The sequence below is a fragment of the Dermacentor variabilis genome, chromosome 11 (genome assembly GCF_050947875.1).
Source record: "Dermacentor variabilis isolate Ectoservices chromosome 11, ASM5094787v1, whole genome shotgun sequence".
In the NCBI taxonomy this organism is placed as follows: domain Eukaryota; kingdom Metazoa; phylum Arthropoda; class Arachnida; order Ixodida; family Ixodidae; genus Dermacentor; species Dermacentor variabilis.
The window spans coordinates 93,286,222-93,358,310 of record NC_134578.1 but is presented as its reverse complement, the minus strand read 5'-3'; the positions used below and the strand labels follow the sequence as shown (position 1 = coordinate 93,358,310).

The window sequence follows — 72,089 nt, the reverse complement described above, 5'->3', positions numbered from 1 at the left end:
TGAGCGCAGCAAATAAGCTGTTTCACCTTTTCGATAGATTGAGGCAAAGAAATCGAGCAACACATGTATGCGCTATCACAGAATTTTTTTTTATTTTTCACACGTATTCCTTTAACAAAGACTCCACTAGGTAAGCTTCTGCTTCGGCGGCACGCACCTCTGGATTCTGACGGCGACGGCGCTGGGCCTCTGCTCTGGCAGCTCGTTTAGCAGCAGCAGCAGCAGCAGCAGACGGAGGACTTCCATCGGTCGTCTCGCTCATGGCTCAGAAAGAACTGGCAGATAATTTCGCAGTGGCGAACGGCAGCGGCAATTTCGGCTCGGGCGGTGCACATATACAGATCCGCCGCCACCGATCTGGCTCTCTGATTGCCACCGCACAGGGCGAACGGCAGCGGCAATTTCGGCTCGGGCGGTGCACATATACAGATCCGACGCCACCGATCTGGCTCTCTGATTGCCACCGCACAGGGGGTGCATTGGAGGAGGAGCGAAGAAAGGAATTAAGTTCGAGCCGGCGCTTTGACAATTGGAGACTCGCAGGAAGAGGGGGGAGGGGGGCGGCGTGTACACCCAGCGGCAAACGATAGGGGCAGAAGCGCGCGCAGCAAGCGGACAACACGATAAAGGGAGGAGGGAAGAGATAGCAGCGACTGACTGATGCCGCTGACGCCGATAGTGAGTCAACCCCAGCTGCGGAGTTGGTTTCAGGGACAACGCCGCCGATGCCAACACAAACAATATGATACCCTCGCTTCCGCAGCGCTCAGAAGCAGGTCTAGCCGTGGGAAGGTGGTCACGTATTCGTCGACGTGCTGGGGCCTACGTGAAATAACCGGCGCGTCGGCAACTGAAGAGCACCCTATCCGCCACACAAGAACAGGGGGGGGGGAACCCTTTCCTCCTCTTTCTGCATGGCGGCGACGGTGTTCTATGCAGTCACGTGATCTTGACTCTCTAGCGGCGTCAGCGGCATCCAGCGGTATCAGTCGGTCGCTGCTAGCGCTGGGGGGATGAAAGGGGGGCGGAGCTGGTTACGAGGCCGACGACAACGCCGACGACGACGCGAAACCCAGGAACGGACGCCAAAGAGCTGCGCTCTAAAAGGGATGAAAACGAGCCGATCTAACATTATCACAAAGCGCCGCACCAGTATGCGCCAGCACACGCGCGCGCGAATTTTCCTTTACGCCGCTGACGCCGCAATGAAATGGTCAAATTCATAACATTTCATTTGCCACTTAAAGAAAAGATCGCTTCACACGAATACTTAACAGAGAATGTTTTCTTTGATCTGTATGGAACTCTAGAATTACGTATTCGTAATCGTCCGTTGGTTTCTATTCGGATTTAAGAAAAAAAAACAATTCTCCGACGATTGCGGCACTCACACAAGCGAATTTCGAGCGCGGCTTTTCAAGTGCTTTGGATTCCAGATATATTGCGGCAAATATTCGATTCTTGAAGGACATGGTCCTCTAGGTGACGGCGCTGGGCCTCTACGAAGCAATTCCCCAATTTGCGTCTCTCAATGTGCAGAAACAAAGCGCAAACACGCGAATGCGTGGCGCACGTGGAGCGCATTTTCTCGCTTTGGCAGCGCATTGCGTCTGAAGCCCACGCCAGCGCTTCGTTTCAACAGTGCTTCACGCATGCCTGATAGCCGTCATTGATCATGTGTGGTGCGAGACTCCGCTTTCCTCCTAACTCTTTCGCCATAATCTCGACCTTCGCTTTCCTCTTCAAGCTTCCGCTACACTATCTTCCAATTTCCTCCTCGCCCTCTATTCTCTCTCACGATCTTTCACCTCCCGGTGCGCTCCGCGTTTGCTCATTCATCTTTCGCAGCACTCATTCGCTCTGTGGAGAAAGCGAGATGCAAATGCGAACGGTTCAAATAATTTTGCCTGAAGCTGTTGCTGTTGATCCGTGACACTAGTTTCTGAGCAACCGCGCCCTTGGAATAACTTATCAACAAATACTTTCGTTTATTCATCAAGAATGCATTTATTAAGCAGTCTACCAACTTCTACTTGATTTAGGCGAACGGTTTCTTTACGTCCACAGTTTGGCTATTTTGAACACAATAACCTTATCTATGAAATACGATTATCATTATTATCCTATTTCGAGCCCGTCTGTCTGTCTGTCTGTCTGTCTATCTATCTATCTATCTATCTATCTATCTATCTATCTATCTATCTATCTATCTATCTATCTATCTATCTATCTATCTATCTATCTATCTATCTATCTATCTTTCTATCTTTCTATCTATCTATCTATCTATCTATCTATCTATCTATCTATCTTTCTATCTTTCTATCTATCTATCTATCTATCTATCTATCTATGTGTCTCTGTCTGTCTGTCTGTCTGTCTGTCTTTCTGTCTGTCTGTCTGTCTGTCTGTCTGTCTATCTATCTATCTATCTATCTATCTATCTATCTATCTATCTATCTATCTATCTATCTATCTATCTATCTATCTATCTATCTATCTATCTATCTATCTATCTATGTGTCTCTGTCTGTCTGTCTGTCTGTCTGTCTGTCTGTCTGTCTGTCTGTCTGTCTGTCTATCTATCTATCTATCCTCTTACATCAAACCGGTGCCCCTGGTTGTCTACAAGATTGGGCCACTTTGCATGTGCTAACGGTCACGATGCCGTCGTTATAGTTTCATACTTTTGATTCTAGCTTCCTCCTCTTATTCTCGTCTTGGCGTCGTCGTCACGCCTTCTACACTCACCCAGTGGTCCAAGTTGTCAAATATGTTGGGCCAATAGGTCGTGCTCATTGTGATGATGCTACCGTGCTCGATTTACTGTTCTCATTTCAAGTTTTTCATCCCATCTTCGTCATGCCGATTTCGCCGTGCCATCATCGTCATGCAATTGGAAACATACCGTAGTCGTGATGGCGTAGTGGTCGTTATATCGCCATCAGTCCAGCTTCGTCTTCTCACACACGTAAAGCTGTCGTCACGCAACCATACCTATAGATTCTTCCTAATGCAGTCACGGTTCACGTAGTCGTCGTCATATGCTCTCCGTCATCCCATTCTTGTCCTACACTTCCCATCTCATTGTCAACATTGCGTCATCGTCAAGTCATCGTCTTCATGCTGCCGCCGCCGTCGTCTTGCATTTGTTGTCACCTTGTCGCTGCGATGCCGTCGTAATCGTAAGATATTTGTGAGTCAAACTTCGCCATTTCAATTTCGTTACGTCGTCGTCACAGAGCTGTCGTCATGCCATCGTTCTCATGCTATATATATATATATATATATATATATATATATATATATATATATATATATATATATATATATATATATATAGCATGACAACGATGGCATGACGACAGCTCTGTGACGACGACGTAACGAAATCTATCTATATATATATATATATATATATATATATATGTGTGTGTGTGTGTGTGTGTGTGTGTGTGTGTGTGTGTGTGTGCGTGGATATAATCCGATGTTAAATTTTGCCTCTTTGAACCCCATCTACTTACTACCTATTGACAATTGACCCATCCGGCCCTTGAGCAAAGATAATCGTAATTAAAAACATCGAGGAGGACAAAATTGTTGGTGCACGCGCATGTCTTTCTTGTGGCTGTTATTGAGATCTCTATTGTTTCTTTCGTAGTCCAAAAAAAACGAACCCATTAAGCTTTGTTTATAATAGTGAATCTGTTGGATCTTCATTTTAAGTTCACGTGTTATGTTTCTTTCTAATTTGTTACATATTTATGGCGCGTGTGCTTTTTGTAAACCAGACTACCATCCATTATTGTGTGCTTCTGATTCGCATTCTCTTTTTGTACACTTCTGATTCTGATGAATAGGACGGCACTCTTATTAACATTGTATTATTATTTTTGTGATTATAGTTTGTCAGTTCCCGCCTTTGTTTCGACTAAATAATCATTTGTTACCCCAATATGCGTTACATCACCCCCCCCCCCCCCACCTATACAATGCCCTCCTGCGAGAGGGTCTTCAAGGGTATTCCGAATAAATAAATATCACACAGGCTAACTAGCTGTCATCGCCTTTTAAATCCTATATCATCATCATAACTGTCATCATCATCATTAGCACTGTATTGTGCCACTTGCCACGCGACGTGAGATGCGTGCCACGTAGCGTCTATACGTGGGCCCCTTGAACTGCAGTTGAATATTATTACACCAGTTGGTACCCCATGCAATAGTTGCATACGTGGTGGTACAAGGTAGCTTATGTTTACTATGAAGTATGCAGCTTCTACCCACTATGGGGGATTGGCCAAGAAATTAATGGAATAAAAATTCAGGACCATTCCACGATCTTACGGTGGATGACGAGTGGAGCTATATATATGGTGATAAATAGGTTGATTATAAATATGTTGCCCGAAAATTTAATACTTATGGCACAATGTATTTCGTTTTCCACCATTGTTGTCTTGTTTAATTAAATTGTATACCAAACGACATTTTTGTTTACCCTTCTTTTGTCTCCCTTTTTGGATTTAGTATTTGGTCACCAACGTGATTGCCGCTTTATTATTGACATGAAAATGGCCAGTTACTTTGGGGCGACATTGGAACGGTTTTAGGCCGATGTGAGGTCTATACACGACTTGTGACGCGTCATGGGCAGGCTGATGTTTGTGTAACATTGAATGCCAAAGCTTTCCAAGACGAACTCCACGAACGATTTTCCATCTGGCCCACTAGCGTCTATGTTAAAATCATCCACAATTACTATTGGTGTGGAGTCGGTAGAGGCGTTCCAACCAAAACAGCATACGCTTGGCCCTTGCGGCCGGATCTTCGGCCGTATTACATGCCGCTCACCGTCGCCGCGCACATCCTCGCTTCTGTTTACGACAGTATTCATCATTGGTGCTCTTTTCTTCCGCAGTCCTCACCTCACCTGGCCTACGCATTGCACGGGTGAAAGGACACTGAAATAAGGTTGCGTGGTTGGCCTGTAGAGCCCGTGACCTCAAACAGCAAGCAAACAGCAAGCCATACTAAACAGTGTATGCCGGTTTCACTTTTAGAATTAGAATACGCTATGACACTTCTTGCGATTATGACGCAGCGGGGCGATCCGCATTTTCTACATGGTTTTGCTCTTTCAGTGCTGGGGTGGTCGCCATCCTTTGTGCGTACGCGCACAAAGCACCAGAACCTATTGTACAACAGCTCCGCTGTAAATGAAGGCTAAGGAGATTTATGCAAGTTTGCTAGGATGAAGAAAGTGTGTAGCACTCCTTATTAAGATCAAGCAGGAAAAGGGACTGTTTGCCACTGCCTCATTTCAAAAGGGATGCCAATAAAGCATCAGCAGCATCGAATCGTGCCACTTGTCACGCGACCTCTCATATGCGCAGCGCCTCTTCGCAGCGTGGAAACATTGAATTGAATTTGCGTTGTATGCCAAGTTTCCCGAATGTAGCAGTTGCCTGTTCCATATGGCTAGAGTTGGTTAATTCAAGCAGGCTTGGTGATTATTTGTATCCGCCGTGCATCAACGGGCATGCCAGTATATCATCACCACCAACAACAGCATGTACTGTTTCATGGTTCAAAGAATATGCCATATGCACTGCGTAGTCTCGGCACTTATGTTTACACTTCGGCGTACTTTGCGACGAGTGCTCTTAAGGAACGAACCGCCGCTGAAGGAGCGAATCGGGTAGCTACACACACGGCTGCAACTAGGCAACGTAGGGCTCAGGAGATTGCTTTGAAGAGAGCAGCACAAGCCGTAGCTCGCCCTCAATGCCGGCTTGTGGTTCAGATCGTTCTAGTGAAAACGACGCAGATTCTTAGTGCGTGCTGCCGAAAACGAAGCTCCTACAGATCTGGTCCTTCAGCTTCAGTTGTGAGTGGGTTGGGCTTGCCGCGCAGGCCTGTAACGTTTTGGGGAGATCTTAATCAGAACATTAAATTTTGTGTAATTATCTCTGGATATATATTCAATTCAACTGACGCAATTAGTCCTCTCCGTTCAAGTCATTGCTCACTTTGTTAACAGAATGGATAACAGGTTTGAGAAACGTGCTGAGTTAATTTACCTGGCGCGGATTTATTTCCTATCTCCAAAACTAGACACACATAAAAACAAGGCCCGTTAAAATACAATAGGGCGTTATCTTATGCCAGCTGGGCGCTACAAATTTCCCTGAGCTTTGTATAGAGCTATACTGCCTCCTGCTCTGGGCCTGTGGTACAAAAATGTCGCATCAAAGATGTGGAAAGATGCAAGTAGTCCGTGATTTGCCATCTTTGCCTATGAGACAACTAATTTTGTGGCTGTTTTATTCTTGGCAGGTATGAAGACAGACACAAGGAAGAAAAAGAAACTTTATTAAAGAATTGTCCGGCAGTTTTTGTTGTGGTGGCCTCAGGCGGTGGCGGCTCGAAGTCCTTGGAGTCGGGCGGCATCTTCGGCTTGCGGGATGGCCCAGAGCTGGTCTGCCAAATCTGAACTTTTGAGAGCCGCCTCCCAGCAACGGCGACGCCGAACGAGAAGGTCCCCGGCGGCTCCCGCAGCCGCGGCGGCGTCGGGAAGAAGCGAGCTCGAGGCTTTCTGTATTCTGGCAACGGCCGCCATTATGGACGCGCTGCGATCGGACGTGGTTTCAGCAGCGTTGTCGCCTTCACATTCGCAGAGCATGTGTCGCAGCGTTGCTCTCTGTCCGCAAGCTTTACAGGCCACAGTTGTACATAAACACGGGTAGCAGTGATGTAAGACGGCGGAGATAGGGTAGCTGTGTGTCTGGAGCAAGCGTCAGGTTAAGCCCTCAAAAAAACTTTATTATTTCATATCCGGCATGTTTGTGGACGGGGCTCCAGCCTAGGTGTCGGGAAAGAGGTCTTGCCTCCTAGCGACTTTTTCGGTCTCCTGAATTGCCCATACATGCTTGTCGAGTGCTGACATGAGCGTCGCAGCCCGGTAACGCGCGCGGAGGCTGTCAGTGGAGGCTGTATTCGCACTATTGTGTATTGATCCCTTGTAGTGTCATAATTTGTGTTCTAAGTTAGCTCGTGCATCGCAATACTTGCATATATGGGTCGTGTATACTGCTTAATATCTATACATATATAGTATTGATGAATGCAGTCATACTGTCCTCCCACTCCGACCTATTGGGGTAGTCTGACGAAAGATCGTCATCTGTCGTAGCTAGGAAAGGGAGCTCTCGAGCTACGTCGTGTGCTGTCTCGCCAAGTTTGTGCTTTCCCGTGGGGTCGGGGGCTGTGGGCGAAATTCCACAGAATCAGGACACACCTGTCGTCATGGGTCGTTTTGTCTGTTTTGAGAAAACGCAGGCCCTGAAAGACTCAAATTTTGTAACCTTCAGTTTTTCCTAAAGGGCGCGATTACATAGTGTTGAGCGAGAAACACTTAAAAATAGCTACAGTATAAACAGAGTAGGCCCCTGAATGACGCGATAATATGTGGCTTCCACAGGTGCGCTATGAAGAAAAACATGTTTTGACGCTTCCAGCACCAAGCTGTTCCTGTAAGATTGTTTTCCTTTTATTCTGTAGCATTGTATTCAGATGAAAACGGGCAACATCCTACGGCCGAACCGCCACTGCGTTGTTATTCTAGGATTCGTCGAGCTCGTTCTCATTGTTCCTATGTGCGAACAATACTCCAGAAATTCAGTGGCACAACAGGTTGACGTGGCACTAGTTTTCATGTCGGGTTAACTTTCATACAAGGATGTTTAATAATGGTTGGCTTTCAGTATAATAATCATTGCTGCCCATTTAATGACTGCTGCTCTTGTAAACGGCTGGTATGCTTACACCCGATAAAGGAATATGGTTAGAGCATATCGAACACCAGAAAGGTAACAGAAAGGCAGAAAATAGCCAAATTTTAGGACTTATTCTCCGTGGCTTTACCTCAACTTGTCCGACGTTCAGCGTCTGAGATAGCTCCTGCAGATATGTGTTGTTCTATATGGACGGGGTCTAAAAATATGTCGCCGTTTCTTGCAAGCGTTTTTTTTTTGGTAGGGTGCACGTTATCCTTTTGTGTTATTGCTTCGCGATGTGTCATTATAAGTTTTGGCCTTGACCTTGACGTGCTGTTCAAGAAGTGAAGTTAAGAAGAAATGCTTCCTATTTGAACTCTAGTATAGTTCGATTTTGAGTATAATGTTGAGTTTGGTGGGTCGTTTTTTTTTGCAGTCTAGTTACCAACCCCAACGATGCCTTCGAGGCGGCTACGTATGCGAGTTTGAGACAGAATTCAGTTTTCCGTACCTGAATAAAGTACGCTCATGCAATTTCCAACGTTTTATGATTTCACGAATCTAAAGCTCATCTTTTCACACTGATTTTCAATTTTATTGCTATCACTAGCCCTAAAGCTACTTGCAGTTGACATTTCAGAAGGCGATGCGACGAGGTGATACTCTTGTGATATTTGTTTTATGCCATCAAAGAAACAGCGCTGTGCCACATTATTAGACATAAAAATAACAGGGAGAATTAAACACTATAATTATTTACTTACCAATACGGCCATCTTACATAACGAGAGTGGGTATAGATTGCAACAACAACAACGACAACAACAACAACAACAACAGTGATTGCAAAGCTGGGTCCGGTCATGCTGATCACGGAAAAAACTAGTAACACACCTGCGTTCCCTTCGCTATTCAGGTTCTCAATATAGCCCGCGTAACAAATTCCAGCGCTTTTCTACTAATCCCTGTTTAATTATGAGGGCGCATACGCGACTAATTTTGCGTGATGTGTTTTCTTCGTGGAAGCAACGCTTCATCTGGTTAGAAAAAAAGGAAGTATAAGTGCTCATTGGAAATAACTCTGGAGTCCCCTGCTTGAGGCTCCTGAAGTCGTACAAGAAGAGCTTGACAAGGCTGTGTGTCTGTACGTCGCCTCCGAAGGGACTGGCAGCCACTCGGCTCCGGTTCAGAAACCTGGAAACACCCAATCACCTGCTAAACTTCATAATGACACAAAGTCCTCCGCTATCGACAACACACCAAGCAGCAAATCTGCTGAACCCGCTAATTTTTCACTATTTCCCACGAACGTGCCAATCCTGTAAAGTTGCCCGATAGCAAATGCCACTGTCGGTAAAATTTTACGAATACAATGACTCTCCCTAACAGCTTTAAAGCTAGCATTAGGTCGCCTCCTTATTCTGAATACAAGTTTAGGTCTTTAGTATTTGCGCCTGTTCATGCGCATGCGTTTTCATATCTTATGCATTCAGTGTTTCCGATCCCCATTGAATGCAAGGCCTTTCGTGAATCCAACGTTTTAGGGGCCCATTACGTCACGCATAATGCAGGCAAATGAAATACATGAAATATGTGAAATATCAGACAACGACGCCAAGGAATGACAAAATAAAATAGTGATTCTGGTATACTGTTGTCAGTATACGCGGCTTACCGCACAGGCCTCTTGAACATTGTTGTCTAAACACAGATTTATGGGTCATGTTGGTCCGATTGGTGTCTCAGCAAACAGATAGAATGCTTCGACAACTGATGCTTCACATGAAGATTACGATAATTTATTCGCAACCGCTTGAGCATGCTTGAGCTACTAAAGTAGCCTATGTATGCTATGCATGCTTTTCATTCTGGCGTTTCTGTGTACACATCTCCTAAATGGCTCTTCTATTTCTAAAAAAAATTATCTATCCACCGTGTACCGTTGCCTATGCGTGTAACGGATGCAGTCCTCTCAACCTCTAGCCTAGTTTGTCCACCAATACACTAAACGTTTCTTGCTTTTCTCGAGTGCTGACCGGTTGGTGCTTCTGTACACTTTAAATCTGAGCGCTTCGGAAAGGTATACGTTACGTACGGGCCTCACTGGATGAAACCTTTTTGTACCCTGGTAATGTACTGAGTGGTTTACAGATTCATGATGCAGCAGACACATACCTGATAGCGCTGAAACTATTTTAGCCGCTATATTCTTGTTCTTAGGCAACCAACTCGAGCCTCAAATAGTAAGGCACTGTAGTTTGTGTGATTGCACAGATTATGCAGGTTATCCCTTCTAATTATTTTCTTCCTGCTCTTGAAGATATTCATGGGCGCTTTTCTTTCAATTCATTGCACCCATTTTCCTGTCTTCCTTTCTCTCACTCTCTTTGTGATGACTCCTCCTTTTCTATTTACACTTTCAATTACCCTGTACTTGGATGCAAACTTTCCTGATCTCTTTCTTCACTTTGTGTCCAGAATTCTCACGTTGAGGTGCTTGTGCACTTTAACTGGTTATTTTCATCCATTTTTCTGTGTATTTGTTCAAAACAGTTTTGCCTGTGCGTTTCTGCGACTTTAAGAGAGGGCCGACCCGAGTAGCTGTGCGCTGCGTCATTTTTTCTTTTAACGTGGGCTCCCAAAGCCGACGGCCTTACCGATCATTGGTTAACTTCCAACCCTGACAAGATATCTGATGTTAGGCACAGACTTGCATTTGCAAAAGTTAGCGCTGGCGATTTTACTCCTACCCAGAATCAATCATTCAATCAACCCTCACTTTGCATTTACTCATTTTACAAAAGATGAACGCTGCCACAAGAATTAAAAGCTACTTTTTTGCAGGTTGGCAATGTTCTTGCCCGTATTCATGACAAGGGGGCATAACAAAAGAGATTAAAGGTTGTACACTTTAGAGTGTGCCGCGTACAATCAATGACAATACATAAGTGAAAAAGAGTTAGGTTAAATGTACAATCTGTGCTACAAAGCAGTGTGTTCAGTCAGTATAAATGGCATATATGTATACACAGTATATACGAGATATACATTTTTATTTTCAGTTGCCGAAGGGTAAAAATTTATTAGTTTGCACTCTGTATGCGAAAACGTTAACAAAACGTAAACCACTTAACGAAAGGCAGTAAGTAGTGACTTCCCCTAGCCAAAGGAACGTTATAAAACAATTATTCAATTTCAATTAGCAAGTCTAGTATTGTTTTCCTTGTAATGTCAGTTATCTAGACATCGCTTTCATGTAGTTTATTTGATAAGGATAGGACGCGATTGGTTAAACGTTTGATGCACCATTGGTATGGGAGAGTGGAGACAGCCAGCTCTTTCTTTCCCGAATGTTATAGGATATATCTGTTGGTTCGGTTAGGTTGCAAAACCCCAAGAACGCGTCATTGTTATAGTAAAGTACCTGTGGTATTTTAGGGCAAGGTTAACTCCATATAAACTTGCTAGACAAATGATACTAAACTTCGAAAATAGTTCGGATGTATGTGCGTCGAATGGTGCATTCGCGATATGACGAACAGACTCTTTTTGCAGCCGTAATATTTTACAGATATATTACTTTGACACGGTACCCCACACAAGGTGGCAACAAATTAAATGAGATCAGAATAGTGCATTACAAAGGGTCAGCTGGTGTCGCCTCATTGAGTCTACAAAGCACGCCGCAAGCTTTGGCTTAACGGGATGCAATAAGTTCCACATGTTCATTCCACATTAATGTTTCATTAAATATAACAGCCCATGTTTTGACGTTAGGAACAAGTCCAATTACTTCAGAACGAACCTGCATCTCTTTACTGAGATGCTTTGTGGAAGTGCAAAAATAACAGCTTTTGTTTTTGTTGGATTTAATTTGAGAGGGTTGACCTCGCTCCATTCGGCCAATTGTTTCAGTGTGAAATTTGCCATCAATGAGACACTGCCGATATTACGAGACTGAAAAAACAGGCAAGACTCCTACGCACAAATGATGAAGTTCGCGTCAGCAGAAATGTTGTAAATGTCGTTAACATATATATTAAACAATACTTGCCCTAGTATAGTTCCCTGGCGAACACCCTGTGTAACTCTTCAAAGACGTGAGTCTTCTAATTAAAATGAAACAAGTTGTTTTCTGTGGCTAAGATAACAGTGCAAAAGCTTCAGAGAATCCGCGCACTACTTCATATTCACTATAACTCCTGAGCAGTCTGTGTTGTGTTTTGTTATTACTGTATTCCGCTTCCCCTTTATATTTGGATTATGTTGCTGGGTGACTGAGTGTTTCCTTGGTTTAAGTAGGCGTCAAGGTATCTATATTCTTTGAATATCAGTATCACTTACTTTTAAATTTATGCCACAGTATTTAGTCTTCTGTTTGATAAAGGTAATAATTCCTCATTTTTTGCGCTAAACTTAAGCCTATATTTGTCTTGCCTTGCCGCAGATAATCGCAAGTCTCAGTAAATCATTTGCGTTCTCAGCTAGTATCACTATGTCGTCCGCATGTATCAGTAGAAATACCTTTAGTAGCACCTTTTACCCATTGCAAATACAACATTGATGAAACCCTAAGTCAATATTTTCCATACGTCTTTCTGTGCCCTAAGCACAAAGCTGGAACGAAAATACAAACCGAGGACATCCTTGCTTGAGATTTTGGTGAATCTCTACCACTTCATTGCATTGGCGGCCTTCCCTGATAATTTGTTCTAATGTCAGTGGCTTAGGCAGAAATTTATTTCGTTCCGACAATAACCACTTGTCCCATCGTTCACCTCTCTCTCTCTCTCTCTCTCTCTCTCTCTCTCTCTCTCTCTATATATATATATATATATATATATATATATATATATATATATATATATATATATATATATATATATATATATTGAAGCGGTATGAGCCTTCGAATAGAAGATGAAGAAGCGCGGGAACCAGGAGACAGGAGTAGCGAAGAATGAAGTGAGAATAAAGGGGTAGATGAGATGGACGCCAGTTCCACAGCAATGCTTTTCGTCTATTGTGTCCTTTAACTAGGAATGCTACATTATTTTGGCGGAACCGACAACTGCCTCCAACATGTGGGTGACATTTTTCCTCGAGGAGGCCTCCGCAAAGAAGATCACCTTTTCGAGATACCACGCTCAAGACGAACCAGCGGAGGAAGTACCTCGCGAACTCAACTCGGCAGAACTCGTGAACCTGGTTTTAGAGAAGGCTTCCGTGGACACTGCTGAACTACGTCGGAAGGGTGCTCTGAAAGTGAACTTGCGTCTGGCGATCTTCGACGAGTTAGTTCTTGAACCGATGCATCGAAAGGACTCTGGATCACGGTATTCGACAGCAGAGGGGAGCCTCGTTTTGAAACCTCTTTAGTTACAACAAGAACTGATTGCGCAAGAAAACCAACTGGCGACATCGTTAATAAGCTCTCTAAACGCTGAGAAGTCGGTGACTAAATTTGTAGAAACCGATGCGTTCGACGGGATGTCTTTGAGTCTAGAAAGTTGGCTTGAATCCTATGAATATGCCTCTACGAAGAACATTGGCACTCTAATGAGGAAAATATTACTAACAGGCGTAGTTGAGAGGTGTTGCGTGGAAGTGGTACGATCTGCACATTATTGAAGATGCTGGCAACTCTTGGAACCAGTGGAAGGAAAAGTGCTTCACGGCATTCCGAAGCAACCCAGTGCGAAGATTGGAAGCCACGCCTAATTTCAAATTAAAGCACGGCTCCCTCGTCAAGTATTTCTTTGAAAAACACCGCCTTTTAAAGCTGGCTGAGCCTATGCTTCCTCCTTGTGCCGTAGTAGCTCTACTAATGCACGGACTGCACGTGGATGTCCTGAAGCAAGTGCAAGTACGATCACCTGAAACAATGGACAGGCTCCTGGAGTGCCTTCACGACCTACCATCTACTTCAGAAGAAAATATAACCGCTGGCTCAAGCAGTCCCTTCAGAGGGACCGGCGCGGATTGCCCAAGCCGTGATTCGCGAGAACCGAGCCGCCTTGCAGGCAGCACAGAGAACTTGGGTTGGCGTGCTCCCAGAGGTCGAGTGAATACCGTCGAAAATGATCTTGTCCCCCTACTTTCAGACGCTCAAGAGTATTCGACGACAAAAACTAATAAACAAGGGCGATCAGTCCGACCCCATGACCACAATTGGGGCTGTTTATTTAACTTGCTCTAGCCTACTTCACATTCCCGTCAAAGTGGCAAACAGAAATATGATGGCTTTGGCAGACAGCGGTGCTTCTGTGTCTGTAATAAATGGCAAGATGGTAGATGTATGTTACCTGCACAGTGGAAGAGTACTACGGGTGCTAGGTTACGATGGAAAAGTGACAATGCATAATCAGTGGGCCGCAGTAAAAATCGAGTTCCGAGGTCATGAAATAGAGAGTAAAGTACTGGTGATACAGGGGGTGACGTACGACTTTCTGCTCTCCAGACCAGCTATTAAGAAACTAAAAATCAACGTATACTAGGACGATGCCGTTTTAGTAGAAGGACTATCAATGAAAGAAACACAGCAGGATAGAAAAGATCCCCTGCGAATTGTCAAGTGCGCGGAGGATATTGCAATGGCCTACTCTGAACTGGTATGCATAGAAAGCTATCCACAAGTGATGAAGTCACACTGCATGCCTTTCGACCTAACTGACAAGATCATCATCTGAAAATCACCTTATAACATGTCAAGAGAGCGCAGGATATGGTTGAACAAAGAATTGCAGGAGATGCTAGACGCCGATATAATCCGGCCTTCGGTGTCACCCTTCGCCTCACCCGTAACTATTGCGCCGAAGGAAGATCGAACTTTCAGAGTGTGCACAGATTACAGGTTTCTTAACCACCAGACAGAACTTATACCATTTCCCATGCCGAAGATAGACATGATTATAGATGAGACAGGTGGTTGCCGAAGTTTTTCACGCAGTGACTTCTGCAAAGGTTTCTGTTAGATCCCGCTAACAGAAGAATAAAAAATGTACACTGCTTTTATGATGCCCTTCGATCTGTACAAGTTTAACCGACTTGCTTTTGGGCTGGAAAAACTCGCCAGCATGGTTCCAGAAGAATATGAACGAAGTCCTGAAGCCTTGACTAGGTGTCTTTTGTAACGTGTACATAGACGATATTGTCGTCTTCTCCAAAAGAGAGGCTGAGCATCACGAACACCTGTCTCAGGTATTGAATGCCTTGAGCTTGGCACAACTCAAGGTTAATATTAAGAAAAGTGCATTCTTTCAAACAAAAGCTGTGTTTATTAGAAGAGTCTTTGATGGGACTACCAAAAGCACGAAACAAGTCCGCCGAGAGGATATCCCAAGTGGTAAAACCATATGACGTCCACTTATTGCGTGTGTTCTTGGGATTAGCAGGACGTTTCAGACCTTTATTAAAAGACTTTACCATAAAAACAAGATGGCTCACGCGCCTAACGCAGAAAGAAGTTCCATTTGAGTGGGATGAGGAATGTGAGATAGTCCACCGGGATCTGGTGAACAGAATCTCTGCTGACCCTATTCTACACGTACCCGATTTCACTTTACCCTTTAAACTGAATACCGACGCCTCATACTATGGAACAGGAGCAGTCTTGTACCAGAAATGTCCAGAAGCATCGGCCGAGAAAAGCGACTTGTAGTAGGCTGCTACAGCTACACCCTCAAGCCACCGGAAGTCAACTACACCACTACTCCTTAGGAAGCTCTTGCTGTCCTTAAACCAATTCAGTACTTCCGTACGTACCTAGAGAAGGGGCGAAGTTTACTTTGTTCACCGATCACCGGGCCCTCACTCATCTCTTGAATATGACCCAACCTAAGGGACGTATCGCCAGACGGGTGAACTACCTGCAGCAGTTCGATTTCACCATCTCCCACAGATCTTCACCCCTTTTGACTGCTGCAGATGCATTGTCTCGACTGATGATACCGGCCAACAAGGAACAATTGGAAGAAATCGGTGAAGTAAAATTGTGGGAAAGCGTTGAAGAATTAATTTTTATGGAAGGGGGCTATCAAGTCCTGCCAACGCTGGTTTCCAGAGTGCTTTATTTTCGCCGCGATAGCCCAGAATCTGGAACACACGACGAATTTTGGCACACCTACAACTACCTAGTGAAAAGATTTACGTGGCCTCACATGAAAGAAGAAGTCAATCAACATGTTCGTTCATGCCACATTTGTCAAGTCAACAAAGTCAAATATAATACGCCATGATAATACCTTACCACTCGAACGTGCCTTTTGAAGTTATACGCCTGGATTTTGGTGAGTTAAATAAGAAACGAGAAGGAGTCCAAAAGCTCAAGCTTTTCTTCTGGCCATAGATCAATGTACTAGGATGGTCGCGGCATGGGCAGGAAAACAACATGCGAATAGTGTCATAGCCCTTTTCCAACGGGATATCTTTAGGACAAGCAGGACGATCGTATGTGACCACGGTCCAGTGTTCAAGAGCGAAAAACTAGCAAGATGGGCTTGAGACCAAAATATACCAAATTCTGTGTGCCATACCATCCCGCGGCAGATGGGCTTGCAAAGCGTGCTATACGAGATGTGAAACAACACATCAGGATGTACAATAGTTTCCCTGGTGGATGGAAACGCTCCTTAGAAGCAGCTGTAAGACATCACAATCACTCGTACACTAGTGCCTTGGGATGCAGCCCTCAGTTTGCTTCTTCAGGAGAAAACCCCATTCTATAGGCGGACCGTGAGCTGGGGCGGTTAGATAATCACAAGATAGTCGAGTAGAGGAAACAAAAATCGCAGGAGGAGAGGTACCGTAAACGAATTAAAAAAATTTTGACAACCGACATTGCTCAGATATCCCAGACATTTAAGTCACCAACCTGATTCCAGTTAGAAAAGGAGTAAGAGAATCCAGTGCCAAATTTTATGGTCCTTACTCTGTGACAAAGACAGCAACTCAGAAAGGAATATTGAAGACTATGTGGTACATTGGTGAACGGGGCTCAGTTTAATGTGCTTCTATTAGAAATGTTTTTAAGTATTAACCCCGGAGGGGTTAGCAAAAGAAACCTGGAAGGGTGAAGCGGTATGAGCCTTCGAATAGAAGAGGAAGGAGCGCGGAAATCTGGAGAACAGAGTAGAGAAGAGTGAAGTGTGAATAAAAGTGTAGACGCTATATGTCTCTTGTGTCCGTTAACCAGGAACGCTACCACACACACACACACACACACACACACACACACACACACACACACACACACACACACACACACACACACACACACACACACACACACACACACACACACACACACACACACATATATATATATATATATATATATATATATATATATATATATATATATATATATATATATATATATATATATATATATTCTGATCGGTAAGGCATGCAGCTGCTTCGCATCAAATTATCCTAATATGCTTATGGCATGTAATAAAAATGCCGATATTAAAAAAAACTAAGCTCTCCTTAACGAACTTCTGCACTTATATATTGTATGTCGATGACCTAGCTGGTGCATGATGAGCATTAAGAATGGGGCCAAAAATCAAGAGATCACACTATCGTATGTCTTCTTACTTGCAATCAAGACTTGCTGCAGCCCAGGAAACAGCGGAGATAAGTATTGTTTTGCAGCCAGGCCTCCTAGTGAGTGGTACGGCCATGGTTTCGTACGACAGAGGGCGCGCAGTGTTTTGCAAGTCGCCTATCACTCAGTTACGCTCTCCGAGTTGTCGTCATGCTATATGAACTTGAATTGTATGATAAATAGCAAGTTTCAGTCGCTCTTGCTGACTTGCTTCCCGACTTGTTTTAAGCGGTGTTTGGAAGTAACTTGGGTTCATGGTATCGATAGACATCACGCCACGCATACTGTTATTTCAGCACACTCAGGAATTGATGAGACAAACAGTCCGGAGCAGGGCTGCTTCCTGTTTAAAAGCCTTCGTGAAAATTATTCCCAGTAAAATAAGGGACAGTCGTTCTGAGAGATTTGAATCTGCGGTGTCGCCTGACACCAGCCTGCTGTCAACATTGCCGAGACGTTACGTTAGAATGGGCTCTCCACAGCAAGGAGCACGTGCTACCACATGGTAGGTGAGCATCAGCTATGCAACTGGCTACTGCTGTCTGGTGTCGAGCGATCGGGCGTTGCCGAGACGCACTCTCTATGCCAGTAATTGTCCGCGAACTTTGTTCCTTAGTGCCTTTTGTGCGCGTCCCTCTCCTCTCTCCTCGTATCCGTCACCTAACTGTCCTTAAGATTAGTTTGCTCAGTCACTCTCACACCCTTCAACATTCACAGGGTTATTCAACGGCGTGGGGGCCGCTAACAACCCTATATTTCTCTTTCTGCGTACACTTCGAGGGCATTCGCCCACCTGCACTCCCACCTGTTTATTTGACGGGATCTTAGCTTCACTAGCCTAGCACGCCCGCCCTTAATATATTTTGATAAGCGCAAATCAGCACTTCATTGTTCTTTCTTCCTCGTCCCATTTTCTGCTGTGTTTTCATTCCTAATAGCGTGTAAAAACTACCCTAACATCAAGCCCTAGTCAAGTTTACTAACATAATAAAAGCCATGAACCAGGAAGAAAGAAAAAGAAAAGAAAGGGAGGAGATGGTTATTATGCGTTACCAATACAATCAAGCCGCAATACTGCTACAGCCATATTGCGTTGCTGCTTTTGAACGATAGGCACTGCCCCCCCCCCCCCCCTATGATTAATCCGAACTGCCCCTGGGTCTCAAGCTGTCGGTGGAACTGGCCTGTGCTGGAGGTCTTCTGGTAAATGTACTTTGCAAATAGCATTTAGTGTTCAATGAAAACTTCGCGAAACATTTTGGTAGAGGTTGGCGTTCCCAGTCCTAACCACGGAGCGCTGCCGAAGCCGCACCGTCCAGCTTCCCACCATGGCTCCCGGTGACGACACCTCGTCTGCCTCTACAACTATGACTTCAATAACAACGTGTGTCACAGTTACCATTCCCCGCGATCCTAGCATATTCTGCGCTCAACATAATGTAGACCTTGAAGACTGGCTCAGCATACATGAGCGCGTTAGCCAGACCAGCCGGTAGGACTCTACCTTAATAACACATTCTGCCTGGCAGGAACACCGCGTGTCTGGTTCTACATATACGACGATGAGCTGTGTAGTACCGTCAAAGCGAATCTCCGTGACCTCTTTGAAAAGCCGACTCGTCACCAACTGGCTGCAAGAAGAGAGCTTGCTGCCAGAGTGTTGTCTTCCACCTAATTATATGTCTCTTACATACAAGACGTGCTCGCTCTTTGTTCGAAAGTCGACAAGAAAATGGCCGAGGTTGACAAAGCTGAACACATTCTTAACATAAACTGACGATGCCTTACATATGGTGATCTACAACAATGTTTCCATGATCGACATCATTGTTGAGGAGTGCTGCCGCTTCGAGCTGCTCTAAAGCTGCCGTGTCATTTCACATGTCTCCAGTTTCCCGAACACGGCTGCGATGTCATCACGTGTAGACCATACCACTGCACCCCCCCCCCTTCAATAAAAACGTGGCGCATATCGTTCGCCGCGAGCTCGAGGCAGTAAACCCAGCTCCTTTTGTTCGGCGCCCAGTTGACCAAACCACGGACTAATCAGTGCCAGCAATACCACGCATTGAGGCACTTGCGGGACAATAATTTGCCAACCTCGGATTCCCTGCAGCCTGCTCTGTTTCCTGACCTGACTCCAGACTGGTTTCGATAGTTGTGTTTCATAGGGAACAGTATTCTCGTCCCAGAATCCGCAACCCTACTGGGTAGGGAAGTACGGACGAAAAGGCAATTCGCTTCCGTTGGCAATGAATCGGCCATGTAGCTTGCCACGGCCGCACTTCCTGGCCGCCCTTCTCGACCATATCTCGATCCCCAGCGCCACTCGCCTCGCCTTAAGGCTCGCACTTCTGGCGTTCCATTAGAGGACACTCGTCCCACTCGCCCGCCGTCACATCCACACCGTCGGTCCGCGTCGTCTCAGACCACTAAAGGATGCTGCCGGACTGCAAACTAGACTGTACAGCTACTGGGCGATGTACTGCATTAATTTCATCACGCCAAAATTCTGCATTCATGCTCCCAATGAAACGGTGCTTACTTGATCTTCACGCCGAAGCTAACCCTTTCATGGCGTTCATTGACACTGGAGCCCTCGTGTTCATAATGAGTGCCATGCTCCGTCGTCGACTTAAGCAGGTTCTGCCACCTACTATAAACATTTCCAACGATAACCTCAAACCAGCGACTCGGTAGCCGGCACTTTTCTCCTGGCAACGAGAGTAGTAGGCCTCTGGGCTGTTGCACGGGCGCATTACTTGGTTAGGTGCTGTATAGCGTGTGCGATACGGGAGCTGTATTGGGCTTACTAGTGAATTTTGGAATGTCGTTTAAGAACAGTTTTTCAACAGGGCATCACTGCACTGTTTACGGTTGTAGCAACAATCAAAAGAAGAGGAATGCTGCAAGAAAACAGCTGTGGGGCACGCACAACGTGGTGCAGGAGGGGTGCGGCTGCAACATTTATTTGTTACATAGGTTTCCAGCTGATGCGGATTTAAAGAGACAGTGCATCGCAGCAGTGAATAGAAAAGATTTCGTCCCTTCGTCATCGTCACGCGTGTGTTCTATGCATTTTGTTGACGGTAAGCGCAGCGATCAAAACCCCGTGCCTATGCTTCGCCTCGGATACGAGAGACAGGTAAAGCCTGTTGACATGGGTGCCAAAACGTCTCCTGATACAAAATTATTCGTTACAGGTGCTTAAAGGACGACGACGTCTAGTGAAGTACGACAGTCAACAGCCAAAGAAAAAGGTATAATGAGACTTCTTATCGACCGAAACGTCAGTGATTGGTGGCGCTTATTCAGAGGACTGCCGAGCACCTACCACCGACCTCGCTGGCATGCAGCATCCATCTCGACACGGGGGATACCGATTTTCTGGAACACGCTTCCGGGGAAAAGGTTCAATTCTTTTTCTTTTTTTCTGTTCCATGAGAGCTGTGCAATTCCCGAAACACCGTAATTGCGCGAGGTAACGTTTGCTTATCGCGCGCTTACAGGATGACGCCTCCAGCGAAGGTCTGCGTCTGCTCTGTGCGGCCGCTTCTATGACGGTATGAATCCTCGAAGTTCAAGAGAACACATTGCTCTTAAGAGGGAAAGCTACTTTCGTGCTAGTGACTAGCACAGAGCTGCTGCGAATAAACCAACGTATGGGTTAGCGTTTTAAGAGAACGATCTCTTCGCTACGTTGCACTGCGTTCGCGCGTGCACAACTGTATTTCCTATCTCCAAAGAGCAAGCTGCGACACAAAGGCGGTGACTAAAAAGCTGCCGCTCACTCAACCGTGCCAATGGCTGATAAGATAATTGCGCAGTTGTAGTTATCGCGCAGCTACTGCGGGCGTGCACTGCACTTAGGTGCGTACGACACAGCAGGCTTCGCTGGCGACGAGGTTTCACTCACAAATCACTGCACTCACCACTGCTGTTCAGCGCTTCGATATATTATTTACCATTATCCGGGACCTTCCCTGTCCTTTGGATGTTTGCATGTCTTACTTTTATTGCACGCACACACACACACACACACACACACAAAGTGTGTATGTCACGTCTAACTATACTTGTTCCAGGAACAAGATGAAAATGCTGCAATCGCTGCTGCCAAGGACATCGTGAAGCTTTATCCCATAAAGGTGGGCACACGTGTGCGTATCTAGCACTAAATGTGCTATATTTGCAACTGCAGCACCACGTTCAAGTGGGAGCACTGCAATTAAAAGCACTCTTTTTGTTTTGCTACAGAATCATGAGGCAGTTCACGCTGCTCCTTCTGGGGAGCAGGACGCCAGCAGGGAGCACCAAGACACAGGCAGTAATTCTGGGGAGCAGGACACTGGAAGTGAGCAGCAAGACTTGCAGCACACAGGTGGTGAACAGCAGGAATGGAATGCAAGTCGAAATGCTGCAGCACTGGTATGTCTATGTAATTATTTATTCAAGTACCCTCAAGGCTGCGAAGAGCTACAGGGAGTAGTGGGAGTTTGTAAAACAGTAGAAAAGTAAAGAAAAACAGATAAACAGTATTTATTTGTTTGTGATACCCTCAAGATACATAATTGTACATTGCAGAGGGGAGGGGCGAGAATACATTCCAAGAGTAAGAAATACAGTATTAGTTCTAGGAATTCACAGAAAAGTAAGAAAGCAGGTGCACTTTATTACAAAATTTCTACAATTGCACATTTGAAGAATGCAGGGGCTGCTATGTAAGCAGGTCATTCCAGTCGATGCTGGTCCCAAAGACCTGTGCCGACCACGATCACCTGCCATATGCAATCTTTATAGCCTTCAGCAAAATTAACACATCTGCCTTCGTAGAACGGTCAGTACACTACACATAAGAGCGTCAGGAGGTCAGGCATGTAAGCAACTGTGGTCAGAAAGCATACTGAAAATGCACGATTATGATTACTTGTGACAAGGTGTATGTTTACATTGTAGGAATGGCAAAACTAAATTGGAAGCGCAGGCATATATTCTTTCAAAATGTGAGCAAGGGCCACAATAGGCTGATCAGTTAGGTGCCTTTTTTTTTGCATACCATGGATGTTTTAAAGTAGTCATTGCTGTTGATTTGTGTGCGTAAGTGGTTGCGAAACAAAACAATTTACACAGACTCTGAAGCTGTTGCTTCACACAATCCACATTTCAGAGTGTTCTTTGGTTCGGTGATGCTAACAGCAATGTGCCCACTGGGAGGGAGTGCACAGGATGTGCTATCTGCATTTCTCAGTCTTTGTGCGAGTTGTGATTGCTGTGCCAGCACGTGACTGTCCACCGAGCTTAAGCTCGCACACTGTGTTTCCTTTAAGAATAGTTAACCTTGTAGCTGTTTCCATTGTTCTAAGGGAACACACAAGTGCACGGCCAGCAGTTTTGAGAGTGCTCCAGCTCTGGTAGGCTCAAGTAGCGCCTAAGTACTGTATAGGCACAAAGCACGGAGCTAGAGAAGCCTGTTCTATAAGCTGCAGGCACACACTGCCAAGCTTGCTACGGCGGTAAATTCGATGCTGGCACAAAAATGTATTGCTTCTTCTAAACACGGGCCAAGCTGTACTTCTAGGCATAAGCAAACAGCACATGCAGATTTTGCTGTGGCAGGAACAAGCTTTTGCACCTTGCCTTCTACGCCAGGTGCAAAACAAACATGCTTGCGTACAAATGTGAAGTGTCTATAATTTGCAGATGCATAATAGTGTGATATCCAGTGAGAGTAAAATCTGCATCGTAGCAAAACCTATTCTATGGTGACATATATCTTTATATTTTGGAGTTGATGCTTACTTATTGATTTATTTATTGATACTGTGAGTCCCATCACGGAGTGTAACAAGAAGGGCTGTACGTGGTACATAGGAACATGGTATAAGGTGTTACATACTAAATCTTATACAATAACGAATATGGGCATATAACAATTTGATTACATGATTATACAAGAGAATAACAAGAACGAAGAGGATATGACAACAATAATTATAGTTGCAGAAACCAGTTACAGGGTCAGTATTGAGGTAGTAACAGTCATGCAACAATCAAGGTTACAATAATGCCAACAAGAAATGTATTGCATCATTGCCGTAATTATATTCAACCACAAACACCGTTAAAATAACAAGGCAACAAGGAACTACGTAAAAAATGAAAAGAATTATTGCTGCAATACGTATAGTTGATCCGTAATCAGGGTACCAAACGTATCTAAGGGTGTGCTGTCAGTGTTAAGATTATTCCATTCGCGTGTCGCCCTTGGAAAAAATGAGTATTTGAAAATATCAGTGCGGAATGAAAATTCCCTTAATGTGTGTGTGAGTTTATGACAAGTTAATCTATTTGAGGACGTTGATATGTATTTCATAATAGGCAGTTTGAGTTGATCGTGTATTAACTGATACGTGATTTTTAGTCTAGCCAGCTTGGCTCTGTTATCCATGGTTAGAAGTTCTGCCCAGTTCAGCAATGCTGTTGGTGAGTCTGTGATGGAATGTTTATTATATATATATCTCAGCTCTTTTCGCTGTACCCCTTCAAGTTTTTTAATCATGTTGTTAGTAAACGGGAACCAAACGGTGTTGGCGTACTCTATAACCGGTCTCATAAGTGCTTTATATGCGAGTAACTTTGTTTTAGATGGTGCTAGTTTAAGGCGTCTGTTAATAAAGAATAGCAGTCTTATTGCAGTTGATGTGATATTGTTAACGTGAGAATCCCACCTGAAGTCTGATGTTAGTGTCACGCCAAGGTACTTAAGCTCATGAACAGATGCAAGAGGAATGTTGTTCAGGGTGTACTGGAAGGCTGATAAGCTTTTTTTCTGGTTATAGATAATAGAACCGACTTTTTTAGATTGATATCCATCTGCCAGTACTTACTTATGTGGTTCATATAACCATGTGCTCAACATAATAAGCCTGCGGGGTTCTGAATGCTTATGTACTTTTGCCCACAGGTGCAAATGTGCGACCGATGGACACAGTGGGAGGACAATTCATATGAAGACCACACATATGCCCACCACCTCCCCATTGGGTTCAAAGGAAAATCATTCGCTAAATCGCTATCAAGTGACGACATATTATTTTACACTGGTGAATCCCAGACCGTGTTTGAGAGACTTGTAAGAGCAGTTTCAATCCTGGCAAAGAAGGCAAGTGTTCTACACGTGCTGACCATTTATTACTGTGCCTCATGAGGCTTCGCCTTGGGCTGTTGTATGAACACCTTGCACGGATTTTTCAAATCTCTGTGTCAAGTGTTAGGAACCACGTGTCATACATACTCAGCCTGCTCTGCAAGATCATGAAGAAGGTTGTGATCTGGCTGCCAAAATCCCACATTCAAAACAGCATGCCAGATTGCTTCATTGAAAATAAGCATGACGACACCACATGCATTCTTGATTGCACAGAGGTGTTATTTCAGCGCCCCAAAAAGCTAATGGCCAGGGCACAAACATTTAGTAGCTACAAAGCACACAACACCGTGAAGTTTCTTGTAGCAATTGCCCCAAATGGGTTTATAATGTTTGTGTCCGAAGCTTATGGAGGGCGCGCTTCGGACAAATTCATTGCCAACAGCAGTGGCATCAGCGACTACCTTGTACATGGCGATGTTGTCATGGCAGACAGGGGTTTCGCCCTCACAGATGAAATGCTACAAGGTGTTCGATTGAACACACCGGCATTTACGAAAGGTATGGGGCTCTTATTTATCATTGTTGTTGTGCTGTTAATTAGAGCTCTAGTGCTTTGCTGAGTGGAATGAAGGGGTGTTAGTAAAAGTGGAAAGCATTGCGGTTTAAGGTGGGGCCTAACAAAGATGGCGCAGAAAGCAAGGGGCATGTTTTCTTTGCTTCAGGGTCCTTTATCGTCTGAGACTGCAAGTACTGTACCTTATAATGATAAGCTGACCTGCCATTTTTTCAGAACTCTTGACGTGAATGGTTACAGCTTTAATACTATACATATGCATGTGTTTACTAGAATTGCACGAAGCAGCTGCAGCCTTAGTGCACACGGAAACTGAAGCTTACCTATGTATTATAATGTGTGTCGCTTGTTTCGTACCTCTTACATGCTATATTGTGCTGTTTAAGGTCTAATAAAAATATGTCAAGAAATTTATTTTTAGCTTTCTGTATTGGCACAATATGTAACACCACAATAACAGCATGTGGTATTTTGGTACCAGTACACATGCCACTAAATTTTAAGAAAATAGGACAAAGCCTTGAATATAGCGTAATGGATTCTATGCGCTTAAGTAATCACTAGAGCCTCGAGTTCAGGAAAAATTCATATTTTTTCCCCGCCATCTCTACCCTGCCTACTTAGCTAATATACAGATTAAGGGTGTGGCACCATTTTATTCAAGCATTTAGAAGACCTATAAGTGCCTCGCTCGATTTTTCTGCATATTTTAGCTTTGACACCTAAAATGCCTTTTTTCTGTTCCATCATGGCATAGTTTAGAACTACTCTAGAACTAGTTTAGAAAAATTCGTCCCGGACCAGGACGAATTTTTCTTAAACTATGAGGCTTTTCTTTCGAGGAACCCGTATGGGTTTCCTTTGTAGCAATTGCTACGAACAGGTGGATGCCTGATTTTCCCTTTATTCATTACCTCTCTCCACCTTGTTTGTTTCCGCAGAACTACTACGTCAAATACTTGAGACACTATGCGGAGAGAAGGAAACAATAGTAGGTCTTCCTCATGCTTCTGAGTCTGTGGGCCACTTTCTGCAAGATCACTCTTGCATAAAAATGAGCGCATGTATAAAACTATCATACACTGATTATAAAAAATTGAGAACACTGATCCTTGGGCATGTTGCATAAGTGCTAACTTCTGCACTACAATTTCAGGAAAACCACAACTGAGTGACAAAGAGGTGACGAGCACAAGACGCATTGCATCTGTTCGAATTCATGTCGAGCGTGCAATAAACAGGATTAAGACTTACAGGATCTTAAGCAAGCACTTCCCATACGGTCAAAGAAAAGCATTAGCAACATGGTATTTGTATGTGCAGGACTCAGCAACATGAAGTTCGAATTGATCCAGAAGCCAAGTGCTTAAAAATAAACAGACTTGCTTGCATTGGTTTTATGTTGTACCTTTTATTATTTCTTTATTCAGCATTGATTTAGACACAGTGAAGGTCTTGTATGGCAAGGCTAAAGGCAGTACATTGTCTGCCTGACTAAGGCCCTGTCACCCATACATTGCTCAACAGTGCGGTAGCATATAACATACAGATAGTATACACACATATCAATAGCGTGGATTAGACATACATAGCATACATTGCAAACATACGTGCATTAAATTCAACAATCACTATACAACTTTCCAAGTAGAGATAGTTTAGGATCAACAGAGTAATATGAACACGAAAAAAACTTTATATATATACAAGCACAAAATGAAACGCACTTAAAATAATTGTACGTAAAACTCACAAAAACCAATTAGCACAATGTCAATCAGAAAGGGAAAGCAAATATTTTTTCATGGCACTTTTAAAGCAGTTTAATGATCTGAAGTTCTGTGCTATAGTGATCGTGTTAGGATGTGCATTTATTAAGGATGGGACTAAGTATGCTAGTTGTTTTCTACCGTAGTTCGTCCTGCAAAATGGAACTCTAATATGGTCATGCCTGAAATTGTATTGGGTGTAGCTTGAGAGGTGGTTTTGATAAAGAATGAGTGAATTTTTCACGAGTTCGCCTCGTATGTATATAGCGAGCTTAAGTTCGTACAGTTGATTAATTTTTAAAAGTGCATGCTTTGTGAAAAAAGGTGCCGTGTGATCGCGGGGTCCAAGGTTCTCAACACAGCGAACTGCTTGTTTTTGGAGACATATCAATCGATCCAAGTTTGACTGGAATGCAGTCCCCCATACCAACAGGCAATAACTAAGATGAGACTGAATTAAAGCATAATACAGACGGCGTTTCAACCAAGTAGGAACAAGGTATCTAATTTTACACAATATGCCTATTGACCTACAAATGCTAGAATGAATCTTCGTTACATGAGGTGTAAAACTCAGGTTCTCATCAAAAAGCACACCTAAAAATTTAAAAGCTGAAGTCCGCTCGATTACACAACTATTGAACTTTACACAAAAAGCACAGTCATCAGGCCTATTTCTAGGCTTAAAAACCACATATTTTGTTTTATTGACGTTTAACTGCAGGTGGTTTGCTGATAACCAAACTAAAAGTTGATCTAACCAATTATTAGCTGTAATTTCTAGCACTCGTAGACTGTCACCTGAGAAAAACAAACAAGAACAACATCCTATTCTTGTAATGTGTGGTGCAGCTAAAGTGTTGAATGAGATAGAAGAGCACAGTGGAAGTGGATTGCAAATCTCCATGGCTGTATCATTTGCAACATTTCCTATGCCCCATGCTCTTTTTAAAGCACTCCAGTGCAGTATTAAAAAGTACTTACACTCATATTTATTTATTTGGCATGGTTTTAAATTTGACAAATTGTTGAGTACTCGTTAGGTATATCCAGACTTCCATCACTGTGCATGTCTACCATGCGTGGAATCAATTCAGCAAAATAAAATTTCTTTAGCCGTGGCATATTTTTGGCTATGAAGGCAGGGTCAAAATGGACATTAATGAGCACATCACTTTGAGCGCTCCATACATAAAAAAAGCAAAGTGGCTCCTCAGTGCACAGCAACTGAAGTTGTACCTCGCTGTAATAGCCATTTGGCCCATTTTCTGCTAGGAACAATGTCCCGTCCTGGCTCAGCCTGACATGATACTTTCCATGCCCAATTAGCTGTGTGATGCCATGCACACATGGGCATTTTATTTCAACAATGGCATTTGGATTGTCAATCATGCCAGCAGGGCTAGCCGAAAGGCACGGAAGCTTTTGGTGTACTGACGTACCCACTTTTTAACTGAAAACCTGTTTTTTTTTTCGAGAATTGAGCGCGGGCAACTGCCTCCATTTGTTTTCCATGTTTTGTGGCTGCATTGCCAGAGAACACTGGGCAAAGCATTCTTGTTGCAGCTATTTTTCCTGCGGTTGTTTTCTTTTTGGCACTTTGGCCACATTTGACGCCGTCAGGCGCCGTCTGCGAGAAACCATCCACAGCTCAGAAGACTGGTTGGCAGTCTTCAAGCTGAGAGTAGCAGCAGCTGCTGTAGATAAGGCTACATACTTATCATAAAACGCACAGCACAATGCACAGCCATTTGGAGCATTGTCCCCTGTGTGGTCACCATGCGTGTTGTCCACAAGAATATCCGCTGCAAGATGCTGTTGCCGTGGAGGCGCATTCAGTGTTTCGTATAGGAGTGTACCTGCATGAAAACAGTGAAAGATAATGGTATTACGTAACCAACCAACATCATCCCGTCAATACCACTGCACTAACTAGTGAGTTAGGCAAATGTGCCATGCTGTGCAGATTAACAAGCAGCAATACAAAGGCATGACAAATTTTTAGGTTATTTCATTTTATCAAGGATATCGCACAACAGCGTTGAAAGTTTTTTGCAGAGGCACAGCTTCCAGATGTACAAATTTGGTTTTCCAATAAGGTACGCTACTATAAGGTAGTGGTTGTTTGAACAGCTCTATGCTTCGTTTCCAAGTTATTGCTGCCCTTGAAACACAGAAATTGTAGCTGCAATTGTCCATGCAGTGCACTCAATTACAAGATGACCATTTCAAATTATATATTGCAGTCATAACACAAGGGCCCTTAAACTCGTCTATCCAACATAGTGTTCTCAGCAAAACAGAAATGTTGTATGACACAGCACACAACACATATTCAATACCTCTTTTGATTTAACAAAACTTCTGGAGCACTGAGATAGCAAGTTTCCTCCTCTACGTCAAACATGTAATCCTTGCTTAGTACAAGCTATCTTATGATGAAGGCGGTAAATTGCAGACACATTGCAGTGGTTATTCCAGACACTGGGTTTTTATCGCTGCTTGCGGAGCACAAAACATTTCAGCTATCCACATTCTCATCATAGTCGCGTTTAGAATAAACACCTGCAATTACAAAATGTTAATACTTTTATGGCAAGTACAAGTATAAGTGCACCGCAAGCTCCTAATAATTTATAAATAGATTAATACTTTCATATCACTGCTGATCACATAATTTGGCTGAAGGCACAATTTTTTGTCCATGCCTATCCTGTATAAAACCAAAGTGCTGCCATTCATGTACTCATTAAATTCCCACTAGTAGTGCATCATATGACAGTAGTGTAGCATCTGAAATACGTACCAGGAATGGTGTAAAAGTCGGGAAATGGCGACTCGTCATGCAGCTTTCGTATGTCTTCTTCTGTTGGTGGCACGAACGTTGGCCTTGAACACCCCGCAGGCTGAGGATCTACAGTGCCTTGCTCCAGATGAAAGTCTATATCTTCAAGCACAGCAGGCTAAACATTTCGCTTTGTGCCTGAGTTCCAGGCCGCTGTCTGGTCAGTGCACGTCTTGGTTGTCAACCCTTGACAAACTGCCATAGCAATTTTCCATAAAATGGCTCCAACGTGGCTGCAGACTTTACCTCGGCCAGCCTTACATGTGCAGCCAGCTGTGATTACCTCCCCACTTTCTTTTGCACAAACCCATGCAGCACGGGGAGTGCCACTGAGAGCTTGCGATGGAGACACTTCCCCTTTCACATAGCTGAGCTCTAGGTCAATGCAGTGGACGAACAGTTTTCCAACCCATCCACTCTGGAAATAGTTGTACGACTCCAGTGATCTGTAACTCCTTACAGCCTGCAGGTCGCATGCCTTGGAATTCAATAGATAAAAAAATATATCGGGGGCTCTCACAGCCGGCCACTCTCGCATGTCGTCTAGCCATCTCTTCACCAGGTCAGGATGGTCAGAACTACGGCCATCTAGAAATAAAGCCAGAACAACAAAATGAAGCTTAATATAGGTTTGCTGTTGTTCTTAGATGGATAACGATTTGCATTCATTAACTTCTCATGAAAATGGTGAAAAATGATGAAGGCAATAACAGCAACGACAGGCTACAACTATGTGATAAACCATGACTTACTGCTTGCAACTCTAATGCTGTCGCACGGGCGCTTTGAACGGCGATTTTATTCTATCCAGATCCACACATTCATGGTCCATCTATGGCGTTTGAGCCTCTCGATCACGATTGTAGGCTGTCGCCTACCTCCCCTAATTAAGATGTGAGTTTAACCAACGCGATCCGGATTGTTGCACCGTACGGCAGCAATTCGACGCCGGCAAGAGAGAAAAATCTGACGGCAGACCTCGGTCTCATGCTGCAGCAGATCGCTGCGAGTCAAAAGCGAGCTTTCGTTCATTAGTTTCAATAAACCACCGATTTTGAATGCGTCCGACAACAGGCGAAGCACGACGTCGCAACGGTAGACCGAACTGATCTCATGAAAAACAGCGCTCGCTCGCCTTGGAATTAAGGCGCTATTGCAGTTCAAGATTTACCAGAGCCAGCGGAAAAATTCTGCACCGCCGGCCGGCTATACAGCGTTGAAGTAGCGGCATTTGGCTATCTGCCCTGGCGCAATGTTGAATTTGCAAGGAGACCTAGTACGAGCATGCCGTTTCATCATGCTCGCTTGGAGAATTGTCAATACGACGCTGTCGTGAACATCAAAGCGGTGAAATAAATCGGGAACATAGTGAGTGGTCTTGCCTCCCAAGTCAACGGGTTCCTTAGACGCACCAGCGCAGGGCGTCGCCGACTGTGCAGATGACGGCGCCATACGGAGCCTGAGCACGCACCTAGAGCGCGCATGGTACTTCCACCCACACCGGAACACGCGAAACACTGGCGATGCTAGCCTTTGTGTCAGTGATCTAGGCCCAGGAGATGCACAAATTAATCAAGCCAACGTTTCCGCAAGGCTTACATAGAACGAAAACAAGAGATATTCGACACACGTTACGTTGATTGTGCGCGGCTGGACCGAAAGCCTGGAGAGCCAACAGCCCAAGATGGCGTCGCCGTCAGACGTCGCTAGCGGCGCAGTATGGCGGAGCCCAAGCGGGCTTCAGTGTAAAGGTGTATTACACGAGCCGTATGCATCGCCGATGTCAGCACTGTTGCCGTTACGGGATTGTGTGCTGCCTGTATTCGCATCGGCGGCCGCCACATTCCAGTTCTTTTTAGAGGGCTGACGAATTGGTCCCATGACCTTATCCTCGGACTAGACATTCTTACGGTACATTCCGCTTTAATCGACTGTTGTGCCGCTCCGTTTGCCTCGCACTGCCCCTTCCCCCGCATAATCGTGCCGAATAACCCAACAACTTTAGTCGCCCTCATTCGTCCGCCTGCAGCCTAAGCCCTCGACTTTCTTCCATTTTCTGTCAGTTTTTCCTGTTTCCGGTTGCAATTACGTTGCCACACCTGTTCATGATGTACTTTTGATGCGCAATATGACTGTGCCCCAATCCATCGTAACGGCTGCTAATAACCGGACGTGCCTCTCCGTCGTTGATTTTGGCCTGACAAAGCAAGTTGTACCCCGAGGCCCACGTTATCGCCTGCGCTAGGCGCCTCCTCATAGCCGCGGAACGCAACTATTCGATTACAGTGCAGGAATGCCTGGCTGGCTGAATGCCTGGCTGTAAATTTTGCCAGTATTTGTGTGTTCCGCACTCCTCGGCAATCACGGATGACCAGGCGCTCTGATGGCTTTCGGTACTCAAGGATCCTATTGGTCGGCTTGGCAGGTAGGGTATCTGGCTACATAAATATTCCTATAATGAAGTGTACAAGTACGGACGCCTGCATCAAGACGCAGGCTGTTTATTCCTCTATCCTGTTGACGAACCACACGCCATTTCTGACTCCGCTACGGACGCTTGAGTTTTCTCCGTATCTCAACTGCTCCATGTCACCGTCCAGCAGCGCTGTGATGCCAACTTGCGAGCCATCATTGATTGCTTGTAAAGTTTGCCTTCCGATTCGTCCCTTTACTTGCTTCCCCTCCAGGATGGTGTATTATACCATCACAACGTTTGCCCCGATGGTCCGGCCCTACTCCTAGTAATCCCTAAGCACTTCCAGTCAGCGGTTCTCCATGAACTTCATTACTTAACAACCACCGCTCATCTCAGCTTGGACTTCTTAGCCCTTTGGCTCAATGAACGTCTGGCAGGAAACGGGTCTTCCTGGCGACATATTACGCCACGCGCTACGCAACCACCACGGCGCTTCCAAGAAGCTACGCCACTGTTTTCGCCGATTTTCTCCTACACGACCTTATTTTGCAACATGGGGCTCCCCATCAACTGCTCACTGACCGCGGCCAGACATTCGTTTATATATCATCGCTGACATGCTGCAGTCCTGCTCAACCAGGCACAATCTGACTACATGTTACCATCTGGAGACGAATTAGAATTACCTAACTTAGCGGCTGTGCGGAACCCAGACATACACGCTTGCAAAGTATCTCTTGTTGGACTGGCCATACTGACTGTAGCCTTCCTCTACTCTAGCTAACATTTGCATATAATTTTTCGCGCGACGAGACTGTGGGTTACTCCCCGTTTTTTTCTGCTGTTCGGTCGAGAACCTATATTCCCACTTGACACAGTCGTTGCATCCGCCGCAGAAGAGGCCAGAAAATATGCACTTGATACCATCACCAAGCCAACGCAAGCACGCGAAATAGCCCATGCTCGCCGCCCGTCCTACCTTGAGAACCAACGGCGTTTGTACGATCGACAACGGAGAGACGTGCACTGTTCACCGCGATCTCTGGTACTGCTGTGGTTCCAGACCTGTCACGTTGGGCTGCTAGAAAAATTCCTGTTCCGGTACAAAGGCCCGCATCGAGTGCTGCATGGCGTGGCTACCGTCACATTTGAAGTCGTACCAGTCTGTGCCAGTGCCTTATCTGCCTCGCAATCAACTGATGTTCTCTACTTGTCTGACGCCTCAAACCCCAGTATTCCCGGTCCCTGCACATATTTAGACGCACAGGGACGGTACTTCTTCCGATGGGGATCATGCTGCATGCTTATTGCATGTTTTTTTTCTTAACGATGCGCGCTGGCACCCTGGCGAAGAAGACGAATGGCTCCCGCGTCTCGCGCTGTGAGCTGAGCCGGCCAGCGCTGGAATTGTTTTTTGTAAATATACTTTGTAAATTTTCTTTTGTATTTCATCTCTCGTTCACGTAACGATATTTTCGGAATGGCTTTCTTCCGCGTATCGTGGTTGATGATTCGGTCATATACCAGAAATGTGAAGCTCTTCGACGACACATAGATCTGGTAGGGAGCAACAATAGCCCCATGTTTTACGCACGCTGTTGTCCTTTCTTTACCTGTGCGTGAAATTTTTAGCTCGGATCCCCCTTCAAAGTTATAGTTTACACGATCGCAATGAGGTAGAGGCGCGCCACGAGTGGGGCTGCAACGTTCTGTGTATGGGAGAGGGTATCGCCCCTATGACATCTCCCTCCGCCCGTTCCAAACGACTCTAGCGTTCATCTTGCTTTAACGTTCACACTTTAGCTTTTATCGTGTTGCTCTTTCGGAGACATGCTCCTGAAACTTTCTCTTCCGTGGGACAGAGGGATCGTGTCTCGGTGGAAGGTTTCAAAACTGCTGCACCGATGAATCAGTTGTCTGCCTATGTATCTCTCAGCAGCTTCACGAAATCGTCATCTATGCCTTTGCGCTAAAGAATATCCCATAATTATTGCCTGTCCACGTTGTCGTAGGCTGCATTACCCTTTTGAGACATAATCCATAAAGATGTATCCTTGCCCATTGAAATCTGTATCCACTGGTTTAGCGAAAACGCATTATCCTCCACGTGTCAGCATGGTCTCAACGCATCCTCAAGTTCCCCAAATCGATGAATATTTTCAAACCCGCTTCAACCGTTCTAATGTTATATCTTGCCTTGCCTTCCTATGTATTACCGACGTAACTGGCCTGTAGGAGTTGGTCTTATCCTTGTGATAACGGCTGTATGTAAATGAGGTTGATCTTGCTTTCACGCCTTTCAACCGGCTGTTTCTTCGTTTTAATAACTTGCTCGATGACAATATACAGCAATGCCTTAGCCTTTGGAGCCAGCTAGTGTTTCATCAGATGTATTGTGATTTCATTAGCTCCTGCGGCCATGTTACTAGACGCCTTCTTTTTCTGCCTTCTTCCTTAAAAGGTTTCGACGCAAAATTTTGATCTCTCCGCCTTCTTTGTTGCTCCTGGAACTTTCTTGCAAAATTTATCTCTAATAGTGTATCTGATGTACCGAAGCACCTCGTCTCCTTCAAAGGTGTTACTGTCTTCAATCCTTGTAATCATTTGCAAATTTTCGCTCGAAGCTCCCAGTGCTCATACATGGTTCATGAATATTTTGGTGCGTCTTTTTATTCTTGGCAAATATTATGCACCCAACGTGCTTTTGTGCCTTTGATTTTTTCTTCCAAGAACTTGCCATCCTTGACATTTCTTTGTACTTTTTTCATCTAAGGATCAGCTCTTCCTGTAGTCCCAACTATGTGCCTTCTTGATGATGCCTAAACGTCTGCTTACGCTCTTCTATATAGTTTGATTTATTTGATTGTTCCACCAGTTCTATGTCCTCTTATTTCGAGTCCAACACTTCTTCCTCTGTCTATCTTATCTGCTGTTGCATAACGTCTAGAAGTTCCTTATATTCAAGACTATTGTCCGAAGTGCCTTCATTTTCTTCTCTATATGTCGTTGTGATCTCTGGTACTTGCTTTTCATTAACTTTATTCATTATGTTGCTATTGGTTTGTGTATTGCTTTAACGTTTCTCCCACATTTATAGGTCAAATATTTATTGTCAAATAAATTGGCCCTCGCCTATGGTTCAAAAAGACATAAAACATATAAGGACGTTTTGAGACATACGGCTCCCTTGTTCACAATGAAAATGAGCGCAAGAGGGGACGTGTATTTATGTGCTACGTGGCACCGAGTTCGCAGTCATATCTCGGAGTGATTACCCCGTGTCCGGTTAATCGCGCTTCTAGTCGTTTTAATATGTAAAGATTCACAGAGTAGTCTTCAAGATAGGCGCTTCTCTGTCGCGATTAGGCTCGCAGCACCCAAATCGATGATGTGGCTAGTAGTCACGGGATGATCACACAAGGCGTTTGAACTTACATTGCGTTTTCTCACATCGTTCGAGTGTTGTTGAATGCTTCTTCTAAAACTGCCAGTTTCACCTAAGCAGAATGCGTCACAACTCCTGCAATGAATATTGTAGATTACCCCTGGAAACATCTACTTTTCCAAAGGGTCATTAATGCGTACGAGCTTCTGTCTTAGTTTGTTCAGGCCCGGGCAATTTTTATGGCGCATGTGCCAAAAACGCTTCCCAGTGCCTCACTGATGCCTTGCTCGTAGGGAGCAGCGGCCCGTTTCCGCTTCTCTTTTTCTTGTACCCTTGCGTGGTTAGCAACCGAAGACCGCAATTCTTGAGTCTTCATAAGCTGCGATGGGTAGCCACTGTTGGAGAGGTCCTTCCGTTATTTCATTTTTTCCTATAGTTTATATTACAAGGATAACCTCGCCTGACGAGTTTTCGTAGAACATTGGACTATGTCAAATACCTATCATCACTAGCCACGCTACCTTTTCCATGTTCATCTACCGCCATTTGATGTAGGCGTTCGCAAACCATTGTTGAGACTAAGGCGTAGTTGATACATGACTGCCTGTTACCACATTCCAACGTTACCTGTCTATGACTCTTTTTCTCGCTGTGGACTATTGCAAGGTTCTTTTCATAGCACAAATTCAGTACTAGAGAGCCACTGCAAGCAGTATATTCGTATAAATCTTCTATGTGCGCATTAATATCTCCAAAAGACGTTTCGGCTTCCCTACGGAAGCCTTGTTCACAATGTGATGAAGGAAAGTTCATGGAAGCTTATGTGTACTTCATAACGTGACGTAAGCAGCGTGCGTATGATGCAGGGAGGGTTCCCTCATTTCGATTGAGCGTGTGGCATATTTTTTGTATCTCCAGTGATTCCAGATATAGCCGCGATTTCACATTTCTTGGCCGATAACTCTCGAGCGATCCCAGTGATCTTGTGGCCCGTTGCAACCATGTGCTCAGCAAGGGCATGCAATACTGTGCGTTTCTTTTTGACATCTTTCTGATGCTGCCTCAGTCTCTGTTTGAAGGTTCCCGATTCACCGATGTATGCGTAGTCGCAATCTGCGCAGGGTATCTTATACACTACGCCGGGAAACGATTCTCTCGGAAGCTTGTGATTACCGCGAACGAGGGCTTGCCTCAGCTTACACACGGGCGCGTGCGCCACCTCAACGTAATAACTGCGCAAAACTTGAGACCAGGAACGTAGGGTATAGCAGCATGCTTTCTTGGTTCGGGGATAAGCCAGTAGGACTGAATGGGACAGGCTGCGTTCTACTGCACATAAATATACGTATGATAGCCGCTTGCCGAGAGATCTCCTCGCACGTGGTCCAAGTCCGTGGAACGACTTTCTGCTCTGGTGCAAATGAGGTTCGCACGGCTGAGCAGGGAGGCAGCAACCGACCTTTTGTGAGCGTCAGGATGAACGGTTTGAAAGTTCAGGTTGCGGCCAGTGTGAGTGTCCTTGCGGTATAAGTTGAACGTGAGCGGTCCATCGCCTATGGGGACAAGTACGTCCAAAATTGGGAGTCTGCTGTCGACCGCTGTCTCAACTGCAAATTGGATGGCCTTTTCGAGACTGTTTAGGCGCACAGTGAACGAAGCCAAATTGCTGCGCCGAATCACGCAAAAGCTGTCGTCCAGATTGCGCACAAAAACTTTAGCTCTAGGACTGAAGGTCGCGAGAGCACGACTTTCCAAACAGTCCATCCTAAGATTGGCAGCAGTAATAGAGACGGATGTACCCACCGCGGTACCGTGGACTTGCCTGTAGAAGACCTTGTCGAAGCATAAGTACGTGTTTCGAAGGCAAAAACAGGGGAGCCTCTTCAGGTCGGGAACGTCTACGGGCGACCTCTCTGGCAAAGTCCTGTCAGACTCCAGAGCAGAAGTGCATGCTTGAACAGCCATGTCAGTCGGAATTGAGGCAAACAGCCACACTACGTCGAATGAAACCATCACCTCGTCGTCGTCTAGAGACATGTCACAAACTCTTTCTTTTCGTCGGTGTCCGTCGTTTTATTGATTCATGCTTCACTCCGACAAACGGGCTTCCTTCTGACCCTCGACTTCATTCATATCTCCAACTATACCACCTGACCTCACTTGCTTAACTCAATTATACCACTCGTAATGCAATGAACTCTATCTTTATCGCTTCTACCATTGTATGTTCATAAGTAAGCTACTCAAAGGCGTGTCTTTCTTCTTTCCCATGTGCCACTAACCCATAAATGAACCTTACATGCCTCTTTTACTCTTTGCCACTTCATACATTGCCTGATTAGCATGCCTACGCCTGCAGCTTTCTTTGACGCAGTTATTCTTTTGCACCCCTCCCATAAAATAGTGCCAATAAAAGGCGGCTGCTCCAAAATCTTGTAGACGCGTTTCGGACAAGTCGTACACGCTAATCGCTTCGTCATTCAGCTGCATTTGAATTTGAGTCATTTTTCCGGCTTGCGACCACCTTGCTTGTTTGTGTAAAAAAATTACCGACGATTACGTTACTTCCTAATGCGAAATTTGAGCTCAGCAAATAAGTGTTTCACCTTTTGGATAGATTGAGGCAAAGAAATCGAGCAACACATGTATGCGCTATCACATAATTTTTTTTTTATTTTTCACACGTATTCCTTTAACAAAGACTCCACTAACAGTTCTTGACAGTCATGAAGGAAGCTTTGTGGTCGGAGAAATAGACTGATATATGTTCGACTTGGTACACCAATGCTTGATTCTCAAAGACGAGATCTATACAAGTGCCTCGCGAGGTTGTCACAGCCGTGGGGGAAGCAGAGGCTAAGCGCCGCCGCCGAGAAGACCCTGCCGTTCGCGCCGCCGAAGCGGAGGCTCATCGCCGCCGTCGAGAGCAACCAGCAGTAAGCGAGGCTGAAGCAGAAGCTCATCGCCGCCGCCGAGAAGACCCTGCAGTTCGCGCCGCCGAAGCGGAGGCTCATCGCCGCCGTCGAGAGCAACCAGCAGTAAGCGGAAGCGGAGGGGGGCGGCGTGTACACCCAGCGGCAAACGATGGGGGCAGAAGCGCGCGCAGCAAGCGGACAACACGATAAAGGGAGGAGGGAAGAGATAGCAGCGACTGACTGATGCCGCTGACGGCGATAGTGAGTCAACCCCAGCTATCCGCCACACAAGAACAGGGGGGGGGGGACCCTTTCCTCCTCTTTCTGCATGGCGGCGACGGTGTTCTATGCAGTCACGTTATCTTGACTCTCTAGCGGCGTCAGCGGCATCCAGCGGTATCAGTCGGTCGCTGCTAGCGCTGGGGGGATGAAAGGGGGGCGGAGCTCGTTACGAGGCCGACGACGACGCCGACGACGACGCGAAACCCAGGAACGGACGCCAAAGAGCTGCGCTCTAAAATTTTAGTCTGTATCTTTTTCCTTCGTGTGTCCGTCATAACTCCCTGCCATCTAATTCGGATCATTGCTGTTGTGAGGCTACGGGCACTACTTAGTGTACCTCCCCGATTAGTCGGGCCCGCCTAAAAAAGCTAGTGCCCGTGTCGTGGATCTATATCCAAGTGGCGTTGCTACCATATCACTAAAATGTGTCCCATCTCACAAAAATTGCCTTCGCTGCCTGCTCAGTGCACACTGCAGAAACTCCATCACTTCGCACAATATCACTAGGTGTATCCCAAACATTGTGGCTTTCGCTGTCTATTTTCTAATCGGCTTCCCCTGAAGCGCACGAATGTGGACTTCCTCGTATGCACTTACGCTGGCTATTATCATTGGTTTTTAACGCGATAGCTTTAAGGAGCCCATGTCGCAAGAAATCCGGCGTCGGAGTTGGACGTTGTTTAGGCAAGAAGTTTCAAGCCACCCATACCCAGGCACTCCAAGAGGCTCAAGGAACTTACTGAAATTATTGCATTTTTCAAGCTGAAATACGCAGAAACATTGTACAGTACGACTCAAACACCACCAAAGGACATGATAGCTCTCGTATTGTAATTTGAATATACGAGAAAACATAATTTCATTACGCCAAACCTCAAACAAAGCCCCTTTCCAATGTTCCTACAATACATAAACCACATTCAACATCTGCCACTTGCGCGCGAAGGCGTGTGAATATCTCCGCATCCACGTAGCGGTAGCCGGCTTTTTCGAAACACTTCCAGAGGGCGTTCGCCTCCGCGACATCTAAGCTGCTGATGTATATTTTCGACAGCGGCGTAATCATGCTCATAATTGCTGAGCAGCCGAAAATTTGCGCCAGGAGCGAAACAGAATATAGTAGGTTAGAGCAATTGTAACTTTGTGTTTGTGTTGTTGAACTCTACGCCACCAACTGAGTGCACCGCTCCGGTCACTCATGTTTACGCCGCCGACCATCGGGCAATCCGCCCAAACCTCCACTGTTTGCTGGAATAGCGGACACTCTAAAAGTCTCTATTACGAATTCATGCGCTGCAGTTCCCAGAAAGCGCGAGAAGCAGTCAGGGATCGTTGAATGGTATCGCATTCCTCTCTCAAAGGCGAAGGTTAAGCATCCTCCAACTTTTTGACGCCTGTTTGAACCACCAACAAATAGAACTCGACGCTTTTCGTACATGAAGCTGCCATGACATCTCCCCTGTCTCATGCTCGCCCTTCGCATTGGCATCTTCCACAGCTGGCACGTCAGTTGCAGTGCATCCAGGACCATCACTGCCTTGTCTGCCACATCTTTGCGGCGTAGTGGGCTCGGATTCTTCCCCTATCCCCACTCCGGAGCAGGCCCCAAAACGCCGTGCTCGCATCGAATCGTTCACCATTGCTTTTTGAAATGGCAGCCCTCCGCGTAATTTTTAGCTTTTTTAGTTTATCTTCTACCACCTTCCCCTGTTTCTGCTTCCTGTTGAGTTAATTTTCTAGCTTACCAGCCCGCTTAGCTATCTAATCCTTCTCCCGCCTTGAATGGTGAACTCGCGACCATAGCACACATATCCCACCGATAAAATCTCCCCGATTAGCCTTGTCTACTGATTAAAATCGCGTTCCTTCCAATGCTTAGGATTGCTGGAAGAGGTATGTGCACTACTTGCATAGGAATTGCTGGCCCCCAATTTCCATTTCTGTTCTCCGTGCTGACCAGTTGCTCTCATGACCTAAGCTTCGGGCTCTACTTTCTGGCGACGCATTCTGCCCTCATCGAATGTTCCACCGGTACGCTGTGCCTCGAGCGTCCCCTTCTTTCAAACGTTCGTGCCGAACAACCGAACACCCTCTGCACTATAGCGTTGGTTGGCTTGACTCCAAAAGCCCCAACCTTCATCGAATCGGCTTCAACGGGAACCATACCTGATGGCGACTATGTCGTCGCACCTATTCGTGGTGTCCTGGTGCGCGACATCTCTGTGCCACACTCTGTCGTAACCCTTGTCGCTAATCGGATGCCTCTCCCCATCATCAATTTTGGATAGACGAAGCAAGTGTTACGTGAAGGCATAGCGGTGGCCACGCTCCGGTCAGCGACAGATGACCACGTCACTGATTTTGCACCCGATGCGTCACCCCATCCTCATGATTACCTGCAGCATGCCTTGAACCTGGACGGTCCATTACGTCCAATGGTCGCTCCGGACCTCGCACCTGACCAAGCAGCCGCCCTATATCGCCTTTTGCTTTCCTACCGCGACATATTTCACACTGAGACTCGACAACTTGCTCAGACGTCCCTTGTTAAACATCGGATAAAGACAGGTGATGCTGTTCCCATTCACCACCGACCATATCACGTTTCCACGGCAGAGCGGCAAGTTATTCAGCAGGAAGTAAACAAGATGCTCGCCAAGGGCATTGCTGAGGCCTCGTCGAGTCCTGGGGCGTCGTCGGTCGTGCTCGTCAAAAAGAAATATGGCACGTGGCGTTTCTGCGTTGATTACCACCACCTAAATCGAATTACTAAAAAGAACGTTTACCCCTTTGCCACGAATCGACGACGCTCTTGATTGTCTTCACGTTGCCAAGTACTTTTCATCCGTCGACCTTCGATCTGGTTATTGGCAGATTTCCATCGATGACCAAGACCAAGAAAAGACGGCTTTCGTCAGTCACTCCAGATGGTCTCTACCAATTCAGCGTTATACCATTCGGTTTATGCAATGCCCCCGCCACGTTCGAACGGATGATCGCCTCACTGCTTCAAGGTTTCAAATGGTCAACTTGCCTTTGTTACCTCGACGACGTCCTTCTGTTTTCTCCTGCATTTGAGAAGCCCCTTGAGCGCGTCCCAGCAATCCTTGATGTTCTTCGCAAGGCTGGGCTCCGATTAAACTCATTGGAGTGCCACTTTGGGCACCGAGAGATTACAGTGCTAGGTCATCTCGTCGATGCTTCCAGAGTACAGCCCGAGCCGGAGAATGTTCGAGTAGTAACGGCTTTTCCTGTAGCTGAGTCTGTGAAAGTCGTCTGGAGTGTTGTGGGGCTCTGTTCTCTTTTCCGACGGTTTTTGAAAGATTTCGCAGCAATCGCTCGACCACTCACTGAACTTCTGAAGAAAGACGGGCCTTTTATGTGGGGTACCCCTCATGCCTTATCACGATTCTCATCAATCCACTGGTCTTGGCCCACTTTGACCCCTCTGAACCTGCAGAGGTCCGAACCGATGCCAGTGGTTATAGGATCAGCGCCGTCTTATCGCGACGCCAATACGGACACGGCCGCGTTATAGCCTACGATAGCCGGCTCCTGAACACTGCAGAGCGCAAGTATTCGGTTACCGAGCGCGAATGTCTTGCTCTCGTCTGGGCTGTTTCAAAGTTCCGCCCATATTTATATGGCAAGCCCTTCTCAGTAATCACAGACCATAAAGCGCTCTGTTGGCATTCGTCGCTCAAGGATCCTACTGGGCGGCGCAGTCGTTGGGCCCTCCGACTACAAAAATATCCCTACAGAGTGACTTACAATCCGGGCCGCCAACACCAGGACGCAGATTGCCTCTCTCGCTACCCAGTCGAAGACGCAACCTTTACGCTTGATACTGACACCGACGCCTGGGTTCTTTTTGTTTTTCCATTGCTCCATGTCGCCGAGGAGAAGCGCCATGACCTGTCCTTGCGTAGAATCATTGACCACCTGGTATAAAAACATTATGAGGTTTTACGTGCCAAAACCACTTTCTGATTATGAGGCACGCCGTAGTGTAGGGGTCAGGAAATTTTGACCACCCGGGGCTCTTTAACGTGCATCTAAATCTAAGTACACAGGTGTTTTCGCATTTCTCCCCCATCCCAATGCGGCCGCCGTGGCCCCACCTGGCATCGTCACTTGCCGGCAGTTCCCTTCGCTTATTCACACTTCAAGATGGTGTTCTCTACCGCCACAACGTTAAACCCGACGGCCCTGCATTACTCCTTGTGACCTCTAAACACATTTGCCAGGCTGTTCTCCATGAACTTCACAACCTCTCTACTGCCGGTCACCTGGGTGTGTCACGTACCTACGACCGGATCCACCGACGCTGCTTTTGGCCTGGGCTCGCTCGCTCCGTTCGAAGATACGTAGCTGCGTGTGAGAAATGCCAGCGAAGCAAGCCACCATCGACGCTCCCTGCTGGGTACCTCCAACCACTCCACATTCCTGCGGGACAACTCTTTAGGGTTGGTTTGGACTTACTTGTCCCTTTTCCTCTTTCTACCTCTGGGAACAGGTGGATCGCTGTGGCCACGAATTACGTCACACCATCACCCAATCGCTTCTTAGAGGCTGTGCCACAGATGTCACCTATTTTCTTTTATGCGACGTGATTTTATTACATGAAGCTCTGCTACAACTTCTCACAGACCGTGGCCGGACAATGCTATCAACAGTTATCGCGGACATCCTGCATTTCTGTGCCACAAGGCACAAGCTATCCACGTCATACTAACCGCAAACAAATGGCCGCACGGAGTGTCTCAATCACACTCTCACAGACACACACGACCGTAGTTCCAGAATCAGACTTCGACATAAGTCCAAGCCTCCCCATGATAAAACATTAACAGCGCACATACCTGCTCCGATGATATAAAAACTGCTTTTTGATGTCATAGAGGATTCGACAAACACCATTCGTAAAGCGTTGTAAAGAACCGAAGAGTGCGCTCAACCACTCCGTCAAAGCTCTTATCGAGTTTCGACGCGAGAACGTGAAGTTATAAGACAAATCTGTGAAATGCTGCGTGACGACATCATCCAGCCGTGGAAAAGCCTGTGGGCATCTCCTGTTGTCCTGGAGAAGAAAAAGGATGGAAGCCTACGTTTCTGCGTCAATTGTCATCGACTGAACAAGATCACCGAAGAAGGACGCATACCCTCTCCCACGGATAGACGACGCATTGGATCGGCTCTGCAACGCTAAATACTTCTCGTCGATGGACCTCAAGTCTGGCTATTTGCAAATAGAAGTCGACGAAAGAGATCGCGAAAAGACCTCCTTCATCACACCAGACGGCCTCTACGAGTTCAAGGTTATGCCACTTGGACTGTGCTCGGCGCCTGCAACGTTCCAGCGCGTGATGGACACGGTTTTAGCAGGATTGAAGTGGCAGACCTGTCTCGTTTACTTGGATGACGTGGTTGTCTTCGCCAAAAATTTCGACGATCACCTCAGGCGGCTTGCAACAGTACTAGCGGCCATCAGGTCATCAGGGCTTACTCTGAAGCCGGAAAAGTGCCGCTTCTCTTACGGGGAGCTTCTGTTTCTAGGCCACGTAAACAGACAATCTGGAGTCCGCCCCGACCTGCATAAGACAGCTGCCATCTCAAAGTTCCCGCTGCCCATCGACAAGAAGGCAGTGCGTAGATTCCTTGGCATGTGTGTCTACTACAGGCGCTTTGTCAAGGACTTTTCACGCATCGCGGAGCCATTAACGCACCTAACCAAATGTGATGTCGAGTTCAATGGGAAACGCCGCAGGCCGATGCATTTCAAGAACTCAAACGTCTCATGCAGTCGCCGCCCGTACTTGCACACTTCGACGAGAACGCCTATACTGAAATCCACACTGACGCCAGTAGCCTAGGCATCGGTGCCGTCCTAGTTCAGAGGATAGACGGACTTGAACGCATCATATCTTGTGCTAGCCGGTCGCTGTCAAAAGCGGAAGGCAACTATTCTGCGACCAAATAGGAATGCCTGGCCATCTTTTGGGCTACGCCAAAATTCCGCCCTTACCTGTATGGGAGGCCATCGATAGTGGCCGGCGACCATCACGTGTTGTGTTGGCTAGCTAACGTAAAGGACCCTTCAGGACGGCTAGCATTGTGGAGCCTCAGACTACAAGAATACGACATCACCGTAACCTACAACTCCCGACGAAAACACTCAGATGCCGATTGCCTATAACGCGCCCCCATTGACCCGCTGCCGCAAGATGATGAGGTTGACGACGCATTCCTTGGAATAATAAGCGCGGAAGGCTTCGCCGAACAGCAACGAGGAGACCTGGAGCTAAAAGCCCTAGTCGAGTATTTGGAAGGGCACACCGACGTTGTCACTAGGGCATTTAAGTGTGGATTGTCTTCGTTCACGCTTCAAAACAACCTACTCGCGAAGAAGAACTTCTCACCAGTCCGCGCCAACTACCTACTTGTTGTTCCGTCGGCGCTGCGTCCAGAAGTACTGCACGCCCTACATGGCGATCTGACCGCTGGGCACCTCGGTTTGTCCCGGACGCTATTGAGGATACAAGAAAGGCATCACTGGCCGCACCTAATCGCCGATGTCGCCCGTTACGTCAAGACATGCCGAGACTGTCAGCGACGCAAGACACCACCGACAAGGCCAGCGGGATTACTACAGCCGATCAGGCCTCATTACCGACCTTTTCAGCAGATCGGGATGAACTTGTTGGGACCGTTTCCGATATCGACTTCCAGAAGTGAGTGGATCGTCGTGGCGACGGACTATCTCACCGGCTTCGCTTAAACTAAAGCTCTACCGAAAGGCAGCGCAGTCGAAGTGGCGAAATTTTTCGTCGAGAACATCCTGCTGCGACATGGTGCTCCAGAAGTCCTCATCACCGACAGTGGAACCGCTTTTACAGCAGAGCTCACGTAAGCCATTCTGCAATACAGCCAGACAAGTCACAGGAGGACAGCTGCCTACCATACGCAGACGAATGGTCTCACGGAGCGCCTGAACAAGACTCTCGCCGACATGCTAGCAATGCACGTCGACGTTGAGCACAAGACGTGGGATGCTGTCCTGCTGTACGTAACATTCGCTTACAACACAACGGTGCAAGAAACAACACAGAACACGCCATTCAAGCTGGCTTACGGAAAGAACCCGACGACGACGCTCAACGCCATGCTGCCGCAAGTCACTGACGAGGAGAATCTTGGCGTCGCTACCTATCTCCAGCGCGCCGAAGAAGCCCGACTGCTCGCCCGCCTGCGGATCAAGAACCAGCAGAGGACCGACAGCCGACACTACAACCTCTGACGACGCTTCGTCGAGTACCAGCCCGGCGACCGTGTTTGGGTATGGACCCCGATACGCCGACGAGGACTCAGAAACTACTGCGACGCTATTTCGGACCCTACAAGGTCATCCGACGTATTGGCGCACTGGACTATGAGGTCGTGCCAGACGGCAGTTCGCATTTAAAGCGGCGCCGCGCACGATCTGAAGTGGTCCACGTGGTGCGCCTTTAAACCTTTCACGGACGCTGACGAACTTCCTTATTTTGTTGTTTTCTTTGCTACGAGTGCTTTTCTTTATTACTTTCGTTTGTTTGCAGCATCGGGTCGATGCTTTTTAAGAGGGGGGTATTGGCACGTGTATTTATATTTATCGGGCGACCACGTTTCGCCGCCTAACAAATGTTATCGCACAGCGCGGGACGCGCCTGCATGTATCCGAAGTTTCTGGAAAGTTATCGATCTTTCTGTCCGCTGTCTGTTGTCGCCGAACCTTGTGTTACCGGATTTCATCGCCTGACGCGAATCGTGTAGAACTTTGTGGAAGGCACGCGGGTCCCAACGATTAGTCTGGAACATTCGACGACTGCTGTATAAAAGCCGACGCGCTTGACCAGCTGATTAGATCTTCGACGGTCGCCGACCGTGTTCGCCGATATTGTTGTGCTATAAGTGTAGCCTGTTTTGTTGGCGCAGGTTCGCCAAGTAAAACTTAGTTTTGTCGTTCACAGTATTGCAGCTGTGTTCTTCAACGTCAGCACCTCGTGACAATATACTCCATGCGCTCTTCTTTTCCTAATTAAAAGAGTGGCCGTTTTGCCCTAAAGGTGTAGCATTCATTGCGACAGCAATTTAGTAGACAGCTAGACCAAGTAAGGATCAGAAATTTTGTTGGCAGTATAAACTTGGAAACATTCGCTTACTAACTGAATTAATAAGCATGGCGACAGCGCGCACGCGCAAACATGAACACATCACACTCCATGAGCGCGGACACGTTCAAAACGCTGGTGTGAGCACGCGTATCAGCAGCAGCCTGCGAAGCGTCCCTCGTGCGATGTACCGCTTCAACTCAGCCCGAGCAAAGGTATGAGCCGTCTGTAGATCACTTTCAAGATACGGCGCGCGCGACCGTGCGCGGGCGTGCAAAGTGCGCACTTCTCCGCGGAGTGGAAGCCTCCTCCACCCTCTCCCTTCCGCTCTGCATCCCGCTTTCCTCCATTTATCCCGCCCGTGATTGGGCTGTGATCGTCAGTTCCCCTTGCGAACGGTCGCGAAATGTGCAGTTGCTCCCGGGGCGCAACACCGCCCCCCCCCTACTTCTTTCCCACATCCCCAGGGCCTTACACCCGAGGGCAGGCGGCACGTTTGCTCTCCGCTTTCTTCCTTCGCGCGCGCCAGATTGCACCGCGATAGTCGGCTTCCCTCGCGCGCTTTCACTCGCGCATGTAGCACACGACGCGCGGGTACGGTGTTGTTGCCCTTGGAATTTATATGGAAGAACGCAGCGACGGCGACGGTGACCGCACCGGCAAAAATTCGCCTAGAGCGTACATGTAGCTGCTATTCTAATAGCAAGGACAAAGAACACGGTATAGCCTCTGCTTAAACGCGAAGCTCGTTCTTTCCTGCAATTGAAATATAATGAAAGTGAGGGCTTGCTTCCGCGCAACGCACACTAGGTGCTGTCAAAACACGCGGTAGTTGGGCGAAAGACATGCTAGACCGGCTTTACGGCGTCACGATGTCTACGCGACCCAATGCCACGCTGGGTGCCCACACATTCCGCAGAGCTAACGTGCTAACGTGTTCACTCTTTGGATGGAGAGGCGCGCATAGGGCTTAGCACAACGTCTCTTTCTCTATAGACGCCTGGGCCCTCAGCGCGTTTTCCGCACCGCCAGCGCTGAAAATGCCACGCAGGAGCGCAGGGCAAGAAAGGCAAAACTGCGTTCATAAAAAAAAAAGAATGATCGGGTATTACGTGCCAAAACCACTTTCTGATTATGAGGCACGCCGTAGTGGAGGAATCTGGAAATTTCGATCACCTGTGGTTCTTTTACCGTGCACCTAAATCTAAGTACACGGGTGTTTTCGCCCCCAACGAAACGCGGCCGCCGAGCCGCGATTCGATCCCGCGACCTCTTGCTGAGAAGCCCAACACCATAGCCACTGAGCAACCACGGCGGGTAACTGCGTTCATCGTGAGCTACATGTAATCCGAACTCCCGTGTGCAGTGTGCTGAAGCTCTCATCTACAGCAACGTTGAACAGTAGAAACTGAAAAAGGAAAGGAAGCGTAATTTACTTCAGTACCAGATATTTACAGAATTTGCTATATGCAACACTGACACGAGCTTTCCAGTGCACCGGGCGTACGTTGCCAACAAATCCCACGTCAGCTATATTTATTTATTTTATTCACACCTCAAATACCCCATTTGGGGTTTTACATGAGGGGTGGGCATATTTAGATTATATTTTCAATGAATGCCTTGAACGGTCAATGACTGGAGTGGTTCACCGCTTCAGCAGGTAGATGATTACAGTCTTTCGCTGTTTGAACAAAGGAAGAGTTAACATGAGTGGTGGTGTGAGCTGGAGGGGGATAAAGAGCCTTTGAATAGCTATGACGCGATGAAGTGCGATGCGCAGGCGTGATGTGTAGCAATATCAAGCATAATGGCGCAATGTAGAAAATAGTCCTGATTATTTAAATCGGTCATCACATTAAATTAACTGTGCTGTATTAGTAAGTGAAACAAAGACAAATGCTGCATTTTCACTTTTTTTACTAAATGTTTTACTGCAGTGCAGGTTATGCAAACTTTGGGAATTCTTTTTCTCATTTTTGCAGTCCATCACTCATGCATTTGAATATCATTTATCAGACTCCGGAAGTCTCAGGAAGTCGAACACACGACACGGGAGCAGTCGTTATGGCCACGTGCGGGATGATAGCATATCTTACTAGGGTACTAGGACCTCCTGCGCTGTGCTTTTAAAATGCGCAGATGGTACACCAAGCCTAGTAATACAGTGTTCTCACTATTTTCGAAGTGAAACAATTTAGTCAGTGGCCAGGCAATATCATTTTCCGGGGTTAACGTACTAAAACAATTTAATCGCAACTAGCGAAGCAATTAAATAAATACCGTGAGCTATGTGCCCACATATGCGGCAGGTTCATATACTAATACCAAACAAATAAAATATTACACAGCAGAAAAAAAGTCACACTTTGCGGTTATTTCAATAAACTAAACACTTGATCGTTCCAAAGAGCGAGCGTTGCAAAATGAGCTTTGCTTAAAAAATTTTATTTATGAGGTTTAACTCGCCAAAACTACGATTTGATTATTAGGCACGACCTAGTGGGTGTTTAGCATTCGCTCCACTCGAAATATGGCCGCCGTGGCCGTGATTAGATCCCGCGACCTTGAGTGAGTTTTGTAAAGAACTCACGCATGCTTTTAGTTTCTTTCTCGCAGCCACAGGAAAAACAAATACAATCCAAAAAGGCAAGAATAGACAATAATACATTTGTCGGTCCCACTTTCTAGCCATTACGTCTAATATAACATAAAAGCACCGCTCATGCATTCCGTACAGATGGTCAACCAGCGAAACTGGAACGAGAGACCCCGGTGTTTATCACTGGGTTAATCACTACGGTTCATTAAACGAGGGCTTGGTAGGCTACCGGATCCTCGGTATGCAGATGCTGCTTTCGCTCGGCTGCACGAGCCTGTTCTTGTGCCTGGGCCGCAGAATCGCACGCCGTAGAGTGAACTTGTTCCCTGTTCTGCTCGCGGCGTTGCTGGTCGAACGCTGCCTCCTGCTAAGGAGTACGTATGACGGGCGGGCTAGCCATTTCGGAGACGTAGGGGAATTGCTGCCGGCACGCTCGGCTACGAAGGAGAGCAAGAACGTCACTACTGGTGCAGCTAAGCCAGCACCACCTAGATAGCACAAGGCATTTTCACTCCTATCCATGACGTCATCTGCGCTTTGTGCCTGCCCCTATGTTTCTGTTCATGTCCTGTATTCTTCACGCAGTTCAAAATTTTGCTTAATCAACGATCCGATTAGCCCAACAGGCCAAGGGCCCTATAACGTAAAACCTTTCCAATATGTTTTTATTCCAATCTCCTGACGTCAAATTTGCGTAAGCTCCGACGCAAGCATTGGGCGGTCACCCGCAGGGTTGTCTGAACAGACCGATCAAACGCTCTCCTCGTTCATAGAAGGTCACTTTTGTTTGTTTGAAAAACGAAGAACATTGCCTACACTGAGCGGCTTGTCATATCTAATTGGCTCACAAGGGGCGAGGAGCACGCTAAAGTGGAGAGGGATTCGATGGGGCCTAGCCACTGCACTGAAAATCGATAACCGTGTGATGAGGGTGGCGCGGGCGTCTGCGATTGGTCCGCTTTCTCTTACTTAGCTTGCGGTGCCTCGTTGACACTCGCGGCGCCATGCAACGGAAACTTAAGAATTACGCTAAAACGGATCCTCAGCAAAGAAGAGTTGGCAGAACGAGGTCGCAAACGTGCCGAACGTGCTCGAAAACGTTACACGGCCACGCAAGAAGTTTTATTACACGCAAATAAACCCATTCTCTCTGACAGGAGCGAGTAGCCAGTGCCTGCGCGATCGGCGGCAGCCAGCTTTCATTCCTTTCCGAACGGGGCAACCAGCGGCTATTCTGAAGAAAATTCAGTTTTGTTCGGCATATTAATGCATCTTTATCGCGTAGAAGTCACTTTGCCGCGGTGAGTTCTTGTGGGTTTGTGACGTCACGTGATAGACAGGTGAAGTGGGCGTAGCCCGAGAACTTTTGATCAATAGTCGAGGACTAATGGCGAAGAGGCGTCGAATCAGAAATAACTGTTTTTCTTTTGTTCGGTCAAATCATGCATAATCCATGTGTAAACGTTATTTCAGATGGCGAGGTATCGCGGTTTTCGTGACGTCGCGTGACGTGACAGACAGGTGGAATGGGGGTGGTCAAAAAAATTTTTGACCAATCGCGGAAGGCTGATTGCAGAATTGGAATAAAAAAGTTTGGAATATTTTTACATTATAGCGCCCCAAGTCATGTTACCTTGCCCGACTGCCATATAAGCTAGTGAGGATGCTCCTGAGTAGGCAACAGTTATTTGGACGTTACGCCAGCCTTGTGAACAGAAATTTTGGGGCTAGTAGCATGACGTCATGGATCGGCGTAAACAGACCTTGTGCTATTTAGGTGGTGTTGACAGACGGCGCAACCTTATTTCTCTCCTTTTTATTTGCGCATGCGCATAGGGCTGCGCAGGAGGAGCTTTCGGTGTACAGGCGAGCGACAGACGGACGGACGGTCGAATCGGCTAGCCGGATGCAGCTTCGCTGTAGTCACTACAGCTCAACTTATTGCCAAAATCCCTCGTCGCCTCACAAATCGCAACTAAATTTTGTCACTGTCCGCCTGAATTTTCTTTGCGAGCTACAATATAGTGCTGTTCTATGACATAAACATGCGGAAAATATCAGATAAGAAAAGAGAAGTCGAGCAAAGTTTGAAATCTACGTGAACTGAAAAACCGTCATGTCTTAACTGGCGGAAGAAGAAGCGGAGCAGTGCCGTCAGGCGTTGACTCGAAGAGCAGCCATCTTGATTATGGCACGGGGCCTCAACGCAGTCGTTGAAACCCGATATCGCGTCGTGCGTAGTATATGCGAGAAACGACGTGCCTGAAAAGAAAGAACGCTAAAATTGTATTTCATTATTATTGATGCAATTACAATAATTTAGGCTATATTTCAATTTTAACAATATTTACAGGTTTTAAGAATAGCAGGAAATTTCCGTTTTTTTAACATGTTTCTGTCATAGAACATTCACAGAAACGTTTTTGCAATACAGAACATCTGTGTAAATTTTCTTTTTTTTTACAGTGTAGCTTTTTTTTTACAGTGCAGAGGACAGCCATTGGGTGAGCAGGATTTTGGACAAAGGAAAACATTGGCGCATGCAGGCTGGCGCCACTGACATATTCGATTTACTGAAGTTCTCTATTTCAATGAAAGGAGTTATATTTCATGGGCAGCCACTTGAAAAAGTTTCTCGAATATTTTGTGTTCTCCTTTCTCCTTAGTTAAGTAGTTAGTGATGCTGTACTGACATTTTGACTATATACCACATGTGAATTTAGAAACTAATCACAACTACCATCTGTATGAGGCAGTTGTGCCAAGTTGCGCCCTGCCGCATGATGAATTTCTCATGCAAATAATTTTGCTTTATACCAGACTGTTTTCTGTAGGTAAAATATGTGCCCATGAATGGTAAGATATCCAGTAGCACGTACCTAATGAGCGAAAAATGGGCAGCAACAGAATAGCGCCTTCCTAACAAGGTAGCAGTGAGACATCCAGTGAATGCCCAAGTCTTAAAGCCCGCGTTGTCAGGTGCGGCTGTGTAGGAGGCGCACAGTTTTGTTGTGCTGCAAAATAGGGATACTGAAAATTTCCGACAAGGACTTGATGGCTGAGAGCACACCGTATGTTACTGAACATGCTTGGCGTATAGCGATTGGTGATTACGATGACTAATTGCACAAGCGGGGTCAGAAATTCGGAGCCGTTGATAGAACCGTAAAATGAGTTTCTTCTGGATATTTACTGGGTAAGGTGAAATAACGAAGACATCCCCGGGAAGAACAGAACGCAGCAATTACAAAAATTATGTGCAGCATTTCTTATGTCGGGCACAAACATCACTGCAAAGGTGACGATAGACTATGAGTTATTCTCTTTTAAATTGACAGAAAACAATAACAACTTTAGTTCTGTTCCCGAAACGCACCAAACGCTTTACTCAAGAAGCTTTGCAGAAGGTTTCTGGGGATTTATTTCGCTCAAGTGTTTCTTGCATGCTGGCGATAAAAACACAGCCCGTTGCAGCCGATTAAATTTGTGACGTTCTTAGAGGCACATGGCATGTGCTCTCTTGCGCTGACATATAGTTCTGTTACAAAGGGACGCGAACAAATGATTGCAAAACTGACACGCATATATTGTGCCTGGCAAACCCCGGGTCACTGTATTGGTCATCCGCACCCTCATCAATAATGTTGCTCTCATGCACTTTGCGTTCTTGAAACCTGCATTTCTCTCACTCCTTACGTTGCTCTAGATATTTTCGTTTTAGTGAGAAGGAGAGGAGAGGCGGGGTCGGTAGGTGTATAAAAGGTTGGGATGCTTAGGTACCCTAGTACGGTCGAGATTCGCTAGTGCACAATATTTGCGATGGCTTCTTCAAAGGTTTTTGTAATCCTCTCCATTATTGCTAGCGTCATGATTGCGTAAGTATGCTGTGAGACCGTTAGAAATGCAGTAATCTACAGAATACATACATTTCTTGTCCTTGTATGTTCTAGTGGTCGTATCTCCCCCTTTCTTCTAGTGGGCGTATGTTGCTCAAAATCATGGAGCAGTAGCTGTGAGTGTGCAGAAAAGTTTCGATTGCTGCTGCACCAGTGATTCTAAATGTATGCTGGTTTTCCTCTTTTCTACTTAAAGTTGTTACCACGAAATGAGCAGCGGAAATATGTATACCTTGTTAAAACTAGCTGTACCTTTCTTGTTACTGCGTCATTGTAAATATGTCGTTGTCTCATATGCGATAAACTAACGTTGCATGAGCGTTTTAGAAACATAATTCTAAAAGGTATGTCTGTCAAATAGGACACAAGACTGAGTAAGTTGGTTTGAATACGCACTTTTAAATGACGCCAGAAGCAATAAAGAATTGCTCAGACTAGTAACTACTCCTGTCACAACAACTGTGGAGGTAGTTTCTGCATTTCCGTAAACAATCGTAATGTAAACGTTTGCTGTAGGCGTGCAAAATTTTTGCAACACAAATATTAGGGCGTTCTCATAGACAGCTTTCATTAGCACTTTGTGTCACCTATGCCAGCACATGTAGCAATTAGCCAGCATTAGGAAGATCAGAAGCTTCCTAATGCAGTTGTGGCTTCAAGCAATCACCGTCTGTGTAAGCCATATTATATTCTCAAACTGACTATATATTCAGAAGACTTCAACCGGAAGCTTACCCGATATTGGCAAATCATTCATATTATTAAATGCGAGACAATTTCATTGGCTTCTCCGCCAATATATGAGCTCTCCGTGTGGTCTCGGTACGATAACCGCGTAAAGAAAAATCACAGGGTGGTTACTAGAGTGGAAAGCGAATGTTTCAGCGTTCGCTCTGCTGTGAGGTAGGCATTTGCTCTCCCGATCTCGAGCTCTGCGAAACGCTTACGGGCCGAATGTCATTGTTCTTCAATGTTGTTTTTGTAAAGCATATTCTGTAGCGTCCTCGTTTAAACAACAAAGTTATTCTCCGATTGCCCGAATGAACGCCGACTTTCTAAGCCTACACTGGCGAAGCCCAGCCTGCCGCAGCGCGCTCAGCGAGGTATCGTCAACGTAAATGTAAACCATCTAGTTAGCGGGACACAACGGCGAAAAGAAAAACAAGGCGTCTATGTCATGCAGAAAAACTTCCCCGGTACAGGCGGTGGAGGGCAACACAATTACTCGTGTTACAGCTACCGGAGCTTTGCGTCACGTCACCGACCACTCCCCTCTCTCTGCACGTTACACCGCGTGCGCTTCCATCAATGGAAGCTTGTTCTGGCTTTGCTCTCACCTATCTCCCATCTCTCGTTCACCTTTATAGCTACGCATGGAGCCAATGTGTGAAACGGAGCAATGAGCTAAGAAAAGGCTACAGTATTCTTCAATTACAACGATATATCCCCTACGATGTGTAGAGTCCGAGCCTGCCACCAGAAAGACGACAGCTATCCTTGAGGCTATGCCACCAGTTGAAAAATGGTTGCAGACTGTGTGCGACACTAGAGTGTAAGAACACTGCCACCAGTACGCTGTCACAATACCGACAATCATGAGCGTGCTCAATCAGCAGAGGTCCAGAGGCGCGCAAATGCGTGTGCTTTCCAATAAGGTCAGTTGCGAATCAGCGATGTCCTGTATTTCTCCTTCCACGTGTCTTCATCGTTTGCGCGGCCCCAACAAGATAATATACCAGTTGCAACTAGAACAAATGCCGATTCCACTGAAAAGCGACGGACGTAAGGTCATTCTCCGCTCTGCCGGCTATAATGAAAGTTGAATAAATAACATGTGCTGTACGAATTAAGGGTTCTCGTATAACTTAGGCAATCAGCGTAAACTGGTTATGTCCGAATGTTTTTAATGATGCCAGTAGTGGAGGTCATATTAATAGCTAGTCGTAAATCGATGTATTAGTCGACCAAGTCGCCAGCACTCAGTGCAAACCTTCAAGTTATAACTGCCCTGGATTCAGCGACATACTTAGCTTTACGCTGTATGCAAACAAGCAACGACTGAATGCCGAATCAGCTTTGTCATCAACGACCGACCCTTTAATTGCTGAATACGCCAGAAGATTTCGGCATTTCAGTAAAGCATTGCCTACATGGAGTGAACTTTCACGACTAATTTCGCACGTCGGAAAATTAAGCAACGGTATGCCCGCGGCGATGCTGCCAAGGAGCAGGCTACTCATCCTTGTTGCAGTACGATTTTGTATATCACGCTTTTTATGCCTGTCGTGCTTGCTATGCAGTTCATACAAACAGGTGTCCCAATGATTGCGTTCGTGAGGATTTTAACAACGTTTAACGCAGAAGAGATGCTCTTTTTGCCTTGCATGGCCATGCGTGCGGTTGTGGATGTATTTTCTAAAAAGCTGTTGCTATATACAACAACAAAGACAGCCATACCTATGCCGTTCGTGAGGGAGCAAAAATAACCAGGCAAGAGCGTGTTTACGTAAGAAAGCCAAGCTTGTGTGTATTGGGAAAATAATTAGTTTCCTAGAAGAATTAGTGACCCATGAGTCGCACAACTTTATTCATTTCTAGTGCTACACCTTATTCTGCACTCCATTTATCTTCCCAGCAAGGTTCTGTCATGTGGCCAATATGCATGAAAGGTGTCAGACCAATCCGACTTTCATTTTGTTACAATCGCAATTATCCGGATTTTTGTGGCGCATTCGCGCCGTCGCAGTTCACAGTGGCGCCTCTTCTGCAGTGCTGTCACACAATCGATGCGCAAGCATGGCCAGGGCGTAGAAGATTAGAATGTCTTCAGAAAAGCGCAATGTGTTTGACTGCAGTCTGCCAGAGCCAGGCTGGTGTCCTGCGTTCCGATGCTGGCTACAGTGATGTGGACACACAGATTAACGCTCCTGTTTAATAGCTGTATGGACTCCACGTAGTGGTGCATACACTGGTCATAGCGCGACGCATAGAGAACGTCAAGCTAGGTATATGTAATCGTAAATTAGCGCACCGGCTAAGCCCGACGGTTTTCCTTCTTTGTCACGTCGTGCACCATCGACGCGTGATGACTGCGATGCCACTGGTAGCAAGTACTCCTCCTCACGACATAACTCTGAGAAGTCATTAGCGCAACAAAAAGCATTGCTATTGCTTGTAGTGCTTTGCGTTCGATCGAATCTGCCATATTTTATAAATAGCTGTAATTTGAACCTCTTCCTTAGCTGTTTGGCACTCTACAATGTGGCAATGTGATTATTTCGCCATCATGCCCCGGATCCTTGTTTGGCTGATTATTATGTTAAGAAAGCCACCCTAGTTACTCTGATGAAGATACATTTTGGTCTAACTTTATTCTGTTAAGCGCTCCTATACGACGACCAAGTGGAAGTCTTTTGCGATGAGGGCCGCAGGCTGCTGTGATTTTTTTATTCCTTCGTTTGAGTAGTACATTTAAAGATATTTTAAGTCTGGCCATGCATAATAAATTTGTGTGAAGTATCATCTCGATATTAACTCGAGTTTTCATACATTCAGTGAGGACATCTTTGCAGCGAACGTTTCCCAAGGGAGTGCTATTTTTCTCAGACAAAAAGTGATTGGAGTAGCAAGAGCAGCTTCGCTTCAATATTGCTACGTGTCTAGTTTCTTTGTTCATTAGCAACGCAAACTTCGAAAATGTGTATGTGCTCGCAGAACCCAATGCATGCCATCAGGACCAGCAGGCGCTGCGCCAACAGCTCCAGGAGGCGATGGTGGCCATAGCGGCGCTGGTGGTCCTGCTGCCGCGGCTGGCGCGGTTGGCGCGGCTGGCGCGGCTGGCGCGGCTGGCGCTTCTGCTGGCGCCGGTGCGGGCACGGGTTCTGCTCCTGCCGGTGCTCCTGCTCATGCTACTGTAGCCGCTCCGAAGTAGAAACATAAAGGCGCAGCCTGTTAACGGTGAGAGATGTTATTATGGGTTTCATGAGATTTTTCGGTATGGTTTGTATTAGGTAATATAAATAGGTCTTTCCAGTGGAGCTACACTCATTTTTTTTAGGCACAAAATACATAATTCACTCGCTTCATATATGAAATATTGCATCTAATCTTTATATTACTTTATCTACGTGCTTGTCTCGATGAACTTCCCTTCGTAGACGATGATGGTGGTGGTGGTGGTGTTGAAGCAGGCGGGGTTAGCCTGGCATACGTAGCCGGCAACTGAATCGCCTGAGCCTTCTGTGTGTGTCACTATGTCGGAGAGCCCGCTGTCTTACTTGAGGAAAAAACGACCTCTTCAAATGTCCTGTGCCAAGGACCATTCTTTTGCAGGCTGTCGACCATCGCTCTTCTTTCTGCGTCGAACCGCGAGCATGCACAAATGAAATGTCCGATGTCACCGTTATCAGTTAGAGAGCCGGGAAGCGCATCGTCCAGTCTTGATTAACCAAGCCAAGGTATACGCCGAATCGGTTACGATGCTGTACAATAGCATTGCTTCTTTCCGACTAAGTCCATGGGCACACAAGCTTGGCGTGGTATATGGTGGATTGCCCTAAAGTGAATGCGGATTGCTTCCATAGGGTTCTGAAAAATTGTTGGCGCTGTTACATTCGAGACATATGTCAGTTTAAGGCGTTCAAGAGCGTCAGCTTTCACATTTCCTTCTATTCGTATGCGGTATGGGATCCACTGAAATTTTATGTGAGATCCCTCGCGCATTAGAACATTGATCAGTGCCAAAGAGTGCCTTGTAAACTTGTCTCGAAGTAGGCCATGGCGAAACCGTTGTAACAATGACTTTAAGTACGTCAGCACCACGAAGTCAGGTGCGAAATAACCGCGTACTTTCCGAAAGGGCGCGTTAAGCGCAGCAACTTCTAGTGTTGTAGACGAAACTACGCGATCCAGGCGGTCAGACAATGACACTATATGAGAAGTTATGCAGAATGAAGCTGTGCGCACACTTACTGGTCTGTTTACATTTGTTGGTGACTTTAAAACACGAAGCTTAAATGGTCTAGCACAAGACACCATGCTTCGGCACTAGAAATGGTGCGTTTCCTCGGTAGGTGGGGTACACTGACGCTGCAGGTAACGTCTAAAAAGACCATGGTGGGTGGAGGCGACTCCATTAGGGCCACCACAATCCAAAAATGCAGAGGTGTTCAGCACCGCATGCAAATGGGAGCGAGTTCTTGCGCTTAGCTGCCGGAGAAGCTCTGAGGCTGCGGGGTACTTGCCCAGCCCAAATAGCAGCGTCAACAAGGCCAGAGATGCCTGTAAGGTTGTGTGGACGAGACTCCGCTTCATTACGAACCTTCGTCTTTGAAGCCGCCTGAGGAACTGCTGTCGCCAAGCGAAGTCCCTTTCTTTGCACTGCCTTCAAGAACTCCGATCGGCTCGGGGATGGTGATGTCAGCGGCAGCTGATAGAGAATGCGGCTTGTTATTATAGCAACATTCAACTTGAGCGTATACATAGGATTGTTTCCTAAACGTACACTTGCCATGCGATGAACTTCGCTGAATCTTTGCACTGATGCAGTCACAACACATTCAACTGCGCTGCTCCATAGAATCTTGCTGTCGATAGTGATGCCCAAGAATAGAACACCTGTCGCACGGCCAATTGGGGCGCCTTTAATATTCCAGTACTCACCGTACCAGCACTCACTGGTGAGTACTGGTACGTGCTGGTGAGCACTTACCAGTACTCACCTACGGGGCAGAAACCTGGAGGCTTACGAAAAAGGTTCTACTTCAATTGAGGACGACACAACGAGCTGTGGAAAGAAGAATTATGGGTGTAACGTTAAGGGGATAAGAAGAGAGCAGATTGGGTGAGGGAACAAACGCGAGGTATAGACATCTGAGTTGAAATAAAGAAAAAGAAATGCGCGTGGGCAGGGTATGTAATGAGGAGGGAAGATAACAGATGGTCAATAAGGGTTACGGACTGGATTCGAAGAGAAGGGAAGCGCAGCAAGGCGCGGCAGAAACATAAGTGAGCAGATGAGATTAGGTTTGCAGGGACAACACGGCCACAATTAGCACATGACTGGGGTAGTTGGAGAAGTATGGGAGAGGCCTTTGCCCTGCAGTGGCGTAGCGAGGCTGATGATGATGATTCAGTGACACGCGAATTGATTTCTGCCTCACTCGCGGGAAAAGCATGTTTCGGGATACAAATCCGGATCTGATGTGCACAGATCGACGTTTTCACTTCCGTCAAACCTACCTAGAGTGCGTCTGGAATGGTGGCCATGGCAACGTTAAAAGCCAGGCACATAGCACACTTCCTTGTGGGACGCCGAGGGAAATGCGTCGCTTTTCGCTAACTATACTTCCGAGATTAATCTGAACATGTCGCTCTCTAAGCAATTCATAGACGAATCGAAGACCATTTCCAGAGACACCGAGGGCTTGGAATCCGTTAATGATGCCAGTATGAGGCACACAGTCATATGCTTTGGCAACGTCCATAATTATTGCGAGCGTCGAAATGGCGTGGACGCGAAAGTGCTCGATGTGGCTTAGTAAGTCCAAGCACTCTCCTGGACACTCAATCATGGGCGAAATCTGGACATACATGATGGCAGTCTATTTCCTTGCTCAAGAAGCCAAGTTGACCTCGTACGTATCAGTCTTTCCAACAAGATTGATGCGCATGATGTTAGCGATATTGTCGGATGTGAGGCAAGGTTCGCAGGTTCATTTCCAGACTTGAGCATTTGCAACACCCATGCTGTCGTCGACGCTTCGAGAAGCTCTCCCGTGCTTCAGACGCGATTAAATATGTCCTGAAAGACTCGTCTTCACTCGTATGGCAGATTAGTCAGCATTTAATTACTGACCAAATCGAAACCCACAGCACACGTATTTTTGTCCGTTAAGCGCCAAATCCAACTCTCGTAAGGTGAATAGCGTATCCATCTCATAGAATTACTGAGAGGACAGAGGCTTGGCTATTCCTGCGCTCGTGGTGTGTTGTGTGTTTCTTTCGCTTGTCCTCGATTTTTGTGCCCAGTTATAACCTCCCTTCAAGTACGAATCAACTAACCCTAAAGAACGTGCTACTAATGTACATTCCCCCTGGTCTGGAAGGTGTGTATATATCGAGAAAATCTTCTGCGAGGATTGACCAATATTTTTCAAGCTTTAAAGCAAGTGTGCCGAATGACTTGTGTGGGCGAACCTTTCCAGATAGGCTTTTGATTACTCTCCTTATCCTTGTCATGAGAGTAAACGCCGATAAGCTCTCACAGAAAGTAGCCCATTGAACTCGCCTTAACCTTTTTGTGTGACGACGGACGATAGCGTTTACTCTACTATATTCAGTTGCCGCAGAGGCATTCCCATTTTTTCTCATGAGTTATCGCTCCGCTCCACGCAATCTTTTCGAACTTCTGGATTATTTAACACTTCCATAGATTTAATATAAAGAAAGGTGCGCAGAAGGCTATCGGTGTTCAGAAATGCCAGTTCACACTGTTACACACGAAGTCTTTACAAATACACCTGCGGTGAATGAGCCATGTATGCCCTTTCTCCAGTCCCGCCTTTCGGTGCAACGGAACGATCATGCGTGAATGAGCTTATCCCCGCTGTCTGTTTTACACATCAGACATACGTGAGAAGAATTAATATTATTGTTCATGGTCGTAGCTTGTTGTGTGAGAAACATGCATACGGTGATGTGAAACGGCCGTTGTTACGAAATAATCAAAATCAATCACGAATATGACTCCCTTATTATTTTTATTATTCCAGGGCACATTGGAAGCCACGGAAAAACCTCAAGATCGCAACTGGTGGTGTTTGAGCCAATGTAAAGTCAAAATTTAGCCACTAGAGAAAGACATCACAATAGGGTGTCATCATTGTTTTCACAATCTATTGAAGTGAAGCACAAAAATAAAAGCAAAACACATATCGCATTGTATCACAACGTTCTTCTAATATGAGTTATGAAAATTCTAAAATGCAAAGCACTCATGTCTATGAATAAATATTAGTTGTTCTAAAAAGTTATGCTTTTTGTGTTTTTATAGCCTCCATACTGTGCGCAGTTCCGTGAATAGCGCATTGCGGAGGCATTGCGGAGTCGCGATACACAAACATCGTCAGATCTTCTGTTGTCTTACGCGACATAGAATAAACGCTGTTGTGATGAAAATTTGTTTTGTGTTTAAATATTTGTGTAATATTGACGCACCTACTTGTTTGTCTTTATTGTGTGACCACGTTTAACCATCTGACATAAGTTATCACTCAGCGCAGGACGCGCTTGCATGTATCGGAAGTTTCTCGAAGGTTATAGATTGTTGTATTCGCTCTCTTTTATCACCGCATCTTGTGTAATCTGATTGCGTGTATTTGCGACGCGAATTGGTGTAGTACTTTCTGGAAGACAACCGGGTACCAGCGATTACTCTGTAACCTTCAAGGACTCATGTACAAAAACCGGTGTGCTTCACCCGCTCATCAGATTTTAGTAATCGCCAACTCTGTTCGCCGCTGTCGTTTTGCTTTGAGTGTAGACTGTTTTTGTGGGCACAGGTTCGCCGAATATAACCTATTTTCACCATTAACAGTTTTTATACATTGTTCTTTACCCTCACTACTAGGTGACAGTAAAACAATGGAGAAAAAGATGACGCACATATCACAACTAAGAAATTGAATGAGTCTCGAATTATAAAAGCCACAGGTTTGGGATTGCCGTAAGTTGTAAGGCATCAGGGTAACTGATCAACATTAAACATCCGCTTATAAGCCTAGTTTTAAGCGCAGAATACTTCAACAAAAGCGAAACAGCAGAAAAGAATGCGTGGCTCCCACGCATTGCAATAATCCGTTTAAGTGAAGCTTTCATTGGTGCCGTCCTCTTTGACACAATATCCAGTGCTTCTTCGCACTATGTCAAGCATTGGTGAATCCTGCACGACTGCAGCCGTAAAGGGGGGGGGGGGGTAAATGGAAAGGATAGGTACGCAAAAAAATATTACCCGTAATGCTAAGTTGGGATGTCCGAGCTGGCTTACTGCAATGCGCAGTAAGCCTTAACTGATTTTTGGAGTGTTGGTTGGATTGAACATTCGCAGGCGCACGTGTGCAATCTATATGCCAGATGTAAGAGAAGTGTGACAAGTATTTGTTTATGGTAACTGCGCAGTCTTGTGGTAAGTTGAATGGCTGGGATTTTCTTCCTTTGTGACCTATGCCTACTTAACCGTTATCCTCCACTAAAACAGCGTTTTAGCTTTTTACTGGTGAATTCCTTCATCATCATCATCATCATCATCATCATTAACAACATCATCATCAGCCTGGTTATGCCCACTGCCGGGCAAAGGCTTCTCCCATACTTCTCCAACTGCCCCGGTCATGTACTAATTGTGGCCAAGTTGTCCCTGTATACTTCTTAATCTCATCCGCCCACCTAACTTTCTGCCGCCATCTGCTACGCTTCCCTTCCCTTGGGATCCATTCCGTAACTCTTAATGACTATCGGTTATCTTCCCTCGTCATTACGTGTCCTGCCCATGCCCATTTCTTTTTCTTGATTTCACCTAAGATATCATTAATTCGCGTTTGTTCCCTCACCCAATTTGCTCTTTTCTTATCCCTTAACGTTACCCCTACCATTCTTCTTTACATAGCTCGTTGCGTCGTCCTCAATTTAAGTAGAACCCTTTTCGTAAGCCTCCAGGTTTCTGTCGCGTACGTGAGTATTGGTAAGACACAGCTGTTTACAAAATTTTCTCTTGAGGGATAATGACAACCTGCTGTTCATGATCTGAGAATGCCTGCCAAACGCACCCCAGCCCATTCTTATTCTTCTGATTATTTCAGTCTCATGATCCGGATCCGCAGTCGCTACCTGTCCTAAGTAGATGTATTCCCTTACCACTTCCAGTGCCTCACTACCTATCGTAAACTGCTGTTCTCTTCCGAGACTGTTAAACATTACTCTAGTTTTCTGTAGATTAATTTTTAGACCCACCCTTCAGCTTTGCCTCTCCAGGCCAGTGAGCATGCATTGCAGTTGGTCACCCGAGTTACTAAGCAAGGCAATATCATCAGCGAATGGCAAGTTACTAAAGTATTCTCCATTAACTCTTATCCCCAATTCTTCCCAATCCATGTCTGTGTATACCTCCTGTAAACACGCTGTGAAGAGCATTGGATCTCCCTGCCTGACACCTTTCTTTTTTGGGATTTTGTTGCTTTCTTTATAGAGCACTACGGTGGCTATGGAGCCGCTATTGATATCTTTCAGCATTTTTACATACGGCTCGTCTACAGCCTGATTCCGTATTGCCTCCATGACTGCTGAGGTTTTGACCGAATCAAACGCTTTCTCGTAATCAATGAAAGCTATATATAAAGGTTGGTTATATTCCTTCGGCTTATCTCTCTTAGGGCTACATCATTTTATGGCTCAAGCTATCCTCTAAGAAAAGAAAGCGATGTCATCGTGACCCAGCTAGCAGAAGAATTTTCTCTGTTGTTATGGAGACAAGCAAGACACACGCAATCGGTGTCATTACACGTAGAAGAGGAAAAATTCATTTATTGCCGTCTCTCCTTAAGATAAGGTGACGTGCTAGAACGGGAAAAAGTACGTGCACCGGCTGTAGCTAGAACACAAATGTTAAGCGGGCCGAAGGTACATACGGTAGTTGCTGGCATGATCGAACTCTACAGGATTACTATTCTCCACTTCAACCAGTTCTGTCGATTCGATTTTTTACTTGTTAGACGGCTGCCTTATATATGCATAAGAGAAAAAATAGCAATGCAATTAGGCAATCATAAATGGTTTGTCGTTGCCTCTGTCTTACAGAACGCTATGCTTGTTTCCTCTGTCTGGTACACTCAAACTAATTGTGTTCTTTGCTTATTCCTGAATGCTCACATACGTTAGGACAAGCCGTTAGATACCACTCTTCAATACACAACCTTTGTCTACAGCACGACACTGCGAGAAAGACGCTGCTCAAGCTGCTGCTTTGCTGAAGGAACACAGCAACTATCCTTGACCTCCTGCTACTGAATATCAGCGACGAAAACAGTGCCAAGGTCACCGCGTACCTCCACGCCACAGAATAATACCGACGACTTGCCTGCTTGTGTACCAATAACCAGCACAGGACCAAAATCCTATACTTGAAGATTTGAAGGCGGTACGACGTATACGATCCCGGTCAACGTGCTTTTGTGTTTCGGTACCACGTTTCATCTTGTCTAACTACTCCGTCGTTTTTGCGTAGCATCCATGAAAAGAACAATGAACTTAACAGACCTTTCTTTCCGTCGCAAATGCTCCCGCCTCTCTCTTGTTTATAAAACCTGTCACTACAATTATGTATTGAAAGTCGCTCTTTTTTTACCACATTGCTACATTTCAGCCAAAACCGATGACGTTTTTCAAAGTAAGTATCCCACGGTGTTCTACTAAATTAGACCAAGATTCTTTAGTCCCAAGATTCTAATACCTATGTGCTGACGTGCGTCCTGCAGGACATTTATTAATGTTTTTCCAATCGAATCTGCGCTCGACCCGACGTGGCTGCGATTGCCGCTATTAGAATCTCATAGCAATTCATTTATTTACTTATTTACTTTATTTATTATTTTATTATTATTTATCAGAAGATTCTAATAGCGGCAATCGCAGCCACGTCGGGTCCAACGCAGATTAGATTGGAAAAACTTTAATAAATGTCCTGCAGGACGCACGTCAGTGCGCAGTGGGAGTCTGCCACGCAGTGACCTTCAGGGAGTACCTTGCTGCCGCTGCGCGAGCCTGCTGGACGGCCCATTACTGGTCCTGTAGGAGCGGGCTTCGTATGGTCTTCTCCCACTTGACGGAGGTCGAGTCTGGTGGAGCGCATCTGCACTCCCAGTGCACGTGTGCGAGTGTCGCCGTGACCCAGTGCAAAGAGCAGTCCAGCAATCCCAGCCAAGCGTCAGCGCGAAAAAGAACAGCGACACCGACCCTTTTTGAAGAAGAGAACACACAATGCTTTGTCCGCATCGGCTCGCGTTTTTTGGGAAGCTTGTGACCGGATTTTCTGCTTGTGTGTTCCCAATTTCATCGTCGACGGATTCGTGAAGTTGTGAGCTCCAACTGGATAACAGACTGTTGCCAGTGAGTGGACTTCTCCAAATTTTACGGCTCGTTTAACTTCGTCTGCGTCGCCGGTGGACCATAAGAGTTCGTGGCAGGAAACCGCCCCCGGCCTTTTGGCCGCTCGGCGAGACCTCTTCTTATAGAATATACAGTGGAAGGGGAGGAGCTGCCCCCCGACTATTTTCTCGAGGATTCCGGCTGGCAATTAGCTGGCCGCAGACACAATTTGACGAAATCGTCGAAAGACGCGCCCTGCAATGGAGCCAGGCCTAAAGCGGTGCCCGTGCACAGCGATCGTGGCAGGACCGGAGCTGGTGTCAAAGCCGCATTATTCGTCGTGGAAGAATGCCGCTGCTTCCCAGGGAGCACATAAAAATTGTGATCAGAGTGAGGGATGGCCTGAATATATCCCGATCAACACCGCTGCTTGCATCGAAGGCTCGAAGCGTGAAGCAGACACGATCTGCCCTAACAGTCGACAGAATATCGTTGTGGTCAGTACCCCCGAGGAGGAGAACGCAACGAAATATGTTAGAATCAAGAATATTTTGGCGGCGGGTTGTCTGCACCAGGTAGCGGCATACCGCGCGACACCACATGCTACGTGCAAAGGTGTAATACGAGACGTTACCCGTTGTGACGGGCCAGAGGTGTTGCAGAGCAAGATTATTAATGCGAGAAACCACCTGGCGCTGGCGGCTAAGAGGATCAAGGACAACGACACCGTCATAGTTGCCGTTGACGGATACCGGGTACCCAACTACGTCAGGTATGACAATGCACTCGTCAGATGTACTTTATATCGCAAGCAGATCGACATCTGCTACGCTTGCTGAAGGCTTGGCCATCGTGCCGACGTATGTCCGACACCCAGCGAAGCCGTATGCAGAGGATGTGAAGCCTCGAACCAAGATGAGCAGCATCAGTGCATGCCTAAATGCAAGTTGTGCGGCGAGGGCCATCTCACGGCAGGAAAGGAATGCCGACAACGCTTTAAAATCCCATACGTCGTTCGACGTCGTCGAAGAGAACGAGCCAGAGCCGAAATGAGCCGGATGAGAAGCCCTACCCCGGATTACCGCGGTGCCGAGCTCCAGTTTCAGGTGCTCGACCAGCATCGGTCCCAGCATACAGCCCCCGAGGGAGGTCGCCGTCGCTCCAGATCGTGGCCTAGGTGTCGCGACCGTTCCTGGAGTTTATCCCGGAGTCATTCCCGTGGTCGCTCCTGGGGACGATCTCCTTCCATGGTTCGCTTCGAGCCGAGAAGCCGGTCCAGATCCAGATCCAGAGCCCGGGGACATGATCATCAGCATCAGGTGGTCCACAAGGAGGGCCACCCCACTTGGGCAGATCGTGTCCGTGGAGGACCATCAGAGGTGATGTCGAGGTCGCTGCCAGAGCATGATGATAGTTTGGAAAAAATCACGTGGTTAGAGCGCGAGAACGCGGCGATGAGAGAGAACATTAATAGGCTAATGGCTGAGATAGCAGAGCTTAAGGGCATTAGGAACTCGCAACCCACCGATACCGTCAACGCGGAAATTCTCGAAGTCTCGATTGCCGATGGTAGCGACGGGTCACGACCACCGAAGAAGAGGGCAATAGCTTGTGATCAGGAGAACGTGTCATGTAAAGCTAAATTAGAGGTGCGCGAGATGTTAACGACTCTCAGCGAAAGTGTGAAACAGTTAGGTGATAGGATCACTGAGATGCAAAGCAAGATGACGACCTGAGAAGCAAACACCAACGAACGGTTGGCCAAAATGGAATCCTTTTTTGAGTTTGTTGTGGGCCCCATAACGCCGCCGAACCCACCGATACGTCTTTCTTACCCAACAGCTAGCAACGTAGCCCCGATTCTAGCCCCACCTAGGGTCGGTGTTCAGCTCGTAAGAGATGGCTCCGCCCTTTGAGACATTCCGAATTTGGCAATGGAACTGTAGGGCCTTTTCTAGGAAGAAGGCTCCCCTACAGCAATATCTACGCCTTTGTGAAAGATGCCCCAGGTTATCTTATACAGGAAACCCTCTCTCCTGGCATCTCGATGACTGGGTTTTGCTCGGTCGCCGTGCAGTCGGAGGGGAGGGGGCTATGTACTCTCGTTAGTAAGAAACTCACTCATGTGGCACATGATCTCAAATTGGCTGGTAGTAGTATTGAGTATATTATGGTAGAGATCACACCTGGTCGGGTCAACGAGGGAGCATATATGTTCTTAACATCGATGGTAGCCCCAACGAGAAAAGGCAAGGATTTAGGACTCTGCTCCGCAAGGCCGTAGACATGGCAGGCTCAAACCCTCTTATTGTCGCAGGGGACTTTAATGCCCCGCTTCATGTCTGGGGTTATAAATATGATACCAATAAGGGTAAGCATCTCTGACAGAATGCAATGAATCTGGACAGGACGCTGATCGCTGACCCTAACTTTCCAAACCGAATCGGGACATGTACGTGCCGAGACTCTATCCCCGATCTCATTTTCGTCAAGAACGTGACTGAGGCCAAATGGAACAACTTGGCTGAGAACCTTGGTAGTGACCCCTATGTTTGTGAGGCCAAGCTTCCTATCGTGGGTTAAAAACAGCGCGAATTCTCGTACACGGTCTGCGATAAATTCCGCAAGCTTAGGGAGGAGAGCCGTCCCTCAGATTCCCGACCTACCATAGGGCAATGGATGGTTCAGGTCCAAGAGGACGTTCGGCGTGGAATCTCTAAGGTATGCACCGACCTTCCTGTTGAGAAAATGGATAGCAGGTTAGCCCATCTGTTAGAGGCTAAACAGTCCATTCTCAACAGATGGAAGTGTCAACGGCTTAATCGTAGGCTCGCAAAAAGATATCTGAGATTAACAAACACATTGAGGAGCGTTGTGTAACCCTCTCTCAACAGCAGTGGAACGAGGTTTGCAATTCGATAGGCGGCCAAATGCGCAATGGTAAAACTTGGAGCTTGCTAAAGCAGCTGCTTAACGAGACCAATACTAAGTCTAATCAGAGGCATGTCATTTGTAGAACCATACAAGAGGCCGCACGAATGACCTCTGAGGACGAATTAATCCGCACGCTTGCTAACAAATATCTCCCAGTCTGCTCACGGTGGTCTCCTGTACATCTCGATTACCAGGGCCTGGCCAATTCCTACCTGGATGCAGAGTTTGGCGTTGAGGGGATTCGTAGGGTTCTGCATGGGCTCAATGGTAGATCTGCACCAGGGCCGCATGGCATCTCCAACAAGGCGTTGCGAAATCTGGATGAAAAATCAATCGCATACCTCACAGAGGGCATTAATGAAATTTGGAGGAATGGAATTTCCCCATTACCTTGGAAGACTGCTCTCGCAGTACCCATCCCCAAACCTGGCAAAACACCTAGCGTTGGCAACTTGAGGCCCATCTCGCTTACACCCTGTGTGGGTGAGGTAGCGGAGCACGCGGTCCTGAATCGACTCTCCCGGTTTTTGGAGAATAACGACATTTACCCCCATAGTATGATAGGATTCAGACCAGGCCTTTCCACACAGGATACCATGAAACTGATTAAACATCAAATCATAGACGACGACTCTAGAGACATTCGAGCCGTTTTGGGACTTGATCTTGAGAAGGCCATCGACAGCGTTCTACATTCGCATATCCCAGCCACGATATCGCGGCTCAATCTGGGTGAGAGATTTTATAACTATGTTAGATCGTTCCTCTCGGATAGGAAGGCTACCCTCCGGGTGCCCGATCTCGTATCACAACTGCTGGAAGTTGGCGAGAGGGGAACCCCACAGGGGTCAGCCATTTCCCACTGTTTATTCAATATAGCCATGGTTGACCTAAGCAGAAAGCTTCTCGAGATTGTAGGCATCAACACACTATGTATGCTGACGATATAACTATATGGGGCACAGGAGGCAATGACGGTCAGGTTGAGGGAGCCTTACCGAAGGCAATAGACACTATTAAAAACCTATCTCGAACCCACCTGTCTCGGATGCTCCCCGTTGAAGTCGGAACTTTTGCTGTGTAGTCCCAAGAAACGCGGTCCAAGGCCCAAGGGATGGACATCGTTAGAAGACAGAGACATTAACTTATATACATGAAATGGTTGCCGTATACCCAGAGTCGATTCAATCGAGGTCTTGGGCATGATCGCTGAGTGAGGAGGTACAAATGGCAAGACTATACGCAATGTAATTGCTAAAACTGAAAGTGCTGTTCGTTTAGTTTGGAGGCTATCGAATCGGCATCATGGACTCAAGGAGGATAACCTCATTCGGCTAATGCATGCCTTCGTTCTGTTCCACTTTAGATACATGGCAGCCATGCATCGATGGAAACGGGCAGAGTGGGATAAATTGAATGCACAGCTTAGGAAGATTACCAAGCGGGTTCTCGGGTTGCCCGTATACACTTGTACAGAGCGCTTAATGCAGCTTGGCATTCATAACACTCTTGACGAGATTGCAGAGGCCCAGGAGCACGCACAGCTAACTCGCCTCACAACAACGAAGGCAGGGAGATCCATCTTGCAGGAACTCGGATATCACCCCGATAGAGTAGCGGAGGAGTTCTCCGAAGTTCCTCCATCGATTCGTGAGAACATTATGGTCGCGCCAATACCTAGGAACATGCACCCCGATCATAAACGCGGTAGAAGGAGGGCAAGGGCGGCCAACCTCCTTAGGCAAATACACAATGATCAGTGACAGGTCAGCTCTGTGGATGCCGCTTCTTGTAAGTGACGTCGGGCGTTCACCATCGTCACTGTTGATGGTCGGCAAGGAATCACCAATGCTGCCTGGGTTCGGACGAGGGAGTCCGAAATAGCTGAACAAATGGCTATTGCACTAGTCCTGCTGGATAGCTCACGGGACGTCATCTATAGTGATTCAAGATCTGCATTCAGAGCATTTGAAGAAGGCACCGTTTCCAAACAGGCCCTCAGACTTATTGGAGGCAAGGCAATCGCGCTCCACTTCATTTATTGGTTTCCGGCACATCAGGTTCAGATAAAGGGTGCTCTTCCCAACCTCAACGAGTCGGCTCATGGGGCTGCGCGTGAACTTGCCCACCACGCTACCCTCGACCAATAGGAAGCCGACTCCCTAGAGAACATGGACACGCCCTCCACCTACAACGAGATTACTAAACACAACTATCTCAGCCGTAGAACCTACTTTGTTCCTCATCCGCGCCTCAATAGAGCTCAAGCATAAACGCTCCGCCTACTACAAACGAATACCTATCCGAATCCATCGCCATAAAATCTATCCGGATACTTACACCAACACTACCTGTGACGATTGTGGAGATATAGCCACGTTAGACCATATGCTCTGGCGGTGTGCCCGGTCACGGTCTATCATCGCTAACAGCTCGGCCAGATCGGAGTTGGTTCTCCGCAGCCCTCTTCTGGCTGACCAACTCTGGGCTGTCCAGCAAGCCCACGATGCGGCCGAGAGGCTCGGCCTTCCGGTTCCCTCGTGGAAGCGGCCCGCTTCGTGAAGACTCACGATCTGCAGGACTTCTTTAAAGTTTCATCATACCGTACCATACCGACCCTTTTTTCTTTGTCTTTCTCACTTAAGGAACCATGCGGCCGCAGTATCGCTTGTCTTATCTTCGTCCTTACAATGGCCTCACGAGGGAGGAGTAGCCATGCTGGCGACCTACGGTGACGACATGGTAAGGGCATCATAATACGGTTTAAGCCGGTTGGCGTGCACTAGATGACGACCGCGTCGCCGCAGGTTGGCAGCTTGAGTCAGAGGTTCAACCACATAGTTTACAGCAGATGTGCAGGCGACGGTCCGATAGTGTCCATGATATTTAGCCAACAGCTGAGACGAAAGACCGGAAACGTGATGCGGGATCCACAACCAAACGAGGGAGCCAACACGGAAAGTGGTTGCGCTCAGGCCGCCCTCATGCCCATTCCGCTGGTGAGCTTGACCCTCCGTCATGAAGGTACTTGGCTGCTTCTGATATAGGCCTAAATTATGAGGCGTCGAGTTCGTATGCCAATACTGTATCCAGCGTGCACAAGGGTTCTCGTCCACACAACAAAAAAACAGCACAAAACCTGTGGCCGCTTCAGTCGCGGTATTCTAAGCGCAAGTTACGAAAAGGAGAACCATGTCTCAGTTCGATTGATCCGACGCCCCGTATGTAGTGAGCATGTCGCCAAGAGTGCGATTGAAGCGCTCAAATATTTCATTGTTCTGAGGATGATAACTCGGAAGATGTGCGAGGGATAACGTAGCACCAGGAAAGCATGGTTTGAGCTATTTGAGGAAGAAAATACACGCCCTCTTTCACTAAGGAGTTCTCGAGGAGCTCCATGTCGAAGCACGACATTGTGCAGGATGAAGAAAGCTACCTCACACGCTATAGCGGCAGGAAGGGCAGCTGACTCAGTATATCGGGTAAGGTGGTCAATAACAACGATTGTCCATCGGTTTCCGGCCTTAGTACACGGGAGTGGGCCGTAAATGTCGATGTCGACGCGATCAAAAGCCCGCGCAGGGCAAGGTATGGGCTGAAAAGAGCTGCTCGAGCGTTGCGGTGGAACCTTGCGTTGTTGGCAGGC

General features: G+C 46.5%; 1 long non-coding RNA gene and 1 pseudogene across 1 annotated transcript; both read left to right on the top strand.

Moving 5' to 3' along the window:
• The first annotated feature begins 20,900 nt into the window (after positions 1 to 20,900).
• LOC142563379 (uncharacterized) lies at positions 20,901 to 26,484 on the top strand (annotated as a pseudogene).
• Positions 26,485 to 53,244: 26,760 nt separating this feature from the next.
• Positions 53,245 to 61,396, top strand: LOC142564807 (uncharacterized). Its single transcript, XR_012824680.1, has 3 exons — positions 53,245 to 53,350; positions 57,086 to 57,328; positions 61,144 to 61,396. It is a non-coding gene; the product is annotated as an uncharacterized LOC142564807 (long non-coding RNA).
• Positions 61,397 to 72,089: the final 10,693 nt, after the last annotated feature.